Genomic DNA, 71782 nt, shown 5'->3' with positions numbered 1-71782 from the left:
TTGTGGGTAATGCCCCGCTTAGTCGTAGTGAGCCGAACTGCAGGGTCAATGTCGGGTATCTGCAGGCAAGTGTCATTAAACCACTTGATGTAGTTCCAGATGGACTCTCCTTCCCTCTGGACTATGCTGAGGAGGCTTTCTTGGGTTCTCGGGCACCTTTTACTGGTGATGAAGTGGGAGGTGAAGACCTGTACGAACTGTGCCCAACTCCTTAGTAAACCTAGCGCGAGGTTTCGGTACCAAGTGCGGGCTACTCCTTTGAAGGTGATGGAGAAGGCCACGCACATGCAAGACTCGCTCGCTCTGGCCAGATGCATCTGGGACTGAAAGGTGTCCACATGGTCATTGGGATCAAAGGACCCATCGTACTTGTCCAGCGGGGGGAGCTTGAAGTCCCTTGGCACGGGGACAACAAGGAGCTCTGGTGACAGGGGGGAGGGAACTGAAAGAAGTGTCGTAGCTTTCACCTCGCCCGAACTTACCTATACCTTGCCTTTGAGCTCGGGTAGGTCGCGGGTGGTAGTTTGGTGAGCTCGGCGACGCCTTCGCTCCTTCTTAGTTGGCTCGGCGTTGGTGATGCTGGCCTCGGTATTACTGAGCTCGATGGGCCCAGGGAAAAGCTCAGACGACTGTCGGTAGCTACGAACAGAGGGACCTTGTTCCAGATCATCGGCCAGCACTTTGAACCAGAATTCGGCAAGCGGAGGTTCGAATTGCGAGCGCTGAGGAGATACCGGCCTAACCAGCGAGGAGACCCCCGATCTAACTACAGGCCGCGAGGCGGGGGTAGGGGGTCTTTCCTTCCTTCCATGGGATGATGCCGAGGTCTCTCCTCGGCGGGAAGGGAGTTTACTGCGGCGGTGAGGCTTGGTTGGCTACGCAGTCGGATGTCGGGGAGGGAGTGAAGGAAATTGTTGCTGATACTGGTACTGGGACACTTGCTGCTGGTGGAACTGAAGTTGCTGGAACTGTTGCATTTGGGCCTGCATGGCTCGCATGCACTGCATCAGGTCTTCGAGCTGACCTTGGCTGGCCACCGGAGGGAGAATGGTGGGTTCAGCGAAGGTTGTTCCAATGATAAAGGGTAATGGGATGGTCACGGGTGCCACTGTTAGGGGCACATTCAGACTAGGTACCCCGTCCACGGAGAGGGGGACGGTGAACTGCCCGATGCAGACGGTGGGTAACTGGGGTTGTTCATCAGGGGTGTTCCGGCGTCCGGCATTGCTAGAGGAAGCCATAGGTGTTACTGATGAGTTCTTGGGAGAAGGTTTCGTAGAAGTTAAAGGAAGGCCTTTTGAAGCGTTCCCACAGACGGCGCCAAATGATGCAGTATGATTTGGGCACTCCTAGCTAGCTGAGACTTGGCTCCTAGCTATGACGGACGGCACCTGAGAGGAAGAGGAAGGTGAAGGGTTCCCGGGGAGCTCTCCCGGCGGGAACACTCCGATGGCTAAGTTAGATCTCTTGAGGAAACTCAAAGAAGACATAGAGAGTTAAGAGTGCTAAAAGTGCTAGCTTCAATACCTTAGCTTCGTGACGGTTGGGGTCCTTTTATACCGGAGCTCGGTCACATTAGGCGTAACCGCCACTGCCGTAGACGTTACTGCCAGGGTAGGGGTGGCAGGTGCAGGCTGCTGCTACAGGCTGCTACTACAAGGTACAGACTCGACAGGCGTGCCATGCTTTTCAGAGACGACGGGCAGAACACTGCCTGGCAAGGGATCCGAGCACTGCCACCGGATTCGGTAGGTACGGATGTCAGGCAGGCACAGATGTCAGGTAGATCTCCCTGCAGTCTGCCAAGCTACCGTACACCGAACCACCTGGGGCAAATTTTCCTTGCACGGAGGTGCCGAGGTACACCGAGGTGCCCGCACTAGAGGCAAGCCTTAAGAAAGTTCGAACAGAAGTCTCGACGATGTTGCCCCGAGGTATTTCTCCCTCGGAACACTTAGCCAAAAGCCGGGGTGCTCCCTTCTTAGGAAGGGAGTGCTCAAGGCCCCTTAGGAGGAGCTCGGGTCTCAAGGGGAGCTCGGGTCCCCTTGCACGGGGGAGCTCAAGGAGCTCCGCCTTCAGGCTTGGAGCGAATTGGGCCTTGCTACTCAGCGGGTGTGACAACCCGCCGAGTCGTTTGGACGGGCCTCGGCAAGCTTGTTACATGGAGTTGTGGCCAGGCTGCTACGCTGACTTGTCGCTTATGCCAGGTCATATACACTTGTCCCCGTGCTACGGGGTCGGGCCGAATCACCCTACACCAGTAACCATTACAGCTCGCAACATACAAAACTTCTTCCGAAAAAACATAGTGTGTCATTTTGGGCTACCTCAGGTGTTGATATCCAATAACGAGAGGAAGTTCGAAGACATCAAGTTCCAGAACTGGTGTGCCGAGATGGGAATCCAGCAAAATTTCGCCTCAGTGGCACACCTGCAAGCGAACTGACAAGCTGAAGTAACAAACAGGGCAATTCTTCGTGGACTGAAAGCTCATCTGGCCCGATATAAGGGATTGTGGGTGGATGAGTTGCCCAGTGTCCTTTGAGCCTACTGAACCACCATCAAGACCGTAACGGGTGAAACACCCTTCAACCTCACGTATGGTACAGAGGCGGTGATCCCATCAAAGACCGAAGTGCCAACATTGCGACTCAAGGCTTACGATGGGGAAGCAAACGATGACGAGATCCATACCAACTTGGACCTGATAGAAGAGGTACGGGACTTGGCCTACATTCGGACAACGGCTTACCAGTAGAAAGTAGCTCGGTACAATAACGCCCGGGTGAGGAAACGATAATTTTACGTAAGCGATTTGGTCCTCCGGAAGGTTATGGTACTAGAGCCCGGTGTGGGCAAGCTTGGATTGAATTGGGAAGGTCCGTACCAAGTAAGACGGGTTTTCAGGGAAGGCACGTATAAGCTTGAGACCATGGAAGGGAAGTGATTACCTCAAGCCTGGACTGCCGACAACCTAAGAAGGTACTACCTATGAGATCACGACTCTAAAGCAGTTGAGAATTTACCAAGTCCACAAGACTACCGAACTGGAGAAAGGACCTTAAGTCATTCCCAAAAGCCTAAGGGCTATAATGTCGAGCTGACAAAAGACCTCGGCACAATATAAGACCCAATCGCCTCTCCGGCATGGGCAGAGAAGTCCTAGTCGCCTCTTCGACATAGGACTCTTCAGACCCAGTCGCCTCTTCAACATGGGCTCGTTAAAACCTAGTCACTTTGGCATGGGTAAGGTAAAGTAGCCCGGGTGCAGACAGGTCAGGTAGATACACCCTACAGTGTCTGCTCACCCCGGTGTACAATAACGATTATTCCTATTCGAGTTCAGGAATAATCTATACTTAGAAAAATTTCGCTCCTATACCGTCTAGCTCGCAAGCTCGGGAGTGATCTACACTTAGACAAATTTTGCACATAGAAAGTTTTACAAAAATGCATGTATTCCATTGATAAGATGCTTCGAACACATAGTAAAAAAAAGAGAGAAAGAGAGGAGAGTGGGGAAAGTAATTGCTACTCCAACCGAGCTTGGAGGCTCAGGGCCTACATATATGTATAGGGGGGTCCAAGAAAAGAGGCAAGTAAAGTCAAACGTCGGGCTTCTCGCCCTCAGAATCTCCTTCCGCAGGAAGATTAGTCTCCATTTGGTCCTTCTCAGCGTCACCTCGGCCCCCCTCCTCCGTCGATCCCACTTCGAGGAGGCCGTCATCACTCTCCCACTCTCCAGAATCGGGTTCCTCGTCGGTCTCCTTCACCATTTTGGGGGTAACGGAAGACATAGAGATGGCACCGAGGTTGAGCTCGGGAGACTTTTGCCACACCATCCACCTGCATAGTTTGAAGCCCAAATGATACGAATCAAAGTCATACTCAACCTGGAGATCATGGAACTCTGGAGCCTTAAATCCTTGATGGCCTAATCTCGCTCCTGAGTCCTCGCCTCCTGGATCGCAGTCTTGAAGATCTCGGTTTGTTCCTTGATCATCACCTCAAGGTTCTCGTTCTCCCTTCGGAGGACTTCCTTCTCCCCTTTGAGCATCTTCTTCTCCTCCGTCAGCAGCAGAATCAACTCTTCCTGGCTCTAGGCACCTTTCTTCACCCTAAGGATCTCGCCCCAGGCCAGGTCTAGCTTGCAATGAAGCTTCTAAGAGTTCTCTTCAGCCTCCCAAGCTCATATCAAGCGCACCTCGAACTAATAAACTAGCGAATGAATAGTAGAATTCACCTAAAAAAGAAAAGGAAAAAAAGTATGAGTACCACCAAAGAGCAATTAAGAGAACAGGTTAAGGGGCAGGCCACTTACCACCATGCAGTAGTTGGTTGCCCTCCCCCTGAGCTGACTCGTCGGCATCTCGGCCCACTCCACAACCGCCACAGGGTATACCGCATCCCTGCTTTTGAGGAGCCCGAGTCTCGGGCTCATTATGCTCTCCTTTCTTGCAAAATCATCCTTTGTCGAGGCAAGCTAGGGCTTGGAAGCTTAGGCACCTTCTAGTGACAAGGTGGAGTACCCTCGCCTTGGTCCACCTCCACCAAGTCGACAACTGGAGGTTGGGGATGTACGGCCTCCCTAGGAAGCTCGGTAGATGCGGGCACCAGCACGGTAGTTGTAGGTTCGACGGGCATTAAAGGGGTGGCATCCTCGCAACGGGGCCTCTTCGAGGCCTTTCTCTTCTTCGCCTTCTGCACACTTTTGAGGAGGTTAGAAGCATCAACACCCGCCATGGCTCCTACAAAGAAGGCAAGACCAATCAGTCACGAACTGAAGCCAAAATGAAAAAAAAAAAAAAAACGTGAGTGTATGTGCTGAGGTAGAGGCCTACCAAGAGGGCTCAGCCCAGCTCGCACAAGTTTTTCCTCTACCAGGAAATCTTCCATCTTCAAGTTGAGGTCCCTCCAGGACTGAATGATCGCTCTAATCTCTGCGTCCAATTTGACCATGGGGTCTTGAATGGCTACCCGCCAGTGAATTAGGAACGGCCACCCCTCAAGATTCCGAACAACAAAGTATCACCTCTTCCAAGCCAACACCTTGTTGGGGTCACCAAACAGAATCTTATACCTGGGGCGAGGAGAGATGTAGTAACTATGTCGGGTGCCACTGAGGAAGCAGGAGGAATTTTTCTTAATAGAACATATAGCACAAAAGACATCAAGAGAAAGAGGTCGATCGTATGTGTGGAAGAGCGAGATGGTACTGACAATGGTACAGAAAGAGTTCGGGTGAAGCTAATCGATTGTGATGTTAAAAAACTTAATGACTTCTATGATAAAAGGGTGGAGGGGAAGCGCAGCCCGGCCACGAGCTGCTCCTCGAAAACTGTGACCTCATGATGATCGTGATCCCAAGGATACCGGCCCAGGGGAATACTGAAGACAAGGTCATTGGGAAGCCAGTAGCGAGCTATTAAAGAAAGAAGTCTATTAGAAGTCATCGTGGAAGGTGATAGCTTTAAATATAACCCTAGCAAGTGCTCTAGTTATCAAGTAGTATAAAAATATCGTTCCCACGAGGATTTAACAAAATAAGTATTAGAACTACAGCCTTCCCTAATTATTTGGACAATCGAATTTCAGATTTGAGAATAAGAACTAATGAAAAAAATAGAAACAGGAAAACAAGAGCATAAGTAACAATGCTGAAGTATGTAACGATTGGTTGAATTCGCTAGGGCTTTCGATCCACCTAACCATTCCAATGAATATTAATGGATGAGATTATCCAAGATAATTTGTCACTCCCATAAGCTGAAGTCTTTCCAATTTTATTTAATATTCTTTCTCGAGATACACTAAAACTACTTCTATCAGGTAACCCCTCGATCTCTCGACTAGAGTTCTCAAGATAGAAGCGCATTAAGTCCAAGGAAAAACTATTATATTCAAATGAATCATGTATATATACCCCTATATACCATTCAATTCACACCATGAATTATGTGGTCAGCTATGTGAATTCCTCTCTCGATTCATTCACATACGCCCGATCAATTAAGAGATGGTCACTCCTAATAGCATTAAGCAAGATAATTCATAGATATATGGAAATCACGATCTTGAATAAATCATAATAAAAATAAATTCATTGATATGATTAGGCTTTCCACAACCCTAACTACAGATAAATTAGTTCATACTAGCAGAAATAAAACAAACAAGAGGAAAGAAAGAACTCATGGTTTCGCCCTTGGAGCTGAGGTCTCCTCTTCTCCTTGCCACCACCTCCTTCTTGCAGACTTCTTGCTTGATAGCTGGATTGCTCCTCCACTTCTTGATGCCTCTCTAGTCCGCCCCCTATCCCTTTATATAGCTTAAGGGGAGGGGGTGGTCTCCTACTCTTTCTTGAAGTTAATCTCTCAAAAATAAAAGTCCTAGTCTAATCCTACTCTTATCTCTTTATCTAATGAACTCAATCTCTTTATCTTTATGGGATTACATCATAAATTTAGATCCGATAAGACTCTTCTTAGTTTCTTGTTCTTGGATTCGTATTAGACCTCCTCTGCGAATTGGGCTGCTGCCAGGCTTTTCTGCAAGTTGGGCTTAAGCTGCGGATTGGGCCTTCCTACGAATTTGCCCCGACTTCGGGCCCGACCGAATCTGTAAAAGCATAAAACATGAAAGTTGTGGCATTTTCTCTTATCTATCCAGTGGGTCTTGAATCAGCCCAATTGGAGTTCGGATACGCGAGTTATCCCAGATTACTAACGGTGCCAAAACTGTGAATAATCATCCGATTTGCCTTTCTTTGCTCCTGATGCCTTCTTTCATGCCCTGAACCGAAATACAAGAAATATGAGTCCAATTAAGTACTAATTAAGTACGCAAGACAGAATATTTGGGGATAAAAATGTGATAAATTCTACTCTCATCAGAAGGACCGAAACTATCCGGGTCCCGACCTCGATGAGAAGTAGAGACCCCCTCCCCGGAGTTTTGCCGCTCCTCTTGAGGTTCGAGCTCCTCGAGCCAAGCTGGCACCTCTTCAGGTAAGGGAACTCCCTCATGAAGGTTTATAGAGGAACTTTCCGACAAGGAGCTGGCCTTGCCAGTGGGTGCTGAGGTCCGTACCTCGGCACCCACGGACTCACTAGACTCACTAAGGTGCTCATCTAAATTAACGTTGGACATGCTGGGAAAAGAAAGAAGGACAACCAAGCAAGGGAAAACAAACTCACCGAAGAAGGTGGGACGACCTCGGGCACAAAGGTAGAAGAACACCGAGCTGAAAGACTTGAACGCGATCTTAAAAGACTCAACCACGTAGATTATGGCGAGGAGAATGGGTCCCTCGGCCCTTATTTATAAGCCACTGCATTCGATGATCAACGGTTGTAATCCATGCAATCTGACGGCTCCTATGGAAACCGGTTGCATGCAACCCGAGGACGAAATCGGTTAAGCGCGTTTCTTGACATCCACGGAGTTTATAAACAGCGTGACGTCTGTGCGTAACCGATATGCTCTGGGTCATTTTCCTGGTCGAGCCAAACGGTCCTATAGAACCAACCAAAGAACCGCCCTCTGTACCATCTGGTCATTGTGCCAAATCCACCTTGGCTTGTCGTGAACTCACCGCACAGGGTCGAGACCCCTGGCACGGGGAGTGGGGGGCAATTGATGAAGGGTGATTTGGCCTGGCCTAGTAGGGACGGAACATGTGGATGCAACCTACCAACAAGACAACAACTTAGCAAGGAGAGCCCCATTAGCAGATTGAGAGCTTGGGTGATCATTTAGCTTGGAACCAAGAGCCACTTCATCACCCATGTACCGAGGTGACACATGTTCGATTCTAGACACTTCCCAATAGACTCTGAACCCCCCGGGATCACACCGCAAAACCGAAGGTCTTATCTTCATCCCACCTGGATCGGAAGATAGTGATAGACCTCATTGGCTAGAACGTTATCTCCCTTCTGGAGCAGATGGATCCTAACCACGCAAGCCGAGGATCCTAGAATTGTTTTGTGAGTTCCACGGCAGCCTAGCTATATAAGGACTTCAAACTCCAAGATCAAGGTACGCACAATTATTGACTCACTAGTACACTTATCATTCAACTTTCAACTCGCAATACTAACTTAAGCATCGGAGCGACTTCACCGGGTTAGCCGCCCCGGATTCTCTGAGCTTTATTGTTTTACAAACCGGACCAACTTACCGCACAACCAAGGTCCAGATCATCCACCAGATAGGAGCATCCAGATTGTGCTCCATCAACATGCTTGCAACCAAAACAAGGCTAAGAACATCATGTTATATTTATCTTCTATATATTATTTTTCTGCTTCTTTTACATCAAAAACTTTGTTTTCTGTCCATTTGAATTTGCTTTGATATAAATGATTGAATAACAAACAAAGTATATACTATATCAAAAATCAAGGCAAAGAAGTAGCTCAAATATTTTATCATCTTCATCCAAGCTATATCCCAACTATATGGGGTCAACTACATGAATCTTGTTTTGTTCGTTCGTTTTATTTAATATTATATCCATTGTTTAATTATTGGCACTTAAATCATTTGTTACTAGACCACCTCCTTTTTGACTGACCTATTGTCGTTCTAGTACCTTTCAGTGTAACAAATCACTTCTTCTTACAAGTGTTGTTGATGGTTTTTTGTGCACATGACAAAACAATCATATTCTATTTTCTCTCGGAAAACTAATTAAATTCATATGGAGTAGCATCAACTATCACAATAGCATAATTAACAAACTTTTTTTTGCTGCATACTCAATGGGAATATACAATGGCTTGAGGGTTAATCCATCCCCAAAATCCATAAATGCCCCAACACTAGTGAAGACAGGATCCAATCCCAAGTCTCACTACAATCAGCAAAAAACCTTACCAATTGAGGCAGTTGGCACCTTCTTAATTCCTAACTTTCAAAATTTTTGTATCTTGCTAGTATCTAGTTGCTAAAACAAGAGAACCCACCCGAATCCAGGAGCTGACCTCAAACAAATGGGGAGAGGGGGAGAGAGAGAATACAATTGAAGTCAGTTATTTGCATACACTACTTAGGATCCATTTTGTTTGCAGTTGGAAACGGAATAGGAATGGATTCTCATTCCCATTCCCAAGAAATGGGAATCGGAGAAAGGAATGACCAAATCCCTCAAATGGGAAAATGGCATTCTATTAGGGGTGGAATGGAATTCTAATTCCCCCCCCCTCCCGACCAAACAATTGGAATCAAAATGGTTCATTCCAATTTTAATTTCGTACTGTTATGAGCACCCGCACCACACGGCAGCAGTTAAGGCAGCAGCGCGTACACGACCGGCACCGCACGGCAGCGGCACCATGAGCCGCGCGCACGCACTGCGCAGCAGTGGCACCGCAAGCATGCACCGCGCGGCAGCAACACCGCACGCACGCACCGCGCGCGCCGCGCAGCGGCGGCACCATGAGCCGCGTGCACGCACACCGGCAGCAGCAGCAGAGCGGGGCTCACACGACAGCTCATAGGGTGAGCCCACCCTTATCTGGACACGTCAAAGAGAATGCACCTTATCCCTTATCCCATTCTCCCTTATCTTATCCCCTATTCTTAGAAGGAATTATAGTACCATTAAAAGTAAGTAGTCTAATTAGAAGTAGGAGTTTGAGTCCGTTTAGGACTAACCTAGCCGAATCCAACAAGCAACCCTCCTCTTGTAATCTCCTATTTAAGGAGACACCATTATTGAATGAGGATATCGAATATTTAGTCAAGAAAGAGAGTAAAGGAGAGTTCGGTGATCTCTTGGACAAGTCACCCACGAGATAGTCAAAATAGGGCCTGTACGCAAGGCCAAGGGCAAGGAAAGATCTGAGGTTCCTGCGGTGGAGCGACCTGTGACGCGATCCTATGCTCGGGCCCATAACATCTTGGTATCAGAGCCTACTGTCATGGGGGAACAGAAGCCGCAGTCTTTCAGAGTCCATGAACTGGAGCATAAGCTCGCAGAAACTAGTATGGAGGTCCGAGAGGTCAAAGATGACGTTCGGGAGCTGTGTCACTTGTTAGAAGCGTTCCTCTCCAACAAAGAAAATAACTCGGAGGGACTAGCCTCTACCAGCAGTCGCCGCACGGACGGGACAGAATCAGCCAACGAACATCAAACCACCGCACCGACGACTGCAGTTGTCCCCAAATACAGCCGGCTTGAATTTCCATCTTACGACGGCACCGGAGACCCATTAGGTGGGTTGTACCGCTGCGAACAGTTCTTCCGCAACCAGCGCATGGATGACAGAGACAAGGTCAGCCTGGCAGCCTTCCACCTTACAGAAGAGGCACAGCTCTGGTTCTATCGCATGGAGCAAGAAGAACCCGGGCTCAGTTGGAAGCAGTTCTGGTCCTATTGCCTCCTCAGGTTTGGACCCCCGATGACGAGCAACCCGCTTAGTGAGCTAATCAATCTCAAGCAAATGGGAACCGTGGCTGAATATCAACGCCAGTTCCAAACCTTGTTTGCTAGAGCGGCCATGGTTAGACCAGATCAGCAAGTGGACATGTTCACAGCAGGGCTGATAGAACCCTTCAAGGGTAGACGTAGAGATGCAGCACCCCCCAAATCTGGTTACGGCGATGAACCTCGCCCGCGCCTTTGAAAGGAAGATGCAGCTTACTCACGAACCCTTCAGCATTGGACGGCCAGCCACGACTTGGGCACCGTCAAGACCAGTGGGAGTGTCTACCCCTGCGCCCAACAGGGAGCAGAGGACCCACACCAGTAACCCCTCCAGATCAGTATCACAGACAGGGAGCAACCGGGTATCACCCCCCACCCGACGTTTGTCCCGAGCCGAGATGGCAGAGCGGCGCGCGGGGGCAGTGCTTCAATTGCGATGATCTATACTCCGCAGGGCATAGATGCAAGAAACTATTCTGCCTTCTAGTAGACGAGACTGAAGAGGATGAGGAAGAGCCATCACCAACTGAACCCGAGATCTCACTTCACGCAATCACAGGGATCAGAACCTCCCAGACAATGCAACTAAGGGCGCTAGTGACGGGGAAACCCGTGCGCATTCTGGTAGACTCCGGAAGCACCCACAATTTCATCAGCAATCAGGCGGCCCGCAAGTTAGAGTTGCCCATGGAAGTCAGGCCACAACTACAGGTAGCCGTGGCAAACGGGGAAAGAGTCCACAGCCCCGGTATCTGCAAGAACACTAGAATTCAGGTTGAAAAAGAGTCATTCCAAGCAGATTTATTTGTACTATCCTTGGACGAATTTGACATCGTCCTAGGCGTCAAATGGTTGATCACGCTAGGCCCAATCCTGTGGGACTTCGCTGCCCTAACCATGACCTTCCACTTAGATGGCAAACCGGTTACTTGGTAGGGAACCCGGACAAGGACCAAGACACAACTACATGCACTCCAGGAGGAGAATTCGCGCACAACTGATGTGGAGAGACTTCTCACCGATTACTCAGCCGTTTTCCAAGAACCCAAGGGCCTTCCACCTCCTAGAGCCTGCAACCACCGGATCCCTCTAATTGTAGGGTCAGACCCGATCGTGGTTCGGCCCTATCGCTACCCCCACCGACAGAAAGATGAGTTAGAAAAGCAATGCACAGATATGCTACAGCAGGGGATCATTTGGCCCAGCCACTCCCCAGTTCTGTTGGTACCCAAACAGGATGGGACTTGGAGATTTTGTGTGGACTATAGGGAACTAATAGCCGAACCGTCAAAGATAAATTCCCGATCCCCATCGTAGATGAATTATTGGACGAACTCCACGGCTCACAATTCTTCTCCAAATTAGACCTCAGGTCAGGCTATTTCCAGGTCAGGATGTCTTCCGTAGATGTAGAAAAGATAGCCTTCAGGACGCATCATGGCCATTTCGAGTTCCTAGTTATGCCATTCGGCCTCTGCAACGCCCCTTCCACATTCCAAGCCCTGATGAATGACATCTTGGTCTATAGCAAGACGTGGGTGGAACACATTCAGCACCTGCAGGTCGTGCTCGAGCTCCTAAAGCAGCACCGACTCATCCTTAAAGGATCCAAGTGTTCCTTTGGGGAACACCAAGTCCTTTACCTTGGACATGTAATCAGCGGGCAAGGTGTAATTTTGGACAGCTCCAAAATTCAGGCCATCAAGGACTGGCCCCGGCCACAGTCCACCAAGGCTCTCCATGGGTTCCTAGGGCTAACAGGGTACTACCGAAAGTTCGTACAGAATTACGGCCTGTTAGCAGCCCCGCTTACCAACCGGATCAAGAAAAATGCCTTCCACTGGGATAGCACAACCGATGCAGCCTTCGTAAGCCTAAGGGAAGCCCTCTCTTCCACACCAGTCCTCCAGCTACCGAACTTTGATCTTGAGTTCACGGTCGAGTGTGATGCTTCCGGCACAGGCATAGGAGCCATCCTTCAGCAGCAAGGGCACCCGATAGCCTTCTTCAGCCGCAAGCTAGATGACCGCCATCTCAAATTACCCGCCTATGAACGCGAGCTCATTGGCCTAGCCAAGGCAGTACAACACTGGAAGCCATACTTGTGGGGCAGACCCTTCGTCGTCAAAACAAACCACTACAGCCTCAAATACTTGTTGGAACAATGACTGACCACCTCCCCACAGCAACATTAGGTCAGCAAGCTTCTGGGTTTCGATTTCCGGGTGGACTACAAGGTAGGATCCCTGAACCGTGCAGCAGATGCCCTGTCCCGACGAGAAGAAGATAGTATGCTCCTCCATGCGATCTCCCAACCACGAGCCACCTTGCTAGAAGACATTCGGAACACACTGCCATAGTCATCAGAATGGAACAACCTGGTCCAACAAATACAGTCTGGGTCTACTAACCCGAACTGGTCTCTCCACGACGGGCTGGTATTCTACAAAAAGAATATCTACCTATCCGCCGATTGCCCCCTAATCCCCTCCATCATCGCCAGTATACACCACTCGACACACGAGGGCATTCAAAAGACGCTGCATCGTATTCACGCTCACTTCCACTGGCAAGCTATGAGGGCCTCGACGCGAGACTTTATCCAGAACTGCACAGTTTGCCAACAGCAAAAATGGGAAAATCTGCACCCCGCAGGCCTGCTCCAACCCCTCTCCCTCTCAACGCAGATCTGGGCCGATATTGCCATGGATTTCAACGAAGGGTTGCCCAAAGTCGGGGGGAAGTCAGTCTTGTTCGTGGTAGTGGACCGATTCTCCAAATATGCTCACTTCCTCCCTTTATCCCATCCTTATACCACAGTCTCGGCCGCCCATACCTTCTTCACCCACATTTTTCGCCTACATGGACTCCCCGAATCCATCGTCAGTGACCGGGACCCGATCTTCACAAGCACATTCTGGAAGGAGCTCTTTAGATTACAAGGCACGGCCCTCGCCTTCTCCTCAGCCTACCATCCATAGTCAGACGGCTAAACAGAGGTGGTGAACCGGACAATTGAGATGTACCTTCGCTGCTTCGTGGGTGACCAGCCGCGGCAATGGGTGGAGTACCTCCCATGGGCTGAATACTGCTACAATACATCCTATCACTCCTCCCTTGGAATGACTCCCTTCAGAGTTGTGTACGGTTGAGATCCTCCACGCCTTCTGTCCTACGAGCCGGGCTCAACACGGTTGGAAGAAGTGGACCGCAGCCTCCAAGCTCGCGATGCCCTCCTGGCCAAAGTCTCCTTACGCTTACAGCAGGCGCAGGCACGTATGAAACACGCCTACGATCAGCGGCACCGCGAAGTCACCTTCGAACCAAGGCAATACGTTTGGCTGAAACTCCTACCATACAGGCAGCTGTCTCTCAGGCGCCGGGGGCCCCCTAAGCTGGCCCCCAAATTCTACGGGTCCTTCAAGATTCTAAGGAAGATAGGAAATGTAGCTTATCAACTCGAGCTCCCGGAGCACAGCAGGATCCACGACATCTTCCATGTGTCCCTCTTAAAGCTTTATGTTGGCACTCCTGCCGACCATGTGCCTCCCCTACCCCCTTTGCAGGATGGCAGACCTATCCTCCAGCCCCGCGCCCTCATCCGGTCCCGCATCCACCAAGGCACCTTCGAGGTTTTAGTCGAATGGGAGGGACTACCTCCAGCAAAGGCGACCTGGATCCCCTGGACCGATCTCCACAACGCCTATCCAGACCTCGAGCTTGAGGACAAGCTCATAGTCTAGGAGGGGAGTGATGTTATGAGCACCTGCACCACACGGCAGCAATTGAGGCAGCAGCGCGCACACGACCGGCACCGCACGGCAGCGGCACCATGAGCTGCACGCACGCACTGTGCAGCAGTGGCACCGCGCGCACGCACACCGGCAGCAGCAACAGAGCGGACCCTTATCTGGACACGTCAAGAGAACGCGCCTTATCCCTTATCCCATTCTCCCTTATCTTATCCCCTATTCTTAGAAGGAATTGTAGTACAAATAAAAGTAAGTAGTCTAATTAGAAGTAGGAGTTTGAGTCCGTTTAGGACTAACCTAGCCGAATCCAACAAGGAACCCTCCTCTTGTAATCTCCTATTTAAGGAGACACCATTATTGAATGAGGATATCGAATATTCAGTCAAGAAAGAGAGTAAAGGAGAGTTCGATGATCTCTTGGACAAGTCACCCACGAGATAGTCAAAATAGGGCCTGTACGCAAGGCCAAAGGAAAGGAAAGATCTGAGGTTCCTATGGTGGAGCAACCCGTGACACGATCCTACGGTCGGGCCCATAACACGTACCCCTATTCCCATGAACCAAACAGATTCTTACATTTGGGCACAATTAGAGATTAACACTTATTACTTCATCCGAAAGGAGGATCCAGTTCTCAAGTCATAAGTGTAAGAACGCCCCCTAAATGAAAGAAACCTTGTCCATCCGCCATGTTTGTATAGAGCAATTATTTTACACTAGTGTTTGCGAGGACGCATTACCTGAGACCCTTGATTCAGGACAAGCCCGAGACCCTCCAGCGAGTTTTGAACATGCCAGATTAAAAAGACCGGCTTTCACTGGGGTCTCGGGCTTATCCGTCGCAGGAAATGTGTTCTCAGTGTTTGGTGCTTTCTGTGAGCTTTGGCTTTCTAGCACTCGTCAACGACTCAACGAGTCCAAATGGAAAAGTTGTCTCCACAAATTATTATTGGGACTATTTTGTTTGTAATGCAATTCCATTTTCACTAATGCAAAAGCATAGGGATGCAAATAAATTAAATGCAAACTTAACCCTACACTCACTTTGGGTTAAAACTAACATTGAAAGAAATTATAAACTTTAAGGTTAGCGGCTAGAAGTCAGATCAAATTACAAGAATACTCTTTAGATGTATAAGGATATGATGATCCAATGGGCCAGATCAGCCAAACCTACACCCGATTTGGCTTAAATAATCAAAACTCTAACCTGATCCTACACCCTAATAAGCCTGACTATAACTTGAGCATGTAAGGATGAGTCAAGTTAAATGGTACTCATTAACATCTCTAGGAGATTACTAGATTAGCCACTCTCACTAGGGTTTTAATTTGAATTGCCATCAGAATAAATAAACATAACTCAAAATATAATACCTGATTTGGCTTGGATTGACTTAGCTCAATTAGAAATGTCATAAGGCTCTTTCAACTTCAATTTTGTATAGCAAGGCCCGTGTATCGCATGGATCTCAACTACTAATAGATCAATTATTTTACACTGGTGTTTAGTGCTTCATGTGAACTCTATCTCTCTTTTTCTAGTAATTGTGAGATTTGTCTTCGTAGCACTCGTCAATGAGTCCAAATGGAAAGGCTAGCTGTCACAAGAAATTATTATTAGGCCTCTAGTTTGTTTACAATGCAATTTCATTTGCGCTTATGCAATAGGGATGCAAATCCTAATTTGTTTTGTTTTCAATTTTTTTATTGTTTTTATTGTAATTAAAGTAAAAATCTTAAAACAAAGTAAAGTCAAAGAAAAAGTGAACTCAGATTTACGTGTTTCTGATTTGTAACCCCATGCTATTGTATTAATACAAATGAAATTGCAATGAGACAGAGACTTGTCTCATAGTTGCTTGTTTTGAATGAAATAATATAGAAAATAGTTGGGTCAGCCGGTAAAGTTGCAGAGACTTGGGATCAAGTTCTACCCTCATAAAGGTTGGGCGTATGGTCTTGACCCCAAGGAAAAAAAAGGGAAATTGTCTAAAACTCACTATGAGTTTTCAGCATCTCTCTTAAACTCACTACAACTTTTCAAAATGTCTAAAACTCACCATGTCACTAACTTGACATTAAACAGACTAGCGGGTGTTAATATATTACCATTTTAACCTTTATAAAAAAATATAAAATATATACAAAAATAAATTAGCGGGTGTTGATATATTACCATTTTAATATTTAGACATGAAAAAAGGAAAAAAAAATAAAAAAATTTTAAATATAAAATACATAAAAACATAGAAATTACAAAAAATATATATAAAAAATTATAGAAATTGAAAACAAAATAAAAAATTATTTTCAAATTATAGAAAGTTAAAAACTATAGAAATTGAAAAACAAAATCAGAAAATTAAAATTGTAGAAAAAACACCAAAAATTATAGAAAAACACAGAAATTGCAAATAAATAACAAAAAATACAGGAAAATTTATAGATTGTAGAAAATAGAAAATGTAAAAAAAATCAGAAATTATAAAAGATATTGGAAATTATAACAAAACACTAAAAATGCAAAAAAAAAAAACAAGAAAATTGAAAACTGAAAAAGACAATTTTTCCTCTAACTCGCCATTCAAGGGTAATTTGATCATAAAAATTATTATTTATGCTGACATGGACACATTTGTTAAGAAGCATTAACGATGCACTAAAGGAATGTGAGTTTTGGAAAATAAAAACCTACTAAGATGGTGAATTTTAGACATTTTAAAAAGTTGTGGTGAGTTTAAGAGAAATACTGAAAACTCATTATAAATTTTAGACAATTTCCTAAAAAAAAAAAAACAGTTATTATTATCCATGATCATGCGCAATCCCCTGGTCTAATGAATTACATTTCCAATTATCATTGTGATGATGAAATCACACCTAGCCAAATGGAAACTTTTGATTTTAGCAGTTTGTACACATATTTCTGTTTTGAATTAAAACTATTTCAATCTTCTTTTATGAGGTTCTTCCCCACAGGAAGAAAAAAGGAAAAATTATATGCAAATTTGTTCGCACCCGGAAAACCCCAATTTGTAACAATGTTAAAATTGAGAAAAACAAAAAGAAAAGACTGGTGTAGCAGAGTAAATGGGGAGTGAATATGCAAATTTATAAATGAAGGAGATTATTATTTGAAGCTCGGTTCACTGCTGAAGGTCCTTCTAACTCTGGATCAGGGAAGATACTCAAACCGGCATGAGCCATGACCTGAAAACATAATACAATATTGCTAAAGATGAAAAAGAAAACAAAAAAGAAATAAATAGTCACAACATCCAGTCAACATTCAATGGTTGCAGAAGGAGCCAGGTTATCCGTTATCATCTCCAGACTTCTCTACCATGAGATGAGCCAGTAAGTCTCGAATGGACCACATGCGTGGATCAGTTTCTACTTTTTGAGTTCTTCCTTTAACAGTGGTTGCTTATTTCTAAAATATTAATCAAATGCCACCTCTGACACTCTGAGCATCTAAAAAGTCGAAAAACTCTCATTTGATTTTGGGTAAAATTTCCTGATAAAATAATAATCATATAAATTTCCCCTATAATTTTATTTTAACAAATCTCTCTCCTTAACTTTTGAGAAATTCGATAAGACCTCTTTTCTATCACCTTTTTATATTAAAAACGTTAAACTGATGTATCAATTTTTTTTTAAATACCCATTCTATTTTTTATAAATTATTTTACATATAAAATTATTAAAATAACCATGTTTTAACTCAATGAAAACATTAGAAAATGATCATTAAAAGAGGTTTTTGTCAAATTAAAACAGAGTTATTTCAATAATTTTAAATATAAAATAATTTATAAAAAGGAAAAATAGGTATTTACAAAAAACTGGTGTATCAGTCTAATCTTTTCTATCTAAAAAGGTGACAGATGAAAGGTTTTTATCTAATTTCGCAAAAATTAAAAAAATATTTATTAAAATAAAACTATAAGGTTTTTATGATTATCAGAAATTTTAAAGAAGCTTTTTGTATTTTACCCTTTGATTATTAAACCTTCAATAAGACCGCAGAACGTTGCTTGGCACCAATGACACACATGAGCTGCACTTTCTAGGCACATGCATTTGCCTTGTTTACTCATTTCCATGTGATGTTGCAGAGATATTACCTCCGACGAATCCGGGCTGAATGGATTAGGGGTCCCACGCCGACCTTAATAGGAGGAGTTAAAGAGATCACCCAAGGCAAAAAGATGGATCAGTTCAGTTAGGCGTATCAACGGATCGGATTTGGGTTGGATCCGGTCCAAATCAATTTTAATTTGGACCGATTGGATTAACTAATTGAACCAATTCACACTTAATGATTTAAAACAATATTTTTGAACCACCATTGACCTGGACGATCAGATTTTTTTTGCCCAGAAACTGTTCAAACAACTAGTTTCATTTTACTCTAAACCCACCGGGTCCCTAGTCAAAACCGTTGAATTGATCAATAACCCGTTAACCCGGGTGGTCGAACTAGATGGTCAAACCATCAACCTAGAAACCAGTGGCTAGAACGGATGGTTCTGATTCTAGGCCGGTTTTTAAAACCTTGGTCTAAAAGTATTTATTGGATTGGATTGACTAATATCGATAAGAATACATGTATCAAGTTTGGGTTAGAACCATCTAAATTAAAACAACAGATTGGACAGTTTAAACATTGAATTAGACTGGTGCAAAGTAGTCCAGAGTATTCATCGGATTGGACTGGACCTGATCCATATGTAATGGACTAATATTGAATTGGATCGGATTGGACCAAATCCGGTCCAATTGACACCCCTAACTGTTCGGTCAGATCATTAAAACTTGACTCTTAAGCCATCCCATGTGGTGATGGACCTATCGGGCATAACCATCTGATTGGATCCTAGCTAGGCTGGACTTGTAATTAGAAGCACCCATGATGTCAAAGCAATATTAAGCAAAGCGCGTGCACTGGACATATGACAAGGGGTCCGGAGAATAATGCCCCACAGCCACAGATCTAGCTGGAAAGAGAGAGTAGAGAGAGAAGAAAGGAATTTGATCCTGTTCTTACTTGGGTCAAGCTCTGTGATCATAGCAGCACCATTGAAGTAACAGGATCCCCCTTTGTTCTTGAACTTCTGATAGTAGTTGTTGAATGCGTAGGAGGCGTGGTCCTTCACAGTGTTTGGGAGATAGCATGGCTGGTTCACCTGTATCTTGCTGCAATCAGCACCGCCTTTCCCACAAGCCCAATCAAGGGCCTTCTGCAGCTCATCATCCGTTGTCTGTTCATCAGCTATGCACCAGTGCTCAAACTGTGCACCTATTATTTCTCAAAATCAAGACGGAGCAGTATATCAAAACAATATTTGAAGCAAAGTATGTTCAGAGAGTCAAGGCAGCAGAAAGGAAGAAAGTTGGGGACAAGCGAAATTAATGTGCATTTTAATTTCTGGGTTGATTCAGTGATCTCAACTTCATAGCTCCATCCAACTAGCAACCAATCAAAAGACAGAGAGGAAGAAAACGGTAAGTTGGTTGAAGATTCAAGTTTCTTTTTGAAGACAGCCTTTTAATCTCAAATACAGCCATGACAAAATGGGTAAGAAAAAGGAAGAGTTTCATCAAACCCATTAAATTATACACTTGTACGGAATTTCTTCAAGTATAAACTAAACTTATTACCCATCTTAGAACTAAACAGGAAAATAGGAGAATAGAAAAAGAAAAGATCCAGAAGCATCATTGAAGTCTACAGATTTCTTGGGTGCGTAAAAAGAAAACCTTAGAACCCTCTGAATCTCCACAGAGTCACTTGTTTTCCCTCTAAAGTGTAAACAGAGAGGTTGTGGCTTAATTTGGACTGCGTATGCACCAAGAGAAATGAGAAAATCAAATGGGTAAGAGATACTTTACCTGATTTATGTGAAATTAGCAGTAGAAAGAGAAGGGCAAGCAGCAATATCCCAAGCGAAAATGATGGCATTGTTCTTCCTTGTCTGTTGCAGAAACTCTTAATTTCTTATCCAACTGAACCTCTTCACCAGAAACACCACACCACTACCAGGGACAATTGCTATACAAGTAAATATTAGAAAATTAAAGAATATAATATAAAGATAAGTTACGGTAAAGTCCGCATCCGTTTGACATTACCACAAACTAAGTAACTTTTTTTAACAGTCCGGTTTTTTTGACAAGTAAAGGAAATAACTATATATCAAAAGGGAGGTTCAGCCAATCGGGAGTATTCTCCCAAATCCCAATAACAAAATAAGGTTCTTAGTTTTCGCCCGTTAGGCTATTAGATGTGCTGCGGAGGTCTCATGCCTAGCCTAGGTCTAATACTGAACAGTCCGGTTTCAGAGAGACAAACAGACAAAAATTTGGATTTTGCTTTTCAGAGATCGCACCTCGCACCGATCTCACCGCACATCTCAACTGTACACCGGAATCATACTTCAAACCGACTTTACAGGCACATCCCACCGTATGTATTGAGAACATTTCCCATGTATGGTTGTTGAGATGTATTGTAAGGTCGGCGTAAGAGGCATTTTGTAAGAACAGATCGGGACGAGGGACGAGGGACGAGAGAGAGAGGATTAAAACGAAGGAGTATAAATTCAAATATGTAGAGTGCAAAACCTTGTAACTATTACATATGGATATGGTAAGGCGGGAAGGGCTTCGTCAAGACGACGTGGCCTTTTCTTCCCGCAGGATAGGGTAGGGTATCCGCACGTGAATAACGGGATGGCCTTTCGCTTCCATTCGCTCTCTATCATCTTGCTTGATATTTCTTCTTTCTTTTCTTCGCTTTCTAAGGTTCTCCGGTTTCTCCGCCATTCTGTCTCTCGCTCTGTTGGGAGATTTGATCAGCTAAATATCTTCTCTATTTTGATCTCTGGTTTCTTTCGTATTTGGTTTCGATTATTCAGTCGATCTGTTGTGCTGCTCATTTCTATTTCATAGATCGATCGACCGTTTATATTAACATCCGGTTGATAGATCTTGTTTCTTGGGGGGTTGATCTTGATTTTTGCCCCCTCCCTCGAATTCTTCGTTAGCTGATTTGAGAAACCCGATCCTCGCTGTTCTCTTTGTGATTAGTCTCACTTGTGCTAGGGTTTCTGATCTCTGGATCTGCTTGTATTGCTGCATCTGCTCTGAGGTTCCTTTGACTTGGGCTTAATCTGAGCGTTGGAATTAAGGGTTTGATTGATGATCTCAATGATTTTAAGTTCTTTTACTGGAAAACTCATCCTAGCCTTTATGAGCTACGTAACCCTACCAGCGCAGGCATCTTTTCTTCCCCGGAAATCACTGATACACTGTTCGTTCAAGGCAAAGGTGAGGTCATACAGTGCTCCAAAGCAAAGGCCAGAGCCGGGTCCCAGGAAGAAGCTATCGCCGCACACGCTCTTAGCAGGAGTAACGGGTGCATTGGACCCACCGGAATTTACAAACCGAGGGGTGCTCTGTGCGGTGGAGAACCTACATTCGTCGCTGGTGAAGCTCCAGTCGAAGTCCTGAAAATTACGGCAATCCAGTATAGAGAGACGAACAGGAATCTGGCATGGAAGGGGAGAGGAGACCGTTTGATAAGTTGGGTCTTCGCCGCACTCCGACATTGAGGTGTTGGTTCTACGGGATCTCGACTTGGGTCTTACTGTGTCGATTTCGACAATCTTTGGGCTCTCTTCGAAGGTGTTGATGGCAGGATCAATAGATTCCGATAGCCTCCGACTGTGAAAAGATGCAGTGTGCTCGCTTCTTGTCTCGTCGAATCTTTCCTGAAAATGAGAAGACACGAGAATTGAGAAGAAATGCTTACTCATGTACCAATTTGTGCTAACAGTGTTGGACTTTGTAAATCAAAACTCCCCCCAAGATTCTTACAATAGATTTGCGCGGTGGTCGGGTTTGTGGCTGAGATGTGTGCTCTCTGTTGTGGAGAGTACGAGCTTTCTGGGATCGGACGGTGGCCTGAACTCTTATAAGAGCTTGCATATTGTGAAGAGTCGCAGCAGCTTGTTTACGAACGAGATAACCTCTAACAAGTGCCTGTAACTTAACCAGACCCTTTAAAGCTCGAAGAGCCTTTCTTGCCTGAAACAGTTTCGAACATAAACAAATGATGAACTCTGATGAAATCTAATTACTGAAGTAGGCTAGGAGAAAAATAAGTAGAGAATTAGCCACGAGTGCTTTAACAGATTAAAGGAATGAAGATCAGTCAAATATGGTCGGATTAGTTGCGACCAAGTGAGCAAACGAAAGTAATACAGGAAAATGAAATCAATCAGCCCAAACAACTTCAAAACTCGGAATTAAAGTCAAAGAAGAAGAGAACAATAAAAAAAGCAGATAAATGAAGAACTGGGCAATTTACAAGTTCAAACAAAGAAGAGTGTGCCTAAATAGACATTCTCATCTCCTTTGCCCGTAAGGCACAATTTGGAAGGAGTACAAATGTAAATTTATAAGTATAAATGTAAATTTATAGAGTGCAAATGCATATAAACTAATACAAAATATAAGGTTTTACATTAGAAATTTGCATTTGTACTCCTTTAAACTGAGCCTTTGAAAGCAATACAAATGCAAATATATACAGCGTACATACAAAATAATACAAAATATTGCATTTGTACTCCTTTCAAACTCAGCCTAAGTAATTAATACAACATGTTCGATTATTATTTATTATCCCCTTTTCGAGTTAGTAATGCAGCTTTTTCCCGGCCGGCAGTGGAGGGGGAGAAATAGAAGGAAACCGGAACTAGAATCGTAAGACAGTGGAGAAATAAGTGGAGTCATTATCTGAAGATGGATATCAGGGTTAAATAAAGGGATCAGTCGTTGATAATCAGGTGGCTTGAAGCATCGACAATTGACAGTTTTGAGTCAAAAGGCCAAAATAATTCTCAAACAGCTGGTTCTGTTTCATCCTATGTAGTTGCGGAAAAAAAAAATTAAAACTTTTAAATCTCTACAATAATTAAAGCAGGCAACACCACCCTTGTAACATCCAAATGTCTAGTTATGATTTTAAAATAACCAAAGGAATGATCTTCCTGGTTTTAGTACTGGGTAATTTAGAAACTCGCAGGAGAGTGAGTTTTCTGGAGGCAAAAAGAGGAGCTACGATAGCTCACCCTGTTTCTTTTAATAATGTTTCTCTTATAGTTATTTCTGTTCTACTACTATACAAAACTCATTTAATTTTGATTGCAAATCTAATAAAAAATGTCATTAGATATATTATAAAGTCTCTTTTTATGTTTCTATTCCACTGGTTCAATTTGTGGTAAAAAGAAATGATTGATTATAGTTGAATCAAGTGTCTTATACCTTAGTAATAGATTTTAGTGCATTAGATTTTTTTTTTTTTTTGTTTAGCTTCAAAATTCAGCCAAATTACATTTCTCTCAGGTTAGTAGAGATGGAAAATGGGCTGAAGTTGCATCCGCATTGAAGTTGACTAACAGAGATGCAGATATTTATTGTCTTCAACTTCACGATATTTATAAACATATCCTTTATCGATTTGAGCTGATCTGCTTATTAGAGATGCTTCGGAAGTCATCCGGAACTTATGGTACGTAAAAATGCAAAGTCCAGTCCTATTCTTTCAGAAGAGCCAAATATCAGGACAGTGGTCTGAACATCAGATTTTGTTTTTACACTATTGAGGTCCCATCTATCTTGTGGCTTCGTTTTTTTTTTTTTTTCTTGGATGTAAAGAACTTTCTGCAAATACCCTTTCTATTTTATTCGAAATGCTGCTTTTCGCAGGAGCTGTTGATGGATCCAGCCCCATCAATGAAGCCTCTGGTCAACTCTCTGGTTTTCTCTTCTCTTCTCTTCTCTTTCTTTCATCAAAGGCTCCTTTGTGTTCTCATTTTCATCTTTATTTGCTTATGCATTTACTATTTTCTCAGTAGATCCCGGGGCCCAACTAGGTAAGACTGTTATAGGCATGGTTGAAACTGAATTTAACAGCGGCTATGATGATATGTTATGTTATGGTTATGGGTATGACTGGTCCAAAGTGACCATTCTCAGATGAGGAGAATTGTAAATGGTGTTGTTTTTTACTAACAATCCGTGCTTTTTTTTGCACAAAAAAAGAGATGTATTTATATATTAAAGGTTACATTGCTGTGATTGTTTGGAATTATAGTGCAAACTAAACTGACCCTTACAAGATATATGGGCTGTTTGGTTATGCTGCTTTACAATATATATAAATTTTATATATTCAAATGATTCTATTAGACGCCTCAGATGACTTCTATGTAGCTGCTCAAACCAGTAGGATACTCGGTCAGTGGTTGCAAATTAGTGTTGCATTTTCTGAATATACCAAAAGCTGTGAGATGCCATTGGAGAGTGCCATATGTAGACCGCCTAGCAGGGCTCGAATTTCGGCATCATAGCTGGTAAGTGCCCAAGAAGGTCTGCTTTCAGCAATGGTGTACTGCTCATGGGGATTTTGGAGGACGAACCCTCATCCTGCATTACTTGGATCTGAATCAAAAGAGCCATCAGTAAACAAAGTGGGAAGATTATTATGTTGTGGCTGACGTTGATAGTGTTGCAAAGGTTGGGGAGATGGATGCTCCATGTGATGCTTTAGCACTGAGTTTACCACTTGTATGGGATGTTGCTTGTCATTCTCAAAAATCTGTGTTGAGCACGAGATATGAGACTAGAGTTGCGGGTGGTCAAAAATCATCATTGGGAGCATATTGTTGGGAAGCGGGATCTGCTCCTCACAAACGGGCACTTCACAGGCACATCCACCGTGCATTGGGAATATCTCCCATGAATAATAACTAACAAGTACAAGAGATGTTCTCAATGCATGGTTAGATGTGCGTGTGAGGAGCAGATCTGGTCTCTACTATTGGTTATTTTCTTCAGCGTCTTTGTAAGGAAATATAAGACAAAAAATTTAAAAAAAAATCAAAAATAAGAAAAATAGAATAAACAAATGGGGTTCTATAGGAAAATAACGAAAACAATAATATAAAAATAAAATAAATATAATTAGGAGGGCAATCATTGCTCCATGAAATGAAGAAGTTGAAGACATAAATTAAAATTCATACATTCTAGAACTTTTACCTAGCAATGTTCGTACATATCAAAGTGCAAACTTATATCAATATAAAATTTAGATTATATTTTTACAAAAAAAACTAAAAATAAAATTATTACTGTAAGTTTGATCAAAATGAATAAACAATTAAGAAATTCAAACAACAAAAAATTGCTACTTCATCAGCCCAAAAAATATCATTAGAAAAATATACAAGCCTTGTCGTATTCAAAACATTAATACAACAAAAAAAACAATCAAAAAATAAGATACCATATCTTTGCATGTATCACATTTATTGATGTTGACTATGGATTTTGGTGCAAGGCTTGCAAAATTGCAAAAAGAAAGCAATTGAATCAAGTGTAATTTTTAGTTGTCCAAACTGTCAACAAGAAAATATCAATACAACCGCATTCAAAATAACAACTATCTTCTTAATATGTCTAAATTATGTCACACTAACACTAATGTTTAATTGTAGGGTACAAAGTATCCATCACTTTTCAGGATCCAACACATGCATTTTCAATATCATATATATTCAATAACTTCATAATTTGGTATACTGCCTAAATTAATATAATAATAGTTTTAAATTCCATCTTACTCAAGTACACAACCAATCAAAGATGAAGGAAAAAGCAAAAAGGGAAATCAATACTTGAATAATCATCAGATCCACAAACTCAACAAACAAATTTCAAACTACTCTTATGTAACAAATTAAAATCTCTCTTTCTCCCTCTATCTCTCTCTCTATCTATCTATCTACCAGTAATGTTATATATGACTACATCAACCAAATATAATTAATATCTCCCAAAATCTCTTACATTAAATTTAATTGCTCAATTAATAGTGAAGGAATGAATTAAATATATATATAGAAATATAGAAGCCCGTCTAAAGCCCAAATGTGTTTCCTTAAATAATTACTCCCACCAGGCCACCATCCTTGGGCAAGTATAGACACACTGTCCCGTATACAAGTAAAAAAAAATCATTTGTTTTTCAACCCTTTTGGACAGATAAAGAAGATTGTGAACATATTGTTGAACAGAATTGATCAGCTAGCTAACGTGAATGGTAATGCAGCTTCTATTCTAATGTGGTGGTTTCTAAACTTGGGAAGGTGAAAGACAACCTGAGCCTCAGATGGGATAAAGAGTCTTTTGTTAAAACTTTACAGCTGCAACTAGAGAAACCATACGTACTCCAACAACCATGCACAAAGCATTCAATGTATTGAACAACAGATGGAAGAGTGGGTGAAACGCGAGGAGCAGATGTACGTGGTTGCTGAAAGATGGCGACATGCATAATGGTTAAACAGCGCCGAAAATGGAACAGTATCGAATGGTTGAAGGATGCATGCAGAAGGGACGGAACTGACTACACCAGACGCTATACGTCATGATTCATGAACTACTACAATAAAAAGCAGCAGGGGCAGATGCATTAATTCTTCTTCCAGAAATACTGGGCAACAGTACGTGCAGTATGATGTGGTTGCATTTGTGCAGGAATTCTAATCGGCAACAAAGAAAATGCTCAAGCTCTCCCTGTTTACCAAATGATGATCATGGGTCTTCTAGGGCAAGATTGTCTGAGCACAGTCTGCTGGAATTTAACGATGAACCTCCGGATTTGGATAAAAAAAATTATTTTGCACTCATCCTTCCCCAGAGGAGCTTTGTAACCTCTCTATGTAAGCAATGAAATTAAGTTTTTTGATTTGCCGAACCCAAAACATATACAATTAATTCAGCCTCGGATCAGATAGACTTGACTTGAAGAACTAGCTAGAGACATGAAAACGCGCGCTTGAATGATCGTAACATCCACTTTAGCAACTTTAATTTAAGGAAATGAATTTTCATTTCCAAAATGGATCATCATTCATTTAGACGCCCTTGGGAGTTGGGAACTATATAAAGCTGAATAATGAAAATTTTGCCTTGGTGTTGAAGAGACATTAAAAATATTACCCAGTATATGATTCTCACATGAATCAAAATAAACATTTATTTAATAAATGAATTAACCAAATAGCGTTTCAAATTCTATCGAGGAAAGGACCTATGTTATACTGAATTAACACCGTTTTTTACGATAATAGCACCATTTAAGTGCTTTCCGACCCACTTGTCATTTCCAGTTTATTACTACAAAATGCACAAATCTATTTGGTAAAGGAAGTTTCCAAATTCTGATAATCGATGATTCCTATTGGACAGTTTTTGTATGCCCTTAGCTTCAATCAATTCTGATGTATTTTTTATATTTAATGTAAATAAATGAAGTACATGTTTGATTTATGTTCAGTGGTATGCTTCTATGTAAGACCCTAAAACTGGACACTTAATGAGGCTTGTGTTGGTTTTGAATGTTTACAGCCGTTGGATAAGTCTTGGGAGATTTATCCTGCCAAGGCTGACACTGGTGTGCTGCCAACTGTTGGGGTGGCTTCTCTCAGCCGTCAGGGTGAGATCCAAGGCACATGCAGTGTGGGATTAATTGAACCCTCGAACCGGACCCGATTTTCTGTATTGCCCTGCACCTTGGAGATTGATGGGCAAAACTGGAAAGTTACACCCGACCCCTACACCCGATTATGGTACTACACTAGGTGTCGGATGAGGCTGTCTTTGATATGCCAATCAATGAGATCCTTAGCGGGAGTCAAAACCTAGGTATGTTGGGACAGTTTGAGAATTCATCTGAGTGGGTGATCATAGTGACGGGATCGACCCCTTTGTCGAACAAAGGTAATGATCGAGAATGCACTCTCTCTGATGGAAACCAAACTGCCGGCAATTGATTTCAATCATTGGAATTTTGTTTTGCAAAATTATATATATGATATATATTTAAGTATGGTTTCAAAATGTTTGCAAATGGTTTTAATTCCCAGGATCCATGTGAGTAGAGAGTGCAGCATTGTTCCTTGCAGCCAAGGGAGAGGTCATCTCTTGTTGGGCAGTGCTTGATCTTTATGGACTGAGAGGTTAAGTGTAAGGCCATTTGGGATAATACCTTATGGGTTAATCTTGCACCTGCCCACAATCCCTAGGTTTTATAAGATGGCTTGGCCCAGGGACCACTTAGTGTAAGTGTTGGGCCCATAGGGTCCATATGATGGGCTCAGGGGTTCATTGGGCTTTCCAGTGAATTCGGCTAGGCCTTGTAATAAAGGCTAGGCCGAACCCATGTGGCTGGTGTGTAGATCAATGCTTGAGTCCCACGCCATACAAAGAAACCCAACTGAGCAGCAGATTGGAAACTAATTGAGCACTGATTACTTAATGGGCCAAAAGCCCATTTCGAACTGGGCTTATATGATCACCCACTTATGGGGCGGATCTGAGATTAGGGTTAACTGATAGGATAGGGTTTTAACCCTATCCACTCTTAGAGACCATATTCAAATATGATTTGAATCTGGTAACCTCCTGATAAGATCAGGAGATGGCTAACCTAATCTACAGATAGGATTAAGATTATCCCCATCCAAATACAGATTTGGATTGGGATAACTCCTAATAGGATTAAGGGATTCTTAATCAACAAAAAAAGAGGAAACCCTATCAAGAATTATTAGAATTCGAACCTAGGGTTTTTAGAGATTTTTTTCTGAAAGACAGAGATAGGATCTCATTCTCTCTAAGCTGAAAACTGCTTCTACGCCAATTCAGCATGAGGGAACTCCTCCAGCCGCCACCACCAATTGCATAGTTCGATCTTCACTGAGAAGGGAATCAAGAAATCGGTTCTTGATATCAGTTTTTCCTGAAGAACTGATCGAGTTCGGTGCTCATTGTTTCTAGAGGATTCTTCTAAAGAATTTGGTGTGTAAGACGCAATCTGTTGGTTCCGTTCCACAGTTGTTGTGTCATCTTCAGCAGGAGCGGATCTTGGTGTCTTCTCTGGGCGTGAACACCAACTTTGGGAGATATTATTTCTCTGGATCAGGTATAATCCCTCCCTTGTCTTTTGGTTCAGATCTGGTTCGGTTATGGTTCAAATAGGATCCTTGAATTTTGATTCTAAAATTAGAGAATATGATTCCCAATTGGAAGAAAGTGGGAAATTTTTGAAATTCGCCCTACCCTATTCCGCAATCTTTGGCGTCCATACTGATGTAGCACAATCCGGTCACTCCTAGCTGGCACTCGTGTGGTTCCTAGAAGACACCTAAGATGAGGAAGAATAAGAAGAATCCCTTAGGGGGCGGCCCGGCGGGGACACTCCGATGCTTAACTCAATACTCGGTAGAAGCAAAGAAGAGGTGGAAGGCTAAGAGTGTGGATAGCGCGTTACCACTATATTCAAGAGGTCTCAGATCCCAGAAGAAAAGCTCTCTTCTGCCCTGAGGGATTTTATAGGGACACTCACACTAGGTCAGGCATAACCGCCATTGGGCCTCTATCGCAGCCGTTACCTGCCAGGGCTATGCAGGTGGCCATTGTGGTGTACGCCTCGCCTGGGTGAGTGACACGTTTCCAAAGTGGCAGGTACGCCTTTACCTGCCTAGAGACATGACGCAGACTGTTGAAAGGACTGGGACTGCGCCATCAGTAGAGGATATGGTGCAGTCTGACCGGTACGGTCTGTCAGTCGGAAGCTTCCTGAAGAGTGCTAGTGTGGCTCGTTCGTGAACTACTTTGCGGCGAGCTTGGAGCACTCCAGGATTATCCTTAGTGGAATTGGTCCTCGTAATGACTTGTCTGCTAGGGAACTCGGGCGAGCTAATAACTTTAGCTCGCGAGCTACAATTGCCTCGGAGTATCTCTTCAAAGATAGCCCAGGGAGCCCGGAGTTCACTTCTCAGCGGACTCCTCCCCTTGAGCTGTAACGTAGCGGACTGCTTCGTGGGCCCGTCACTTGGTCGCACCGGGCTTCAATGCTGGGTTGTTGCTCACGCCAAGTCAGCGTCTATGTGTCACCGTTTCATAGGTTGGGTCAAATCATTCTTCATCAATTGCCCCCCACTCCTCGAGCTAAGAGTATTGTCTTAGCGCGGGGAGTTTATGAAGTGCGATGGACTGATTTGACCGAAATTCAAACTTGATTGACTGTCCTCCTTAAATGCGTTTGTGGGAATCAAGAGATTTTCTGACCTTCTTGACTTTTCGGATTCCGAAAACGTGCTAAGCTGGCTTTTAACTCCGAACGTCGTTCAGCTGTGACTACCTTAATTATGGAAGACGTGCCACCAATCGCCTTCGGTTTTCAGAAGGCGTGCGGTCGGGATGCCTGCGGGCCATTGGATCTGCTTTTATCTGGGCCGTCAGTTTGAAAGGGTGAAGGCTATAAATAGGAGGCCCCCTCGGGCCTCATTTTCTCCCATGCCATCTTTGTTGTCTTTGGATTCTGAGGTCGCGCACTTTATCTAGCCTACTCAAATTCCTCAGCTTGCTTCGTTCCGTCTCCTTTGGTGAGTCCCAATCGGTGTCAGCCATGTCTGGGTACCCATACCACACCTATCACAGGGGCGATAGCCAAAATGATGATGCTCCCTCGAGCTCGGGGGGAGCCTGGGAGTAGATCCCAGAGGCTCGGGAAGCCTCTGGCGACATAGCATCTACTTCTAGGGGGAGGGAGCCTGATACCTTTGGCCCTTCCTTGATGACGGCGGAGAGACTCATGTCTCTGATCCGCTACTTTCGCCTCCCTGGGGACCTGGTTTATAGCCTCCCTACTGGCAACTTCCCTTGGGAGCATGGTCCTAATGACATAGTAATCTTTCAGGAACAGCTCGAGGCTGGCTTGCGTCTTCCCCAGCACCCCTTGATAGTGGAGGTGTTAAATCACTTTAACATCACCATTGACCAGCTTCATCCCAACACCATTCAAAACATGGTTGGGACTATATCCCTGTGTTACGAGTACTGCCTTCCTTTGGACCTTGATATTTTTGCCTCTATCTTATGTATAAAGAACGCTATTCCTAGGGTTCTTCCGGAGAGGCGCTTTTATTACCTCTCTCCCCGTCGCGGCTATAAGCTCTTGTACGAGCTGCCGTATAAGATTCCTGCCTGGAAGCGGGATTACTTTGTGGTCTGTAACCCTGAGGGGTGGCCCTTCCCAACTGCTTGGAGGGGCACCATCCAGGACCCTGGGGCTGAGTTGGACCCTGAAATTCGGAAAACGATGCTGTCCTGGGCGTCGGTAAGCTTCCTTTGCTCGGACTACTTGGCCGAGGAGAAGCTCGCGCAGGCAAGCTTGAGCCCGGGTAGATTGCCTTTTTAGGTCGCGTAGTGCCTTGTGACAATATTGTGCCCACATGTATTTTGTTTCTTGCCAGACTAATATCTTGTGGTCTTTTGGCAGCCATCATGTCTAGTGCCGATTCGCGTCGTCTTCTCTCGAGCAGCCAGAGGCACCATGCGAAGAGGATGCACCCCGACCAGACCCCCCCTTCAGGAAGTACTGAGTTCGGGTCTGCCGAGCCGGTTCTACCCTCTCCTCCGCCCGAGACTCCGATGCCCCCACCTGAGGGGACTAGTGGGATTAACCTTGGGGGGAACGAGCTCCCTCAGCCGGGGGAGGCTCCCTGTAATCCCCTCCAGCCACGTCCTTACCCTCGGTTCCCAGTAGGAAAATGTAAAGGGGTAAATGATTATCTTGTGGCTCACCAGAGGAGCCGGAAGGCGATTACTAATGACGAGGTCGCTCAGTGGGGAAATATGGAGCCCGGGGACCTCTTCGCGTTCGCCTCTGCCCATTGCATGATGGTAAGTGACCCTTTTCCCTTTTCCTCTCTTGTTTTGCTTTTCTCCACTGTCCACTGATCTTCTCTTCCATCGGCAGGTGAATTCCGCCATCCATGTCATGGCTCCTCAGATGCACATCCATCACGTCGACACCCTCGACCAGCGGGCTACTAACAAGAAGCTCCATGGCGAGCTCGACCGGATCCGAGGCGAGCTCCATCACACCCGCAAGGGAAGCGAGTCTCAGGAGCTGCTCGTCCACGACCAGAAGGCTCAAATCACCCGGCTTTCTGAAGAGAGTATGCGTTACAAGGAGGAATCGTCGAGGATGGCGGCGGAGAGGGAGCTCCTCAGGCAGTAGGTGCGGGACTTGGAGTCCACTCTTCTAAATCGGACTCGGAACTTTGATCAGATGGTGGAGGCTGAGCGAGAGAAAGCGGTTTGGAATTTTAAAGACTCCTAGGAATTCCAGGACCTCCAGGCGGAGTATGGTTCGGGTTTGTACCGCTCTAGGTTTAAGCTTTTCCAGTGGCTGGTTCGGAAGAAGTTCTCCGAACTCAACCTCAACGGCATTACTATGAAGGGTCTGTCTCCTGAGGCGGCAGAGGAAGAGGAGCCTGACTTCCTAGAGGATGAGGAGGCGGATCCTTGAGGTGGCGTTTCTCTGGACTTCTGGTGGCTTCCAGGTGTCATAAACCCGGTCTTTCACAAGTCTTTGGTTGGGCGGTTGTGCCCTGTGGTAATCAGACTTTCTCGAGCTGTAAAGCTCGGTTATTGCACTGTTACTTTCCTTTTTTTTTGTAGTGATAATGAATGTTCTTTCCTTCTTCTTCCAAGTATGATGGGTTCTTTGTATCTTTGCTAAGGTGATTCTCGATGCCTAAGCTACTAGAGCTATTTACCCGAAATAAGGCATCTCCATGGTGCACGACAAGTCGATTGCCACGTATACCCGAACTATTTGTCCGTCAGTTATTCTTTACTTCGATCATTGTACTAGGACAAGCTACGTTTGGTGGGGTTTAAGCCCGCGCTGCTTACACTCCTCACCTTGACAAGCTATCATGGGGACGACTAGGTCTGACTGCGCCGAAATCGTGTTAGCTCAGCATTCTTTGCCCTTAGGCTCTGGGGGTGACTTATAGTCTACTTTTGAGGTTTGCCCGTGCCTCAAAGGCGATCGAGTCTTATTGCACCGAGATCGTGGCCTACTCGGTTGTTACAGATAGTATTGTCTTAAGTTGACAATATTCCATGCCTGAGGTACTTGTTTCCCTTCGAGGGTCTCGAGCTCGTACGTTCCTTTCCCGAGCACTCGCTTTACTCGGTAGGAACCTTCCCAGTTGGACCCGAGCTTGCCAGCGCTGGGCTCAGGTACCATAACTTTACGAAGGACCAGGTCGCCAACGCGGAGGTTCCGCCTCTTGACCTTGGCGTTATAGTACCGAGCTACTCTCTGCTGGTAGGTTGTGGTCCTGATGTACGCGAGGTCCCTTACTTTGTCGAGTAGATCAAGGTTGGTACGTAGCTCATCTTCGTTCGTTTGATCACTGTATGCTTCTAGCCGCAGCATAGATACTTCGATCTCTACAGAGATTACTGCTAAAGGTGTCGTAGGTGAGATTGAAGGGTGTTTCTCTCATGGCAGTCTTCTCCGTGGTCCGGTATGCCCATAGAACACTGGGTAGTTCATCTGCCCCAATCCTTTACCTCGGTCCAACCGTGCCTTTAATCCGCAGAAAATGGCTCTATTCGTGACTTCTGCCTGACCGTTTGCTTGAGGGTGTGCGACTGAAGTAAAGTTCTGTTGGATTCCCATGTCTTGGCACCAGTCTTAGAATTTGATGTCTTCGAACTATTTGTCGTTATCGGAAATCAATACCCGAGGTAATCTGAAGCGGCACACGATGTTTTTCCAAAAGAAGTTTTGAACATTTCGGGCTGTGATCGTTACGAGGGGTTCGGCTTCTACCCACTTGGTAAAATAATCCACTACTACCACTAAGAACTTCCTTCCACCCGTTGCTGACGGGAATGGCCCGAGTAGATCGATGCCCCACTGTGCAAAGGGCCACGAGCTGGTAAGATACTTGAGGTCGGCAGCGGGTTGGTGGTGAATATTGGCATGTCTCTGGCATTTGTCACATTTTCTAACGAGCTCAATAGCACCTGCCTTCATTGTTGGCCAATAATACCCCTGTCGAAATGCTTTCTGGGCAAGGGTCCTGCCCCCCAAGTGCCGCCGCACAACCCCTCATGAGTGTCGTGGAGTACGAGCTCGGCTTCGGTAGGCCGCAAGCAACGCAGATAGGGAAACGTGTATGATCTCCTGTACAGTCGTTCGTCTATCATGACGTATTTGGCTGTCTAGCATTGCACCCTTCTAGCTGCATTGCAATCTGCAGGGAGGGTCCCGTGTAGCAAGAAGCTCGCGAGCGGGTCAATCCAGCTCGGCTCTGCTTGAACAACGGGAGCGACCTTCTCTGCCCCATAAGAATGCTAGGCCGAGACAGGTCCTCTATGTACACGGTTCTCTTGGTGATGTCGCTAGTGCTGGCTAACCTGGACAGGGCGTCGACCTCAGCGTTCTCAGACCGAGGGATTTGTCTGATGAAGTGTGACTGGAAGTCGAGTAGGGCTTCTCTGACTTTGGCTAAGTAGGCGACCATGGTCGGCTCGTGAGCTTCATATTCGCCAATGACCTGGTTGACCACAAGTTGGGAGTCGTTGCAGATCACGATGTGCTTGGCTTTTACTTCTCTGGCTAAGGCTAGTCCAGCTATCAACGCCTCGTACTTTGCTTCATTGTTAGATGTCGCAAACTCGAAGCGTAGCGTGTACTCTATTTTCGTACCGCTTGGGCCGTGCAGAACTATTCCAACACCGCTGCCCAATTGGTTCGAGGAGCCATCTACATGAAGAATCCAGGGCTCCTCATCCCAGCTCACACTTGGCCTAACTAGGAGAGATGCCACACTGGCTGCTACCTCACGGGGCTCGGACTGAACCGGCCTGGGAGCTTCGAGCTCACCCGAACTGGGGACCTCGTGATCAACCGGCCTAGGAACCTCGGAGCTGAACATGCACTCGGCGATGAAATCTACTAAGGCTTGAGCCTTAATGGCAATTCGTGGCTTGTATTGGAGGTCATACTCGTTAAGCTCAACAGCCCACTTTGTTAACCGACCAGAGACCTCGGGCTTAAGCAAGACTTGCCTCAGAGGTTTATCGGTGAGGACGATAACAGTATGAGCTTGGAAGTACGGGCGGAGCTTCCGAGCTGCGATTATCAATGTGTATGCTAGCTTTTCCATCTCCGGGTATCTCATCTCTGCTCCCTGCAATACTTTACTAACATAATAGATGGGTCATTGGACCCGATCTACTTCCTCCATTAGTACCGAATTAACCACTTCGTCGCTCGCCGAGAGGTACAGTTCTAAAACATCGCCCTCCTCGGGCTGGGTTAAGGTCGACACACTAGTGAGGTATTTCTTGAGCTCATCGAACGTGACCTGGCAGTCTTGGGTGCATTCAAACCCTTTGCTCTTAATTGCCTTAAAGAACGGCAAATAACGGTCCGCCGATTTGGACATGAAGTGGCTCAGGGCGGCTATGCGGCCATTCAACTTCTGAACCTCCTTCAACTTCCAGGGTGGTCTCATATCTAAAATGGCCTTAATCTTATCTGGGTTGGCTTCAATGCCGCATCGGTTAACGATGTATCCTAGGAACTTGCCTGAGGTCACACCGAATACACACTTGTTTGGGTTCAGTCTCATATTAAACTTACGTAGAATTTCAAAAACAGAATGCAAACCTTGAATTAATTCATGTGAGAATTGAGTTTTGACGACCATGTCGTCTACATAGCATTCTACTTTTCTGTCGATTAACGGCGCAAACAATTTATTTACAAGCCTTTGAAAGGTTGCCCCTGTGTTTTTCAACCCGAAGGGCATAACCATGTAATAGTATAGGCCGAATTCCGTGATGAAGGCAGTCTTTTCTTCGTCCGTTGGGTCCATCTTGATTTGGTTATAGCCCGAATAGGCATCCAAGAAACTTAGCAACTCGCGCCCTGAGGTCGCATCCACCAAGCGGTCGATTCTGGGGAGCGGGAAGCAGTCCTTTGGGCAAGCCCGGTTCAGGTCGGTGTAGTCGACGCACATGCGCCACTTACCTTTGGCCTTCTTTACCAGGACAGGGTTGGTTACCCAGCTCGGGTAGTGGACTTCTCTTATGAAGTCAGCTGCGAGGAGCTTTTCAACATTCTCGTCGACCGCTTTCCACCGCTCCGGGGTTAGGTTGCGTTTCTTCTGTCTAACGGGCCTAACTACAGGATCAGTATTCAGCTTGTGAGTTATGAGTTCGGGGTGTATACCGGGCATCTCTACCGCGAACCATGCAAAAATATCTAAATTTTGAAGTAAAAAGCTTACCAGTTCGGATCATAGGGGCTCCTAGACGGAAGCGCCGATCTGAAGCGTCTGAGCCGGGTCTGCCGCTGAGGTCGGGACTATGACTATTTCTTCCGTGGGCGCGGCTCGCTCTTTGCCTTTCTCCGTGGGCGGCTCCAGTTCGAGGTCATCGGCCACCTTGGTTTTCCCCTTCAGGGCGGCAACATTGCACTTGCGGGACTCGAGCTGGTCACCCCGCGCTACCCCCACACCGAAGTCTATTGGGAACTTCATAGCCAAATGGTAAGTGGAGACCATCGCCTGTAGGACATGGGTGATCGATCGACCTATTATGGCATTGTAGGGGGAGGGGGTCGCGACCACCAGGAAGTCGTGTTTGAATTTGACCATGCAAGGCCATGTGCCGACTTCCACAGGTATTGTTATTTTCCCAAGGGGGCGGACTTCTTCTCCGCTGAAGCCCACCAAAGGAGTGTATGTAAGCTTCAAGTCGCCTCTCTACAACTGAAGCTGGTCAAATGCAGCTTTGAAGAGGATGTCGGCTGAGCTGCTTGAGTCGACGAGTACGCGCCTGACCTCGAAGTCGTTGATTCTTAGCTTTATTACGAGCGTGTCATCGTGGGGATAGTGGACCCCTTGCGCATCATCTTTGTGAAGAAAATTGGCTCTTCTGTCCTCAGCTGCCACTGAAGTGCAACCCGCAACGATCGAACCTCCCACTATCACGTGGATGGTCCCCCGAACTGGCCTCTCTTCCGGAGGCTACCTCTACAGTTGTTCGGCTGGCCTGTTGCTGGACTCGAGAGCATCCTTACCGTGCTCCCCTTGCCGACCTGTTTTATTACTATTGTTATTATATTGTACAAAGTTTCTCAGATATCCGCGACAGATGAGCTCCTCTATCTCGTCGCGAAGGTTTTTACAACTCTCGGTACTGTGACCGTGATCTTTGTGAAAACTGTAATACAAATTCTTATTTCTTTCATTGGGATTCCCCCTCAGAGGGGGTGGCCACTTCACGTACAGAGCGTCCTTGATCGCCATCAGGATTTCAGCCTGCTTCGCGTTCAGTGGGGTGTAATCAACTCGGTCCGCAACAGGAGCTCAGGACAATTGACCCGGCTTTGTCCCTCGAACTGTATCCTTTTTCTTTCGGTTGTCCCCTTGACTGGAAGGCTCTCCTTCTCTCTTTCTTTTTTTGGGCGCGCCCTCGCCCTTCTGGTTGATCTCCTCTTCGGTGGCTATGAACCTGTCCGCAAGCTTCAGAAACTCAGTTATGGTCGCTGGCTGGTTGACGACCATGTGCCATTTGAACTCTTTGTGTGTCACGCCTTTCTTGGCTATTGCAAGGTGTGCGGTGGGGTCCAGGCGCGGTATCTGCATACAAGCATCATTGAACCGCTTGATATAGCCCCGGATGGACTCTCCCTCTCTTAGCACTATGCTGAGGAGGCTTTCTTCAGTTCGCGGGCACCGTTTGCTGGTGACGAAGTGGGACGTGAAGGCTTATGCGAACTGCGCCCAACTTCTTATCGACCCAGGTGCCAAGTTCTGGTACCACGTGCGGACTGCTCCTTTAAAAGTAGTGGAGAAGGCCACGCACATGCACGACTCACTGGCTCTCGCCAAGTGCATTTGTGACTGAAAGGCATCTACGTGATCATTTGGGTCAAACGACCCGTCATACTTGTCATTTGGGCTCAGCGTTCGTGCTGCTCACCTCTGCGCTGTCCGAAATGGTTTGTGCAGTAAGTAGCCCGGTCCGCTGGCGATGGCTGCGGACAGAGGGATCTTGCTTGGTCTGTTGCCAGGATCTCGAACCGGTTCTCAAGGTTCGGGGTTTCAAACTTCGACTGCCGAGGTGATGTAGACCTGGCGAGTTGGGGTCCTCCCGACCTGTCCGCCTGCGGCGAGACCGAGGCAGCTGGTCTCTCTCGTCTACCGTGGGGGGAGGCCTGGTTTTGGGGGGGCTCACCCTGGCTAGAGGGGCGCTCGTCCTGGCGGTGAGACCTAGCTTGCTACGAGGCTAGGTGCCGAGGCGGGAACTGCGACTGCTGAAGCTGAGGTTGAGGCAGCTGGGGGAACTACTGCTGATACTGATACTGGGAAACCTGGTGCAGCACATGTTGTTGATAGAGCTGAAGTTGCTGGAATTGTTGCATTTGGGCCTGCATGGCCCGCATGCGTTGCATCAAGTCCTCCAGTTGATTCGGGTTGGCCGCTGGGGGCACGACCGAAGGTTCGGTGAACGTCGCTCCGATTGTAGCAGGGAGTGGGGCGACGATAGGTGCTACTGTAAGAGGTACATTCAAGCTGGGGATTCCGTCCACCGAGAAGGGGACGGTGAACTGTCCTATATAGACAGTAGGAAGCTGGGGTTGTCCTCTGGAGTTATCCATTTCCGTGCTTCGTTCGACGTTGCTAGAGGAAGCCATGAGTGTTGGATTTTTTCAAGGAAGAAAAGAACTGCGAGAATTTAGAGAGAAAGGCCTTTTGAAGTGTTTCCCACAGACGGCGCCAAATGATGTAGCGCAATCCGGTCACTCCTAGCTGGCACTCGTGTAGCTCCTGGAAGACACCTGAGATGAGGAAGAATAAGAAGAATCCATTGGGGGGCTGCCCAGCGGGGACACTCTGATGCTTAAGTCAGTACTCGGTAGAAGCAAGGAAGAGGCGGAAAGCTAAGAGTGTGGATAGCACGTTACCACTATATTCAAGAGGTCTTAGATCCCAGAAGAAAAGCTTTCTTCTGCCCTGAGGGCTTTTATAGGGACACTCACACTAGGTCGGGCATAACCGCCACTGGGCCTCTACCACAGTCGTTACCTGCCAGGGCTGCGCAGGTGGCCGTTGTGGTGTACGCCTCGCCTGGGTGAGTGACACATTTCCAAAGTGGCAGGCACGCCTTTACCTGCCGAGAGACGTAACGTAGACTGTTGAAAGGACTAGGACTATGCCATCAGTAGAGGATATGGTGCAGTCTGACCGGTACGGTCTGTCAGTCGGAAGCTTCCTGAAGAACGCTAGTGCGGCTCGTTCGCGAGCTACTTTGCGACGAGCTTGGAGCACTCCGGGATTATCCTTAGTGGAATTGGTCCTCGTAATGACTTGTCTGCTAGGGAACTCGGGCGAGCTAATAACTTTAGCTCATGAGCTACAGTTGCCTCGGAGTATCTCTTCAAAGATAGCCCGGGGAGCCCGGAGTTCGCTTCTCAGCGGACTATTCCCCTTGAGCTGTAACGTAGCGGACTACATCATGGACCCGTCACTTAGTCGCACCGGGCTTCAACATTGGGTTGTTGCTCACACCGAATCAACGTCTACATGTCACCGTTTCATAGGTTGGGTCAAATCATCCTTCATCACATACGATGGATCCCACCATTCTTTCATTTCCAACTGTTATTCACTTATTCCCTTACTTCTATACCATGCAAAAATGAGCTTATGCGAAAACCTACCAACTCATATTGAGAAAGTATCAACTGCACCAGTTGTCATATCTTTATCAATGGGGTTAAAAGAGTGGAATTAAAAGGAAAAGTTCAACCTAAACGAAAGAGGATCGCTTGCTGGGTAACGATCAATTGCCACATGCTTCCTGTTTATTGGACATGGATATTATTATATATTGCGGTTAACAGTTCCACTATTATATGTTACTAATTAATGAGATTGATTTTAATTAATCTGAACATGAATAAAATATTTTTTCCCTGCATAATAACTATTTGCTAAAATATAATTTGTAATACTAGATAATCTTGTAAAGAAACTTTTTTTTTATTTTTCCTGAATAAAAATCAATTTAGTTTCATAATAGAACCACTTTTTTATTTTTCTTTTTAGTAACTTGTGCCGCAAAAGCAGTGAAGAGGACAGTGTGTAGATGCTCATTTACTACAAACTCAGACCTTATTTCCAAGCTTATTAGCTTTCACGACGAAATTGACTACGAATGATGTTGATGCTATTTGAATTGAGGTGCATAAGTAGCAGATAAGAGTCCTACTAAGCTGGATGAACCAAGATGGGTGTGGTGCGATGGACAAACTGTGCATGACGAGCTAAAGAGAGTCCAACAACCTACAAAAGCCGAAGTCAAAGGCCCTAATGTGGTTTCTTGGGAAAGAGAACTCCAATGTTCAAGGCAACAAGACAGAAAAGATGTCAGTTAGGTCAAGCTGCTAAGAACGTATTGTTTTTAACCGAACAGAGATGAAGAGCAAGAGAGTGAGAAGGCTAGAATGTAGGGAGTGGATTAAGATAATACCTCATGCAACGTGCCTTTAAATATCCATAAGAGGATGTTGTGGTTCTCCTCACTTTTTGGAACACATGGCATGCGTTGGAGTAGCCTTCGATCGAGGCTTTAGGGCAATTCCATGCTCCTTATCGTGGGAGGCCATGCAAAGCCCATCGTTTGCCACATGCCCCTCTTAGTCAAAGGTTCTCAATGTGCATTGTTGCTGTTTCCTCTAATGTACAATGGTGCTCTGCGTTGCCAATCTGGCTGAACTCATGGCCAGGTCTTCGGCCACATCAACCTCCATGTGGTAATTCAACCTGGACGAAATACACCCATCACTAGATAATCTTGTGAAGAAACTTTTTGTTTTTCCTAAATAAACACCAATTTAGTTCATAATGGAATCACTTTTTTTTTTTTGTGAATCAGCAGTTCAGTTATTAACTTGTGATATCATAAATCAATGTTTAAAATATAAAAAACGCATAGCGTATCGAGATATCCCTTGGATACACACATAGAAGAAAAATTACAATATACATAAATATGCATTGATATGCATAGAAATATTATACAAAATTCAATATAACAGAATAATACATCATAGTCAACATACAAGAGCATATAGACAAGGTCTATTAAAATTATAACCACATCAATGTCTAACAATTCAATTCAACACAAAATATTAATGTCTAATAATTGAAGAAAAAACATTTAGTAATGGAAAACATAAACTCAAGCACAAAATCAATGATCCCCTTCAAATACCTAAGTATACACTTAACAAAGCCCCATTGCACATCAATAGGTTTTTGAAGGAACTAGCAGGGTTTATTTACTACAAATGATATCTTAGGCCGAGTGAAGCATATTGCAAAGCACCCACCATGCTACAATACTCTAAAGGATCCAATAGGGGCGAGCCATCGGTCTTCGAGGCTATAGGAGTGGAAACTAGTTTTACACCATCCATCTTGCACTTTAGTAAGAGATCTATTATGTATACTTTTTGAGATAGTTGAATAACATCATCATATCAATGAACTTCAAGATTGACATCATATCAATGAATTTCAAGATTGAGGAGGTAGTGCAAGCATCCCAGGTCTTTGATGGCAAAGGCTTCAACAAGAGAGTAAATTAAGAGAGAGCTATAATAGAATTACCAGTAGCAAGTATATCAACATATACTAAAAGAAAAATAATAGCATCACCATGTTGATATAAAAACAATGATGGATTGGCCTAAGCTAAAACAAATCCCAAATCAAGCAGTTTAACTTGTAGCTAATAAAATCAAGCCTATGGAGCTTGTTTAAGACCACAGAAGGCCTTTTTAAGTTTGCATACATGTTTGTGAAATTGAAGATCAACAAAACCTTTAGGTTGCTTTATATAAAAATTTTCGACAAGATCTTCATGTAAAAAGGCACTAGAGATATCTAATTTCTTTATGGGCCAGTTCCAAGTGAATGCAAGGCTAAGCACAAGCCAAATGGTAGTAAATTTAACAATAGGACTAAAAGTTTCACCAACATCAATCAACCCCAAGTTTCCAATTGAATCCTTGAGAAATAAGCCTGGCCTTGCATGCACTTCTATAGAGAGACATCAACATTATATTTAAGCCATAGACCCATTTAGATCTAACAACATTTATATGTGGGTCATTAGGTAAAATCTCGCAAAACCACTTCCCGTTAGCGCATCAAACTCTTGGCCCATAACCTCACGCCACTTTGGATACTTGATACTGCTTGGGAAAAAGCAAGATGGCTCAATAAGAAGGGATGCAAAGTGAGAAACTAGGGCCTGAGGAAGACGATAACTTGTGGCTATTAAAGCAGTGGCTCAACATGTCCCATCTTGAGACCAAGTAAACATGAGATGGGACCGGACAAGGACAAGTTGAGAGGTATCCATAATGGCTTCTAGAGCACCGGACCGGATCAGACGGTCAGACCGGAAAAACCAGGAACCGATCATCTGATCGATTCCATTTTTCCTCAAAACCGGGAACCGATCAGGAGACCGGTTCCATTTTTCCCCAAAACTGGATATTTGCAAAAAAAACATTGATTTAGTCAGCAAACTGCTGACCCGGGCATTCGAACCATTCAACGGTTTTGACCATTTTTTATTTTTATTTTTTTTTTGTCAAAATGGGCTGATCATTCGGTTCAAATGGTCGGACTATTCGACCTAGGAACTGGACCCCTGACATGTTCCGACCGCCATTTTCAGAAAAAGGATAGAGGATGTATGGGGCCGCACCACATTACCCCTTAATTTTGCTAATGCTCTTCCCCCATTTCTAATAATTCATGACCAACTTCAAATCAAATTATTCAATTGCATTGAACTGACGTGGGATGTTAGTTACGTAGTTGGTGAATGGTGATGCCGTGATGGAACTAAGAGTGCTTTGAGTTGGGACTTGTTGGAGTTAAGATTTTCAACACGAGCAAAGCGAATGGGCACCGAAACACATGCTAACGATCGACTCTTGGGTCCCAAACTCAATACAAGTATACAACCACCAAATTACATGTATGACCTACTTTGCAACTGTGCTTTCACTGCTATATCTAAATCTAAAACATGTATTAAATTGTTCATGCATCGAGTGTGAAGATTTGAGAGTAAACGTTATATTCGCCATCAAATAATAATTCTAGCCCTCCTCCTCCTCCTCCTCCAACTATCTCTCTGCCATCCCAAACCTTCCAAATCTTTAGGCTCTCAGGGTCTCTCAAAATGGGTTTCCATCTTTTCATCTTTCTTGCTCTCCTCACCATCCCCAAATCAGAAGCCACTGCCAACCGGACTGATCTACATGTGGCCATGGCCGAAATGAGATCAAAGTCTTACTATAGTTTCGTAATGCTTCTAGAGTTGCTGCACAGCAATGGTAGCCAACCACAACTAAGTGGGGAAGTAACCTTCTTGATGCCAGAAGACAGAAAACTATCCGAGTTCTCCGTCTCCGTGAGCTCCCTCCGAAATTTCATACTAAGTCATACGATCCCAACCCCTCTCAACTACAACGATTTTCTACATTTCCCTACAGGGACCCTTATCCCATCTGGCATCCAAACCAGGATGATTACTATCCAGAACCACGGCCGGTCGAATTTCTTGGTTAATAACGCCCAAATTGTAGCACCTAATGTTTGCCAAAGCTCTTCCATAAGGTGCCACGGGATCGACAAAGTCATTGAATACTAGGTCTCACCAGATCGTAAAGCAAATATTACAGAATTTCTCTTTTTTGTTTTTTGCTTTTTTTTAATAAAATGTGGTTTTCAATAATCAACGATCAATGAGCCATTATTAGATTAGCATGTGAGAACCATCTTACAGCCAAAGGACTGCAAAAGAAGATATTTGCCATCCCTTGAAGAATTTTGTACAAAACCATGTTCATGTCATGGCACAGTGCATCTGATTATGGACAGCAAGCATTAGCAAAGGCAATTGAAATCCGTCATAATATCAATGGATGAATGCAACCATGTGCATATATAGCTGGGCTGCAATTCGCTTCGGTTCAGCTTCAGTACACTCTTTAAGTCTAGTTTTTACCATACGCACGAGTCAGGACCTATCTTTAGTGCCCCCACTCCAGTCTCCAGGCATGGATGCAAAAACAAAGGGTGAAAGGGACAGTCTTATAATAAATGTTAGAATAATAATTGGAGGCTTGAGTACTACATGTAATGATAAGTGGTTGCGTTTTTCACCATGCTGCATGCCTAAGAACAAAACACAATCCTCAGTTCCCTACCCGAAGTTGGGTTTGTACAGTACGTACCCAATCAAGTCTGAATGCTTCCCACCTCTCTCTCTCCCTCTCTCTGAGTTTACAGTTTACACCACTCTGCTACATATGCTACGAACATGCAAAGCATGCGGATTTACATATGAACGCATGTCTTTAGCTGTACACGAATTATTTGGCTAATGGGTTTCACTACCAACATAACAAGTTCAGACTTCAGAGACCACAAAGCAAAACAACTAGTAGCACAGTAGCACTACATCATCATTCCACTTCGTGCAGAAACAAGGTTAAGTCTTTCAAGGAGCTGCACCAAGAGAATGGTCATTAGGCTGGCCTTCTACCTTTGGAGGCACATTGTACACGTTCTTGAGCAGGTCCTGGATCTTGCAAAGCATCAACATCTGGGAAGGGTCGCCACTCCTTCCACTGCTTTGAGATACCCGTGAACTCTCTTGAAGCTTCATCTTTTCAAACAGGTATTGCTTCTCAGCCTCAGCTTCATTCAACCGGAGTTTCAGATATCTGCTGGCATAATCCTCCTCGGCCTTTTCTGACTTTGCAAGAGCAATCCTCTGGAGCCTCTCACCCTCTCGCCTTGCCTCATTGGCTTTAAGCTGGAACATGTCAGCCTCAGCCTGCTTAAGCCTCACGATGCTCTCTAGCTCATCAATCTGTTGCTTTTTCCGCTGCCTCTCCAAATTCAGCTCCTCCACTTCTCTGGCTTTATCCTCAAGCTCCCGGTCACAGGCCTCAAGAGCTAAACGGGCTTTCTTGAACATTCGCATCTTTTCCTCAGCAACCATTTCCATTTTCCTTATGGCCTCCTGCACTACTTCTGTAATCCGGTTGCATGCTTCCTGTGGGGCTATCAGGCGACCACCTTCTTCTGTTTCGGGGTTTTTCCCCAGGTCTACCTCAAGTTCTGCATGAAGAAAATTAAGATCACAAAATTTGAAACAAAGGAATGAACTTTTTTTATTCAATAGCAGATTGTCTACCTAGAATAGCAGCGCTACATTTTGACCTTGAACAAAGCACTGGATAACCAAACTAAAACAATTATTGGATATTGATATCAGTTTTTAACAAAAGGGTGCCTGAACAAGGTAATTCAGTACACCAAAGTACAGATCTTTTCAATAAAGAAGGTTGTTATTTTGCACTTCTGAAAGAAACTAACTTTAGATGGGGGTATCAACACTTCAACAGGCAAGCTAACTTGAAAAATTATCCACTAGGCTCAGAGCCCCTATTCCAAATCAGACCTTGGGACTGATTCCCTAGTAAAAGCATCAGTATTCCCAAAGATTTCACTATACTTTCATTGCTTCTGTCATCTTAGTAGTAGTAGTAGTAGTAGTAGTAGTAGTAGTAGTAGTAGTAGTACTTGGACAGAATTAGAAACTTAGAAGAGAGAAAAGCATGAGAATGATATTGTGCTTAGAAAAGGAGGACGGTACAATCTTGAGTAGCCACTGTTGTTTGAATAAAAGAAGCTTCCATTTTGTCTTCACTTCCTTCTTATTATGCTTGAGAACCCTATTAGATTTTAATACACACAAGCTATCATCCCAGGCCCTGACAAGATGGTGTAACCACAACTTGAACCCTATTAGATTTTAATACACACAAGCTATCATCCCAGGCCCTGACAAGATGGTGTAACCACAACTTGAACCCTTCTCAAACCAAAATACCTATATGCATTCCAAACCCAACTTTTACTCAAGCCCATGGCTAGAGAGTTTTGCTTCATACTGTCTTATGGGGAATATGGGGAATTGGAAAGGGAATACTAGATACTCAAAAACAAGCAAAATCCAATTCCAACAGTGATCGATCTTATCATAATTTGAATGGTTTGGTCCAGAAATCAGGGATATTCAAAGGTATTATGATGGATGGGTCTCAAAAGCTGTACCTTAAGACTTCATATAGGATGATGCATCCAGTGGGAGTACCACCAAACTCAATTTTGACATGTGCCCACTGGGGAACCTAGTCATTTTAGCAAAGGAGGTAAAGATGGTAATAACATAATATTATAACTTTCTATGCTTGTTGGTTTTGATGATCCACTGATGGTAATAACTGCTATCTCTACTTCAGAAATTCTGACTGTCTATCTCTATTGACCATAAAATTCATAGAATAAGAGACTTGTAATTGTCATTGGTTGGATGAGATAGTGAACCAGAAGGCCATGGAGGCAATACTTATCATATCAGAGAAATACAGTCTCTACATACCAGGCTTCACCTTAGTGTTGGTGGGTTCTGAAATCTATTATTTTGGTAGCTCATGGTTTAGACAGCGAAAGTGCTAATAAAGTTCTCTAATAGCGGCCTAACACACTGACCTACATGAATTCCCTTTTTTTTCTTTTTGGTATTAGGCATATACTTGTTGGAGAGGGCTGCCCTTGGCATTCTTTGACTGTTATAGACCACACAAAAGGACCATAGGTAGCATCACCAAAACCTCCTACTCAAATTCAGACCTGTTAGGGTCCCAGTTAACAGTGTTCCACCCTTTAGAACAATAAACAAACATCCTAGGGAACAAAATTTATATCCTGAAGTTTGAGTTTGCCTGTTTCCATCAACCATACTGCACAAATAATGTGCATATGTTCCAATAACCTTCTAACAGCCTGGATATGGACCACCCTAGAGGACTTTTTCAACACTGTAGAAACACCAACATAAAAAGATGTTTGTAAACATTCATGCAAGAGGTCCTTAAAAAGTTGCACCGCTCCACCAAGCTAGATTAATGACTAATAATTGATATATATAAGGCATATAGGAAATTGAAAAATAGTTCCAACCATCACTAGTCTCCATGTTAATTCAATTTCAGATGCCACTCTTCAAGCTAATCATGTCAAGCATGAGTCAACTAACTTAAATGCTTAAGAAAAGCAAGTACCTTGGAAGAAATGCAGCATTAATTTGCAGGCTGTTGACTCTGGAAGCCCACCCTTTATCTTTTCAATGAGGTCTTCACATTTCCAGAACAGCTTTCTCCCTCTGGAATCCTCACTTCCACGGAAGATCCTACTAGCAAAATCCAGTTCTCTCATCAAAGCCTCTCGATCCCAGCAAGGTGCACAGTGTTGAAACACATCTTTGACCCATCCTAACAACTCAGATGTCCTATTACAAGCTCGGCACCTAAAAAGCATCTCAGTGGCACCAGCTCCATTCTTAACACAGGGGCCCATGCCAATTTGTCCATCACGGATAGCACAATCTGTGTGAGTCCAATGAGAACACAGATCACAACCAATCCAGCGGCATGTGTTCACTTCAAAGTCAAACTTGTTACAGATCACGCACATGCAAAGATTGCAGAAACCATTTCTATTGGTGCATATGTCACAGGTGCAATCATCTGCAGGAAGCTGGTTTTGACATGCAATGTTTCTGCATCTCTTGTACACAAAAATCTCAATGAGAGATGTCTGTGACAGGCTGATATTTGGATGTAGAAACGCCTGGATTCCTGTATTTATTGCGACAAGAATTTCTAGTTGTACCCTGTGTGCTCTAATCAAGGTCTTAGCTGTCAAATCAGGCCTAGCCTGAACGAGCTTCTGCAGAATCAAGAACTCGTCTCTATGCTGAGATCCACCGGTTCCTTCAAGGATTACACGGAGTTCGCTCTTCAGCTCTTCTAGAAGCTCATCTGGCAGAGAATGCATTCTTTCAGAGATAATCTCAACCCTTTCTCTAGCTACATCCCGCAGAGACAACTTATCTGAACTAGAAACCCGACGGATAACTGATTGTTCGGGGCAATCGTTCTCCCCTTCCTTCTCCTTCTCCAGCTTTTTTCCCATAAGAACAGCATCACCAGTAGGCCAGGTTTCATGTGAACTGGCACTCTCAGATGGGGACTCACGGACCTGCTCTGAATTTGAACCAGGCTCTTGGGGATCTGGGGATCCACCAGCTTCTGATGAAGCCAGGGATAGGGAAGTCTGTAATCCTCCAGCTCGTGACTGCTGTCGTGGAGGCAACATCTTTGAGGCCGATTGGTGGTGGAAGTTGGCACCAGAAGATGTTCCCATCAAGTACACGCCTCACTTATATCTGCAAGTACAAATTACAATCACCAAAAACTTCTTAGAAAGATCAATTATAAGACACTTATCCCTCAAAACAAAACAAACATAACGATGATTCCAGAACAGCAATCTATTATTCTATGTCCTCGACATATTTAAAAGAAATGGGTGTATCATAAACTCAAATATGGGTAAACTCACAGTACCAACAAAATTCAGCATTGGCAAAATTATATTCAAGAAAGAAAAGTAAAATTTCAACCAGAAGAGGGAAAACCCTATCCCAAGTCAGCTTTCAACTTGAAACAGATAATTGTAAACAATAAACCAAATCAAAAGAAAAAAATAAAATCACAAGTAGAAGCAAACAGCAAGAAGACCCCAATTCACCAACTGTAAAAAAGCCCCCAACTTTCTAAATGCAAATCAAGTTTCGCCCGAAAATATTCCATAAAATCACAAGAAAAGGGGAAAGGACAAGCTCAACGTTCAACTACAAGGAGCATCCACGTTTCCCCAAAAACAAATCTTGCAGTACAAAAAGCAGTCGCAAAATCAAAAGGCAGAATTATCAGTAATCCAAAACCCAAATTCACATCGAGACAAATGACAATCATAAACAAACCTAAAAAGCACCCAAAATTTCTACTCAAATAAACCATAAATAGGCAGAGAGCATGACTTGTAAACTTGTAGCTATCTAAACGAAATTACTCACCAGAAAAAAAATAAAAAACGGAAAGAGCAACCCAGCAAACAGTCCGTTGATGATCGAACGAAGTAGAGAAAAGCTCAAAAAGGGAATTAGAGAGAAATTTTGGGATGAACGTATTCCCTCTTTCCCCTTCGGATGAAATATCTCCGACCAAAACCCTAATCCACCGAAAACATGACTGCAGAAATGCCAGAAGACGGGTTGCATTTTCAACTCTCACTTTTATACGCGAAAAAACAAGAGATATGACCGGGGCTGCCGGTCGCCTACCAAGTTGACCCGACCAGTTGCTTCAATTTTTCACATTTTGCCGTGCATGCTAACCTGGCATGGCCGTTCACGTCACTTTCTTTGCGACTCCCCAATAATACACGGACGCGTTTCATTCACCACAAACTAAATAAATAAATTAAATTAAGAGAAATTATCTAAAATGTAACATGATTTTTCAGCGTTAAGAGACAGACGATCGAGTGTTTGTAATTACCATTTTACCCTTTATTACTATTCGAACATAACCCTTTGCCTCAACCTCTGCGCCTCCGCCCTTCTCTGTCTCCGCCTCCCTCTCTCCATCTCCCGTTCTTCTTCGATAAGCATCTCCTATTCTCTGCCTCCATCTGAAAATCAGAGATTGAGAGAGAGATTTCCGTACTTTGTATCTTCAAAGATCGAAAGCAAAAGGCCACAAGGGAGACGAGAAAAGCAGCGGCAAAGGACGGAGAGACAGCACCGGCGGCCGCTGAGGGTTTATGGTTCCTCCTCTCCTCCGTCTGTTGCGGCTCCGTCATTCTCTTCCTCTTCGAAACTCCCTCTTCCTCCCTCGCCGCCGAGGAAATCGCCTTGAGATTTCCAATGGTATAGAAGACGACGAGGAGCACCATTAGATAAACGACAGAGACTCTGCAACGAAACCCTCCATATCAAAAGACACCAAGTAGACGCCAAGTTCTTCAGCAGTTTGCTGGAAATAACGCCATTAGCCCATTAGCATCAACAAATTCTATACTCAGATATGGAATTGAATGATTCAAACTATCAAAATAGTGAAAGCAAAATTATACAATGAATAGCTCTGAGTTTTTAATTAGGAATGTATTCTGGTTCAGTTTTGCCGGTGTTTGGCAAGAATACAATTATGTGTAGAAAATACATTTTTCAATGCATATTTACGTTCAAAAGGAGATGTAAATGTAGTCAATAAAAAATAAGTAAATTTGCATTCAATGTAGGTTTTTGTTAAAAAAAGCATATATTTTATTTGGATTCATGTTTGCATCCATTACAACTAAAAGTCTGTGTGATAAGAAGGTAAATTTGTGAATGTATATTTGCATTCACACTTTATTTGTCATGTTTGCATTTACATGAACGATTTATTCTCTTCATATTTGTATTTACACTTTATTTGCATCGTTTGCCCTTAGAAATAGTGGGGACTGTGCCATGCATGAGTTTTCTTTGAAGCAAAAGGAGTTAGGGGTGCAATTTGGGTGGGCCCAATTTGAGTCCAATCTAGTTCAATCAAAGTTTTTTACTTTTTTTTACAGGTTGGGTTTGAGTTTTTGAACTTTAAACAGGGCTTAAGCCAAAAAACTCGAGCCTAACCTAAACTTAGGTTGGACCTAGATTGAGGAATCAAGTAGCCCAACCCAACCCATCTCAATTTGAGCCTACCCAACATTTTATGATATACATATCTACATATTATCAATCTATTCCACCTAAAAAATTGGGCTACAAAGCTAAATACACCTAAGCCCAACTCAAGACGTTGGGTTAATCTCATGTTGGACCAAGGTCGGTATGAAAAAAATTACTGGTACTTTTCAATAATTAACGATAATTTACTAACCAAGGCCCAAGTTACACTAATAAATTACAATAATTACAGATAATTTACTAACCAAGGCCTAAGTTTACCAAACCAAGTTTAAATTCGAACTTTCCAACTCAGCCCCAACCCAAGCTTAATCCAACATCTTGGGTTGGGCTTGGGATTAGGTGTGTTGAGTTTTGTAGAAGGAAAATATGTTGATAATATGTAAATATGTATATCGTAAAATGTTAGGAAAGCTCAAATTTGGTCAAGTAAAGCTTAAGCTACCCAAGCCTAACATGAGTTTAAATTAGATTTGAATTTTTTTGGCATAGTCCAGCTTCAAGTTTGAAAACTTAAGCCCAACTTGTGCAAAAGCTTTGGTTAAGCTGGGTTAGACTTAAGTCGGGCCCACCCAAGTTACACTATTACCTCCCTTTGCCTCAAATTCTTTTGACAAAGCCCATGCAAAGGACAAGTCCTTGCTAGTTTACTAATAATTTTGTGTTGATTTCTACTATTTCGTGGACATGGTAATTTTCATATTTTCGGGAATTTACTAATAATATAATTTTGTGCTATTTTTTACAATTTCGTGGGAAATTTCTATTATTCATGGTATTTTTTGTTAATTACCGGTGATTCATCATCATTTGTGGTAATTTATGAATATTTTTGGAAAATTTAACGCATTTTTTTAAATTATTGGTATTTTTTGCTAAATTATACACTTTTAAGGTAATTTTTGTCTATTTATTTAGCTAAAAATGTTGTTTTATTTTCTATTTGTAATAATTCCTCTATTTATGTCACTAATAGATAAATTTAAGGGATTATAGCTGATAAGGGCAATTTTTGGGCCCTATTATCAATAAAAATAATCCTTTTAATATAATTTCTAAAATAAGTTAACTTTTTTTAAAATATACCAAATAAGGGCAAAAACACTGTTTATCTTCTTCCTCTGGCGCTTTCCTATCTTGCCATGGGGCCAATCACCCCTCGACTCCTCTCCAAATGCAGTGTTCCTCGCCCAACTCCTCCGCCAAGCCTTCCCACTTATCACCTCCCTCACCCTCCACGCTCATACGCCTTCCACTCTCCTCCTCCTTGCCCTTCAATGGCCCTCCCTCCATCACGTCAAGCTTGTTCGTTGGCATCAACGCTCTAGTATCATCCCTCCCGGATCTAATTTCCTTCCTCTATTGGAGTACTGCTCTACCATCACCTCTCTCAATCTCTCCCACTTCTACTACTAGACCGAAGACCTCCCCCTGCCCTCCAAGCTCATCCTTCTGTTGCCACTTCCTCCTTCTCCCTCCTTAATCTTCTCACTCTCTCCTCTGAGGGGTTCAATTCACAAGAACTTCTTGCCATCACCCTCAATGACCACTATCCACCAGTGTCGTCGTCGCCGCTCCACCCACCTCCGACAACGCCAATCTGACGAAGAAGGAGGTTGAAAAGATGAAATCTATTGGGATCTCACCAGAGCCAAGTTCGTCACCTCCAACCTCGAACCCCAATCTGGGCTCTACATCACTGTCGTCATTGACGGTGTGATGACCCTTCTTGTCGGCAATTCTCAAAGGGAAGCATACAGCAGAACCAAAACAGGGAAACCCAACCAAGTGTTGTCGGAAATTGCTGCATGAGTGGCGACGAACCCAAGCTTTGTTTAAGTTTCAATAGAAAAAGGGCATTGCAGATTAAGCGATTGAAGTGAAAATTTAGGAGAAACGAGAGGATTGAAGTGGACAGGGGGTCCCCGATTCAGGTGTCCTAGAACGTGCATACTAATTGAGAGAAATTTATTCGATCGTTTGGAGAGGAAGAAGATGAACAGTGTTTTTGCCTTTATTTGATATATTTTTAAAAAAGTTAATCTATTTTAGAAATTATATTAAAAGGATTATTTTTATTGATATTAGGGCCCAAAAGTTGCCCTTAACAGCTATAATCCTTAAATTTAAATTTAACTAACAACAATTTTTTTAAATAACAATAATTTAAAATAAATATACAACAATTTTCAAAACATAAATTTAAGTGAAGCAAAAGTCAAACATTAAAAGCACAAATTCATCAACTAACATAATTAACACCAATCATTTTAATTTATTACAGCTATTTTTGGTATTTTAACAGTAATATTTGGTAATATCTTTTGGTAACTTTTATTTAATCATGAATATAAATAATAGATTTCTAATTGAATTTTGGGATTTTTTAACTAATTTCGAAAACGATTAATTAATTTTGGTATGAGTTATTTATTAATAAAAATGAAAATTATTAATTATTAAAAACAATATTTGTTGGTATTTTTAGCTTTTCATGAAAATTATATTGGTAATATTTATAACTAAAAAGTTAGTAAAAACAGTAAATTAACTAAAAATTACCTAAAAACAGTATATTCCAAAAATTACAGAAAATTATTTTTTAGTTTTACCTAAAATTTATTTTTAGTAAAAATTAAAATGTTATTAATAAAAATTAAAATATAATTTAATTAGTAACAAAAATAATTATTGGTAAGTTTTCATTAATTATTTTTTAGTTAAAAATACTGAAAATTACCAAAAAAATAAAAAATAAATAAAGGACCAGAAATTACTTGAAAATTACCAAAGGTAGTAAATTACCTAAAAATTATCAAAAACTAATAAATTATCCAAAATTACTTAAAAAATACAAAATGGGTCGGAACTGTTAATGGTAAACCAATACCCGATCCACCAAACATGTCACTTTAGTTAAATGGATCATGTAGTGGATAATCCGACCCATTTAACTCATCTCTTTCACCCGTTTCCATCTATAGTGCCGCTGAGCACAGCAGGTGCATTAGGTGTTTAAACAATTGTTTTATATAGATTTAGTTCTTAATACTCTTTTAAAACGAGAAAACAGAACTACGGATGCCATTATATATTAAAAAAAAACGTTGAGAAAACATAGGGGCAGAGTCCCTGTTTAAAAGCCCCTCTTTTAATGTGCGAAAACAATGGTACATATCTCCACAAGAAACCGTACCTTTTCCAATGATGATCTAGGCAGCGTGAGATTGAAGATGTGCATCCTTGTTTGACTCCTGTTACATATAATTCATCCATTTCAATATGCAACTCTTCCGAGTTCCCTTAAATCTTAAAATTAGAAGGAAAAAAAAAAGAGAGAATTAGAAGAAAAAAAAGAGAATTAATGGTGCCAATACAAACTTTGTACCTATTGAATCAGTATAATTTTACTAAAAAAATAATCACTTTGTTAGATTAAATAAGGTTGCCATTGTTCAAACACAGAGATGTAGTTGGGAGAAAAAAAGAGATTCAGAACGATTGTAATGTATCCTCTTTTACAGTAAGATTTTCAGAATATAAACATAGACCACCTAGTCTTTTAGAAAAAGGTAGTTAGAAGTCAGCGAATAAATAGCTAGAAGCCTAGAAGAGAGGCGTGTGAGAGGCAATCGAGGTAAACAAAATCCAAGTATCGGAGTCCCAATTATGTGGTTTCCCAATAAAAACTTCTCACGTATGTGATTTTCCTAGTAAAAGGGAGAAAAGAAAGGGTGAGAGTTGCTGAGGTGGCAAGTCCTAGTGCTTTTAGAGGGAATCTTGCACTCTTTCTAGAATTGCTCCATTGGGGTAATGGAGAAAGGAGAGGGTTGCTGACATAGCAAGCTCTACTTTAGTATATATAGATGGCAATGGGGTGGGTTCGGGGTGGGGATCATATTCCCCATCCCCGTCCCTAATCCCCACTGGGGATAAAATTTGTCATCCATCCCCGATCCCCGACAGGGATGGACTCCCCGCGAGGATTCAGAGATGGAGGACAAATAAATTTACTTAAAATAAATAAAAATTTTAAATTATAAATAATATTTTAAATATGTTTTGATATATATATATATATAAATATAATAGTATAGTATAGTATATTTAATATAAATAACATTTAAATATATATAATCGAGGTCGGGGCAGGGCAAGGACCTCAATCTCCATCCCTGACCCCAACCCCGATCGGGGATTCCTACTAATTCCCATCCCCGTCTCCGCCCTACCAAAACAATCCCCATCCCCGACCCCATTGGATTGGGGAAGTCAAATCCCCGTCAAAAATAAGGAAAATTGCCATCCCTAGTTTTAATCTAGGCCCTATTATAGGTGTACCATTTGAAGAACCACAGAGGTTGGATGGCTTGATAAGCCCATGCAAGAAACCCCAAAAGCAAGCTACTGATATCTTCTTAAACATATATGTAACAATGAACATCCACGAACAATAAGGGTACATGTATTAATTAACCAAACCTAGGCATTCAGATAAAAATCCATTTCTTTTCAATATTTTCAGCTCTAGAAATGATAAGAATCCAGCTCCTGCCCACATCTACTCACAACACACTACCCCCGTGAACCGGGAATATCTCCCCCTGCATAATACTATGCAAGAAGATGAGATCTTCTCCATGTGTGGTTGCGATGTTATGTGGGTAAACGTGGGTAGAGTTCTCGTGTGTAGGAGATCCAAACTCGATGCAACCATGCAGGGATTTCTATGCTTTCACACAGGTCACAGAGAATAGCCAGCGCTACTCAACGAAGGCAGCTTCTGTGTTTTCTACAACTTTGAAATATTTTTATCAAAATTTCTCTTTTTTAATTTTGTTTTTAGTTGAAATCTGAAATATATATTTTTTAATTTTTTCGTTCTTCGAAATTTCCACTTTTTTTCTAAATTGGTATGGTTTTCTATATTTTTTGCAATTATTGTTTTTAGATGTTTTTACTTGAAACATATAGAGGCCATTTGGCAAGTCTTTTTGGGAAGATTTTTCGGTAGCTCTAACAGTCAAAAGACACATTGAGCTATTGCATTAAGATCTGAGCAGCGTAAGGCCCATTTGGTTAAGGCGTGTCCTTTAGTGTGTCTTTCTGCGCAAAGACAAATAGAAAAAAAAATAGCTAGCAATTGGACGTTTTGGGCTTCTCTTGTCTTTTCGGCACGTCGGCTTTTGGTGGCTATATCTATAGTGAACCAAACGGGAAAAGACCGAATTGCGGTCTGCCAAGCTTGTAAATAGCCGGTAGACCGCGCGGAAAGACACCAAATGGGGCCCCAATTTTTGAATTATTTTTTTATTATTTTATGTACTTTTCTGTAATTTCTGATTTTTTGATGAAATATATACTTGTGAGTTTTTATCTTTTTTGTACCTATTTTATGCATTTTTTTCTTTTTTAGTTGAACTACATTTTTTTATTTTTTTATCATTTTATGCATTTTCTGTAATTTTTTTATTTTTGGCTGAAAAAAATATATTTTGATTTTCCCAAGTTTTTTTGCAACTTCTCATGTTTAACACTAAATTTACAAGGCAATTGGACGTGTAAGGGCATTGTAGTCATAAAAATGTGTTTAATAAAGGTGATTCGCCGTTCAGGGATAGTTTGATCATGAAAATTGCATTTATGTGATGTAGACAATTACTGTTAATAAACACTAATGGCGTTCTAACGGATGATGAGTTTTGGAAAACAAAAGCTTACCGAAATTGGGTTTCCTGGATGTTTTGAAAAATTATGGTGAGTTTAAGAGAAATGCTAAAAAGTCATAGTAAGTGATGATGCACAATTCGACCGATCTTAGCTATCAACGATCTTGCCTCTGAACTGGGTGGCAGGGGACCTGAAACGGAGGGAGTGAAGAAGCTCCGGGGAGAACCCGGCGTAAGGGCTCCGAAGCTCAAGTTAGAGTCTTTCAAAGGCAAGATAAGCCAGATAGCGCAAAAGTTAGCATACCTTGTTCTTGGGGGGTAGGAGCCTTTTATAACCACCTCACGCACTCACTTCCAGGCTTCTGTCAGATCAGACATGATTATCTTTGAGCTCCTGCCAGTTCGGATGTCATTTCCTCTAGCCGGACAGAACCGCCACTGCTCCTTTTGTCGGAGCCGTCTCTGCGGCTGGTAACGATGGTGGCAGGTGGCGGTAGCAGGAGGCCGTTTGAAGTGCGGCTGTCAAGCGTCAGATCCCAAATCAGTCAGGTGCGCCGCCCTTGGATACGGACGTCCTTGGTGTCAGGTACGTTTGGCCAGTCTGGTGTTTCGGAAGCGAAGTTCTGGAGTGACGAGCGAGATGTCTTGAGTTCGGTTTGGGGAGTGTTCCGAGCTGCCATGGGCCAGCTCGGGTCACGGCTTTGTGAGGCTTAGGACCCAAGATAGTTCGGGCTCCTTGTAGGGAGCTCGGGTTCTTAATAGGGAACTCGGACTCCCAGTAGGGAGCTCGGACTCCTAGTAGGGAGCTCGGGTTCTTGATAGGGAGCTCGGGCTCCTAGTAGAGAATCCGGTCTGGTGGAGTTCGGGCTCAGTAGTGAGCTTGGACTTCATTACTTTCGGTGCTCGTTTTGGGCGCTCTGCTGCCCCGAGTTGCTTGCTTTTGCCACGTGTCGGGTGATTGCGAGGTCGGGCCAAATTTCCCTTCATCAGTAAATATTAGACAATTTCCCTAAAATTAAACACATACACGCTATTTGCTACTCCCTATTAGAGTTCGTACTCGTAGATTATTGGACTCTCTTAGCATTAGCAGCACCAGGCTATTGATACACACTAAAAGAGAGAGAACTCTTCGGGTGGGAACCCTAAATAATCACAATGAGCTCTTGCATTGTTGATAGCCTCCTACGACTACGGGTGCAAATGGATAAGATCATAATTCGATCTGATTCAAGATCCAATCCTATTTGGTCGCATTCAAATCACCCCTAATCGGATCTGACAATAGGATCCGATCGGATTCGAATCACCCCTATCCAATACCAATATATTATATATTTATAAATTTGTTATATTTTTATTTTTTTATAAAAAGCATGTATGTATATATGACAAAAATAATTAAAAAATACTTATATTTTTTGTTTTTATTTTATTTAAATTAATATATTTTATTTTTTTTAATAATTTACTAATTAAAAAAAAAACAAGTCAAATCGGATCAAATCCGAAGATCCAACTTACCGTAGCATTCAAGTTCAAATCGAATCCTATCACATCCGATCGAATTCAAATCAAGTTCTATCAGATCTGAAGATCTGCCTTACCGATATTCATAATCCAAAACTGATCTACTAATTAATTGTATTGGAGAATTGAAGTTTGAACCAGATTCGGATGTGAATGGATTCTATCCAATTTTGACACATTCCATATCCTATCCAATTACGACGCTAGTACTAATGTTATCACTAACTAAACAGTAAAACCCTTTGGATCCTGTATTCCTCTTATATAATTGGGTTTAGACGGCTTCAATAAATTTGGAAACGGATATGTATCATTAAAACATTTTGGATTCGATCCAAAGATTTGAATATGTATTGAAAACATCATGAAAATTTTCATGAATTTTCTTTTGGTGAAAATTTTCATGAACTAACTGGTATCGTAAGATTTGGACAAAAGTGACTGGTGAGTGACTCCATGGCCTTTCCAAATGTCTAGTTAAATGATGGATTTCATTAATTATTCGGTTAATTGATGAAACTGTGACTCATTGAGCATTCAAATTTTTAGTCCATTTAGCAATTTGAATAGCACAGTAAGTAAATTGTAAATTTCCCATCATGACATTGCTTTGATGATACATTGTCAAAATCCAGATACAAAGACTACGGTCCAACAGTACCTTCACTCTAACCATTGAAAATAAGAGTACACCTAAAAAAAGGTAACTATTACCCATGACAGTAGTCAACCCCACGTAAGATTTTCCGATATATGACCGACCGATCCCTACATCTTAACCATTAATTAACATTTCTTTCTGCGAAACTTCTATATCAAAGAAAAAAAAAAAGAAAGAAAAGAAAAGGACTCATCATTAACCCCCCTCTTATTTCTGACCACCAACCTCAACAGGCTCAACCACCTCAGCCTCTACGGTTTCGGAGCTGCCCATCTCCCTACGCTGGCTATCAAGAATTGGCGCAATCCATTTGCCTGAGAGGGCCATGCCCATCATCTCATATATCTTTCCACCCAACTGTGCTGGATTTTCAGGCTGCACCAAGATAAAACATTAAACCCCATAAACAATGCAATTAACAAGCTGACTAGTTTATTTAGAAGGGCACTACTTCAGCCATTTAAAAAGTTTAAAGATGAGAAGAGAACTCACAGTGAAGCCACTAGAAATCAGAGCGGTGTCATACAAAAGATCAATAGCCCTCAATGCATCTTCGTCGTCTGGTCTAGTCTGGTACGCAGCCTGCATGAGACACAATTATTACATACAATTGAGGTACACTGGTATCATCGAAACAGGGAGACAAAAAAATTAGCTTTGTCGTAGGTCATCCTACATTTAAGTCTTTGATGATTTGGTGCTCCGGATTAATCTCAAAGACCCTCCGGCTTCTCATAAACTCCAAGCTAGATGTGTCCCCAACTGTTTGTGCCTTCATTAACCTGCGAAGTAATTAAATTATAACTAATGAGCAAATATGTATTTTGATGAAGATAAAGTACATAATGCATAAACTTCTAAAACTAAAATTTTGATCTTGAAACAAGATGATGCTTGCCTTTCCATGTTCGCAGACCAACCAAACTTCCCAGACACAAGAACACATGGTGATGTGCTCAGGCGGTTAGAAATCTGGACACTGGCAACTTTGTCACCCAAGCGCTTCTTGATCCAATCACAAGTTCGGCCAAATTCCTCCTTGATCTCCTTCTCTTTCTCCTCATTCTTATCACCTGACACATGGTTTCAAATAGAAAGACTTTAGTCATTAATTTACATGAACACTACTGAGGAGTTGAACCATTTATTGGCCATTAAAAAAATGGGTAGATCAGCTAACTGGGCTGAATCATTTATCCTCACAGTAGCTTTCAAAAATCAACATGATGGAGGACAGAGAGAGAGAGAGGGGCTTGCTCTTGTCCCCCCATCTTGACCCTTTTTTGTGTGTGGCTGTGTGCATGCATGTGTAGTGGAGACTAACCTAAATCCAAATCTTCCTTGCTGATGTCAACAAAATTTTTCTCTTTGTAAGATTTCAAGTTTTGGATGGCAACTTCATCAATGGGATCAACTAAGAAGAGAACCTACAGCAACAGTGTGTGACAATGTTAATGGAATAGTCAAAGAAAAGGATTTTGACAAAATCAACTAAATAATATATCATTCAGGCAAAGACAAGCATATACCTCGAAATCCTTCACAACAAGCCTCTCAAGGAATGGTGTATTCCTTGCACTTGTCAAACTATCTGATGCAATGTAGTATATATCCTTCTGCTCTGGTTTCATGTTCTCAACATACTCATCTAAGCTGATCATCTCTTCATCACTCTGAGAAGAAAAGAATCGAAGCAATGGAGCAATCCGCTTGTGGTTTTCACGATCCTCAATGCAACCCAACTTTAAGTTCTTGCCAAAGTTCTCCCAGAACTTCTCATAGTCCTAGTGTGACACAATAAACAAATAACTGAGCAAACAATCAACAACTTTATTTTTCTTCCAGTTCCAGGAGTTGGGATATTTCAAAAATAAGGATAAGGATGTACACAGCCCTCATGCAAATAAAATGGATTTCTGCAAAGCTCTCCCAGAACCTTTCATAGTTCTTTTGTAACATAATAAACAAATGGCTGATTCCTTCCATGAGTTGGAATATCTCTAACAAATACTTTCAGTTGAACCCTTACTCATCGCAACAAAATCCAAAAAGATTAAAAGAAATAGAAGAAAAATAGAGGCATACCTCTCTATTCTCGCTCATAGATATGCCCAAGATCATGTCAAAGGCCTTCCGAACCAATCGCTTCCTCATAATCCTTACCTATAACCAAGATATAAAGCTAATTATACTAGGCCATGAATACTCAAATAAACAACAAAACAAGAATAAGAGATGTCTCTAAAAGGTTTGACGTCATGTGGTAGATTAACTTACTATTCGACTTTCCTGAAGAATCTCACGAGAAACATTGAGTGGAAGGTCATTTGAGTCCACAACACCTTTCACGAAACTCAAATATCTTGGAAACTGATCAATTAGAAACAACAGATGTAAGTAAACCGATTATTGATAGACTTTTTTACAGAGAAGGGGAGTATAGTGTGATATCCCCTTGAATTGTGGACCATCATGAAGGATCATGTCTTACCAGTTCTCCATCAAAGTCATCTGAAATGAACACTCGTTTAACATAGAGCCTTATATTCCTTGTTTTGGGATTAATTATATCATCTCTTCCTGTAGGAGCAATAGCTGGCACATAGAGTATGGACCTAAACTCTACTTCACCCTGCAATAGATGCAATTTATAAGCTTAATAAAACAAACTAAATAATAGCACGCATGATGAAATATTTGTGCATGTAGAAAGTAGGTGTGCACATTGGGTACTCAATTTGAACAAATTACACTGCATTTGAGCTGGGCCCATTCAAATCTTAACAAATGCACAACCTGAGCCCACCCAAGATGCACCCCTATTGGAGGAGGGGGAGTATCAGATAATTCAGGTGATAAAAAATAAGTTCCACCGTTTGCTAAAGATATCCTATATCTAAATAATCTCTAGGATTTTCATTCTACAATGTAGCTGTCACATGTATTGTCATTATTATTGTTGTTGTTACCTCTGTAGTGAAGTGTGAGGATGCTAGAGGGTCCAAGTACTCATTGAAGGTCTTCTTGTAGAACTCGTTGTATTCCTCTGTAGTGACTTCCTTAGGGTTGCGTAGCTGTTCATATACAGAAACAATATGAACACCTGACAGTTCACTGAATTTCCCATAATCAAAGAGGAAATAGCAGTTTTAAGCCTTACCCATATGGGCTGAGTTTCATTTGTCAGCTCCCAGTCCCAGTACCTCTCAACTACGGTCTTAGTTTTCTTCTTTTTCTGTCATGACATAAGCACAAGAAAGATTGCTCAGAAACCAAGGAACCCACAATAAACGAGTAGTCGGTATAGTGAAAGATCACAAGTTACCTCAGCTTTGCCATCTCCATCATTTTTGGTTTCAGCTGGATCCTCATCAACTTCAACCTGTTAGATATTCAATGATCAGGAGAATAGAACTAATGCTATAAAATCAAATAGTGAATATTGCAACCTAAATAGGAGTACATATACATCTTGGAAAGCCTAGGGACACAGAATAGTAAGGTTCTTGCACGGTTGACCGTTCAACCAAAAAAAAATAAGGCTTTCATTGGGTCTGGTTCAGAATGACTCAAGTGAAGCCATACAAAACTGTAAAACCCACAGCCAATCTGGTCATTTGGTAAGTTTTCCATGTATTAGCTTACTTTGTGTTAGAAGACCTCACCACCTTCTAATTCAATAAATTTCAGCCAAAAGACCTCACCACAAGTTCAGAGCCATCCTTCATGGATATCTTTTAATTGGAAAAACTAAAATTTTTGCACAATTATTATCATAGGGCAAGACTCCTGTGCAAGCTAGGTGGTGGGCTGACCTAGACAGCATGACCAACACATATACCAACCAAGAACATCAACATTCATATTGGTGATGTACTGATATCACCAACTATATTTGGATGTTGGATCAGCCCAACTGCTTAATTGGGTTTTCCTCAACTTGACCACTCTGCTGGCAACCTCTGGATTAGTGCCATGCCACTGGTGCCCCCCCCCCCAGATTTGGAAGAAAATTGAAAGATCTCAGTCTGACTTGACTAGACCACACAGAATAATGTTATATATAAAACAGGATCAGGTAGACAGACCTCTTTAGTATATCCTTTTTCTTGCCAGGTGTATATGGGGAATGACACAAACTGTGAATAGTTCTTCACAAGCTTCTGAATCCTTTCTGGATGTGCAAAACCTTTGTCATCACGCTGCATACAAGCAGATGAAGTCAGCATGAGGAGGAAGGAAGAGTGCCACCAAGCAATATTAATGCAAAAAACAAATCTGCTTAATGACCTTAAGATAGAGAGTAAGGCGAGTTCCTCTTGGGATAAGTTTCTCTGGACTTGTCTCTTCTCTAATTGTATAAGAACTAGCATTAGCCTCTCCTTCCCATACATATTGCTTATCAGACTTTGGGCTCTTTGTTGAAACAACAACCTACCAATAACAAAAGAAACATTAGTAATGAAGAAAGAATCGAACACACAAAACAAAACACCTAGAATTGGACAGCAAAAGGATAAATGGAAACTAGAGTGGCAGAAAGATGATTATAAGATAAGGTTATGGCATACCCGGTCAGAAACTAGAAATGCTGAATAAAAACCAACACCAAATTGACCTATTAAATTGTTGTCAGCACCAGCATCCTTACTGTCCTGTATAAATCCAGACCACAAGTCCATGGACATGGGTTTAACCTTCTAACTTAAAACATGCTAAAAAGATAAAATTAGTTTGCAAACCAAACAAACCTTCAATGCCTTCAAAAACTTTGCAGTTCCACTTTGTGCAATAGTTCCAAGGCAATCAACAAGCTCTTGCTGTGTCATCCCAATACCTGTGTCACTGGACAAAGCAAAGGATATAATCATATAATATTTATGTAATATGTGATAGAACTGAGATCTTGCTTGTCATCACACTTACGTAATAGTGATAATTCCTTTGTCTTTGTCTGTTTGTACACGGATATCAAGATCTACCGCATCTTTCAACAGTGCAGGCTCTGTAACACTAAGAAATCGAAGCTTGTCCAAGGCATCACTTGCGTTACTGTGGGCAATATATCAAATGTTAAATGTGAAACACATTAATATCACAAAATCTACCAACAAAAAAAAAAAAAAAACTCAAAACCATTACTGTGAAGCATTAATTGGTGGAGCACTAGGTATCAGAATATTTCATATGGGCTTATTGTACAATCATTGGCAAAATCTCCCTGGGCATGTGTCACTGTGTGATTACAAGTATGGAACATAACGCCATTTACAAGATGATCATAAAATACACTTGTCTGATGTGTGTTGGTTTCCATGCAATCATCAGCAGAATGGCACACATATTAAAAGGGAGAGAAAGAGAGAGAGAGAGAGATCCCTGATTTGCTGCAATGGTGATAAAAGAAGTTCTAAACAAACCATTATAGATGAAAGATAAAAGGCTTTCATGCCCGGGATGAAGGTCAATATCATAGTGCATTCCAAAAGAAATATATTTTGAATAAAAAAACATGGAAATTGATTTGATAAAAGCATACCTAATGAGCTCCCGAAGAAACACCTCCTTGTTGCTATATAAGCTGTGAACAATGAGGTCCATAAGACGACTAACCTGCAAACAGGCAAAAAACAGACAAAACCTTTGATTCCACCAACCACATAGAGGACAGAACAACAAACAAATGAACCATCTCCTTCAATCCAAGCTCAATACCTCTGCTTGATATTCATATTTCTCAACTGGAGGATCAGAGGCATCGGATGCTGCTGCTGTTGACTCATATCGTTTACCCAAAAACATACCATTGTGTGGGCTGAACAGGGTGGATTTGGATGCATTGTGTCTTCCTGAGGTTGAAACCGAGTACCATCTGCTTGAGAACTGGGAGAGTTTAGAATCATCATCTTGGACCTGTCGATAAGAGAAAATATAAGGATGCAAAAAACACAGACCAAACATCAGTTATTGACAACACTGATGGCATAGGTATGACATCAAAAAATAAGCACCAGTATCTACAGCATAGCAAAATACTATGTGCTATGAAAGCAATTATATAATGAAACAAATAAATAAGTAATTTAACTTTATCCTCTTTCCCCTTTGGAAAGACCCAAGTGGTCAATGAATCCATGAGAAAAACGTCCAAACTCATAACCTAAATAAACATGCAAGCCTACAACAACAGAGCCTGATATGATATACAATATACAGGTAAGAAAATGCAACTCCACGCGAAGTAGGGATGGAGATATCTGAAGCAAATACTAAACTATAACTTTCCAAATATGTCCCTTGTCAGCCACGTCAAACTCGATGAGAAGAATAACAATGTTAATATTTTGCTCTGATATGCATTTTCAATAAAAACAACATGAAAAAAAGGGATGATATTTTGCCAAGATGCATAATCATTGACGCGAAGCTTTAACCGGCATTCAGATGCATGTTCTGCACCAATTTCAACTTCGTTCAGGGTTAATGGCTTCAGTATGTGACAAAACGATCAAAAATAAAACCCAAGAAGTGTTACTAATTTATGAAAAAAAAAAAAACAGAAGGTTATCGTTTTTCCATTTCAACATTCAAAAATGAAAACAATAAATAATAAATAGACCGATCCTCTTCCGTTACGAATTATAAAAAAATTGTAAACGGGAAAAAATGCCGTCGAATGAAGTAGTCACATCGGGAAGGGTGACCGTTTAGGGTTTGGACGTTTAGTCGTTTACCGTGTGGGTGAATGAAGTAGACGATGAAATTGGAGCAGATATGCTTCGGCGTCGGGCGCCACTGTTGCGCAGTACAGCAGAGACGGAACGCCTCGATAACCTGTGCATTTTAGTTAACTTGCGAGTTGCTACGACAAGATTGTGGAAGCACAATTTGTTGACAATCACCAATTGGCAATTGCATTGTCGTCTTAGGGTTTTAGTAGGGCTTTATAATGGATTTGTGGAAGTTTCTGGAAGTAGACATTCGTCTTTTTTCTTTTATTTTTCTAACCATAACCAGCAAGCTTGGTCCAGATGATCATTAGATAAAAACTTCGTGTTATTGTTTAGTGGGAAACACCTGTCCTTAAACAAGCCTCTACTACCCTTTCGCGCGTGTAAAAAATATGCGTATATCGGGAAAACTCCCGATTAGTATGTACTTTCGACTATGGTTTTCAAAATCGGATCGGATCAGAAAAACAGGAACCGATCACTGGTTTCGTTTTCTCCAAAACCGTTATTTTGGTCAGTAAATCGTTGAATCGGGCAGTTAATCGTTTGAACCGTTTGAACGGTTTTGATCATTTTTATTTTAATGTTAGAACAGGTCGAGTGTTTTATTCGAACGGTCGGACCATTTGACCCAATAACCGGACCCCTAACCGGTTCAATCACTGGGTCGGTTTTAAAAACCATACTTTGGACCTAATACTACTTTGGTCGCATGAGCTTTAAAATGTGATAATTCAATACTCAAACTTTTAAAACATGTCAATCTAATACCTATCATTAACTACCTTTTAATCAATCATTAAGTAGCATTTGAAAAAGATAAATATCTTTTTGAGTGTTATCTAATCTTTTTTCATTAACCATTCAAACATTGACAAAAAATTAACAATCCCAAATTTTTGTTTCTTCTATTCAATAAAGTTGGGGGCACGTCTATGTGGGCATTCTGACTCCAACTTTATTAAATAAAAGAGGTAAGGATTTAGGACTGTTAATTTTTTGTCAATGTTTGAATGGTTGATAAAAAATTAGATAACACTTGAAGGGTATTTGTGTCTTTGTCAAAGGCATTTAACGACTAGTTAATAGCTGGTTAACAGTAGGTACTAGATTGACACGTTTTGAAAGTTCAGATACTAAATTGTCACATTTTAAAGTTCGGGGACCAAAGTGGCACTAGGCCCAAAGTACAAGGTACTAATAAGAAATTTTCCCTAAAGTTAATAATGGCAAATCTTAGACCTCGGAGTTCAGATCACCTATCAACAAAATGCATTCCAACATAGTCGGCACCACACATTGTATTATGGTCTCTTTTTATGGTGGGACCCAATTTTATAATGAGATGTATAGTGTCAAATCAAGTTGATAAATGTTGGAACATGTTTTATTGGTAGGAGATCCAAACTCCAACCTGGAGCACAGCCACAAAACCAACTATAATGGAATCCAATCCAAACCCTTACAACAAACTACGGATGTAAGCGAGTTCATACTAGTGTCTCACAATCGATTAAATATTAGTACCGAGTATCGTATCAAACACCTCAGGTATGAATACATATATGATTACACTTTGAAAATGCATGAATACGAACGAAAGATATGAAAATGCTTAGATACACTAGGGAAATGCATAGAAATCACATAAATATATCGATAAATAATAACGCTAAATCTAAAGCTGAATTAATTATGAATGAGCTATAAAACATGAGAAATACACACTTTAATAGGTTGCAAAGAGAAACATGAAACATTACAATCAACAATATTGCTGACTTTGGAAGATGTATATATCATACAATAATTATCACTCTAGTTTTAGTTTTTATAATTCTATTTTTTCTATTATTTAATAATTTTTTGGATCTTTTATTTAGTATTATTTTATATAAATAATACTTATTTTTTAAAATAATAAATATATTTTTTAATATACAATTGCTTATATTACATATAATTTTAATATTAAAACATATAAATCATTTAATATAGATAAATTAAATTATTTTTATAATTCCTTGTTTTCCCTAAAATTTTAGGGAAATGACTTAAATTATTTAGTTCAGTTTTTATAATTATAATTTACAATTTTTATTAAATTTATTAGGACAATTATTTATTTGGAATTTTTATTTAAATAATAACTATTTTTTCAAATAATAAATATGCTTTGATTTTTAACATATAGTTTATATGTAAAATACAATATATAAATCATTTAGTGTAAATAAAATGAATCAATTTTATAATCTTCATATCTTATTAAATTTTGGAGGAAAATTAAATCTTAAAACAAGGTTTGAATATGCGTCAAATTAGGGTCTAATATGCCTCAGTCTTGATGAATATCATGTCATATCAAACGATATTGACATGATGCATAGAACTATAGCATATCATGTGCCAGTGAGCATGAATATGATGTGGTGTGCCCCATGTCAGGTGTATCGTATTGATATTTTAATCCTTGTCCATAATACATCATAGATTGTGTATTAGGAACATCTCTGACAAGTATGAGAGATATTCCCAATGCATGTTGAGATGTGCATGTGGGGCGTGCCCAGTAAGGCGCTTATGTGATCTCGAATTGAATCTAGATATGCTCATCACAAAGTGTTCCTCACAACATCTACAAGTCGTACATCAGGAACATCTTCCATACTTGTATGTTATTATTCATGGGCGATGTTCCCAATACATGTTGGGATGTGGTTGTGAGGTTGGTGTGAGGAGCACTTTGTAAGGAGCATACCCCAATTATGTTTAAGAGGACTTACATGTAACGACTTATAGCGATACATGAGTCAGGAAACTCAAAACGCCATGAAGTCATGTTTGATAAAATTACAAAGAAAAAAAAATCCAAAGTAGGCTTAAGTGAGGCATAAATTCGACTTTATAGTAAAGCTACCTCAAGTTGTTTTTTCCAAAAAAAGGCTCACTAAATCCAACTCAATCAATGTAAAATCCCTTTCAATCAGATTGTAGAATTCTACTCGTAAATAATTGAGTTATAGTCGGGCTTGTATAGCTCAAGTGGTTAATCAAATCAAGTTGAGATTCAAATTTGTAATACTCAAGGTATGTTTGGTTTGGAATCAAAATCATAATGGTTAATTTATTCCCATAGTTTGTTTGGTTCATATAGGAATCAGAATGGGAATTAGAATTGGGTGGAATGGGATTTCATTCCCAAGGAAGAGGGAGAGAATGTTCATTCCCTCAAATTGGGGAATGCCGTTCCCCCATGAATGGGAATGGAATGGGATTCCAATTCCCCAAACCAAATAGTTGGAGTTGAAATTCCAATTCCAGACCCCTATTCTTGTAAACCAAACAGGACCTCAATTTCAACCATTATGAGCCTATCGAATATTTAATAAATCTTAATTTTTAATATAAAAATTATAAGTTTTATTTTAGTAATGATCCTTATTTTTCTTCCTTCATAGGATCTCCCTATGAAGAAGGCCCCCTCTTTATATCCTCCTTCATTGACACATTTGTTGACTTATTTGTCTATGGCCTATTCTTACCCCAACATCAAAACCCTAACCTTATTTCTCTCCATCAAAGCCTTCTTGGAACTTCAACTCTCTTTCGTTTGTATCACACTAGATACCCCTCTCTTGATCATCTTGTTACCAATTGGTGACTTTTATTGTAACCTCCATAAATTCAAGCAAAGACTTCCTAGCCTAATTGGTGCCTCTAACCAATGGATGACAACACCATCATAAGGTATGATCAAATAAGGACCTAAGCCAATCTACATTTCCTCTAATATTCTCATCCTCTATTTTTCTCTATCTAGAAACCCTAATCCCAACCTTGTTATATTATCGATCATTGTTAGTGATGCTTATATTCAATTAATTTCATTGCCTATCTATACATACAACTCAATTTGTCATGCATTTTCTAATGTAGATTTGGAGTTGATTTCTTTCAAATTGCTCTTGCTTGATCGATTTGCATGCAGAATAAAACAAGTCATACCATCTCATGTGGATCTAGACCAATAGGTTAGTTATCACCATGAATGGAATCATGAGATCATGAACATTGAGGTTAAGTTTAATTACGTAACTTAATATGGTATTGATGAGTTTAGGGATTGGGCTGATTGGTTTTGTAGTGGGAAATTAATGAAGAGTACATGCAACGGATTAGAGAAAGAATCCCCAAAGGATGTATTTGAGGAGATTCCATTGGTGTTTCACATAATCAAGAAAAGAAATTTCACAATGATTTTAGGGCTAGAATTGTTGTTAGGGTTGGCTCAATTGTAATTGAGTTGAGCCAAATAGATACTCAAATATCTAGTATTGAAGCAGTTAAGCTCAACAAAGAAAAACAAAACCTGATCAAGCTTGAGTCAGTTTCAAGTAGCAAGGTTTTTTTTCTTTTTCTTTTTTGCAGTCAAGCTTGAGACCACCATTGAAGCCTAGCTTGAGCAAACTTGAATATTGAAAGAACAAATCCAAAAGAGGAGGGTTAGCATCAATGAGGGAAGCCAAAGAATAGAGGGGAGGTTTCCATTGTTTGGTGGTAGGTTAATAATTAAATCTCATAGGCAGTGTTTTGAAAATCAAACCAAACCAAATGGTTGGACCTGAAAAATCATAAATTGGTCACTCGACTAGTTCCATTTCACCCCAAAAACCGTTGATTTGGTCAGCAAACCACTGACTTAGACAGTCAAATTGTCAACCTGGATAACGGTTTTTGGTCTTTTTTTTTTGTTAGAGTGGGTTGTCCATTCAATCGAACCGTTCGACCTAGGAACTAGACCCCATAACGGTTCTTTGTCTAGTCCGGTTTTAAAAACCTTGCTTTTAGGTTAAACACGTTAACCATTAATGTTATAATTAAATAATAAGAATTAAAAAATTTGACTAAATTTTGTAGAAATCAATTGGGCACGTCTCTAATATCATATATTCATCATTTTAAACATAAAAAAGTGTGATAAATAGGAATTCTTTTTTTATATACATAAATATAAAAAAAATTGTTGAATATTTTGGAAATATATTATTACTGTCATCATCGTCAATCTAAAATTGCCCCATTCAAAGCACTTTTTTTACTTTATTGCATGTGCATGTGTGTGTAAGTTAGGTTTAATGTGGGCTTAGGGGTGTCAATTGGACTGGATTTGGTCCAATCCGGTCCAGTCCAATGTGAATCCATTACAAATGGACCTGGTCCAATCCAATCCAATGAATATTTAGGACCAGCCCATATACTGTCCAATCTATTCAAATTCTTGTTAATTTAGATTGGTTTCAATTCAAACCTAGTCCATTGACACCTATGTTCTTATCTTCTATCGATGGACTAGATATTGGCTCAATCCAATATAAATTCATTATGGACGGACCAAGTCCAATCGAATATGTCATATTGGTCTATCTAGTCTGTCCAAATTCAATATGTCTTATTGGTCCATCCAATCCATCCAAATGGATTTTGATATGGACGGAGTCCAACCCAAAATTGATCCATTGACACCCCTATGTGGGCTCAAGCTTGGGCCCAACCTAAATACAAAGCCTAGGCCTAAGTTTAGAATTTCTGGAACAGGTTGGGCTATGCTAAAAATTATCACCCGTACTCTCCATCTCTTCAATAAGCTTCATGCTAGCTACAGATCTAGTGGCAAAGCTCGATAATGATTTTTCCTCTAATATGTTGGTTTATTAGGTATATTGGTAATTTGAAGCCTAATCCATTCATTTGCCTACATAAGGTTACCTTTCGTGCAAATGCTTGATACCACAAACCCTTGGAAGAGCAGAAGAAGCCAGTTTAAAAGCCATATAACACTAATAAACCCTCATTTGGGAGTTCTCATTTCAAATCACTTGTTTTTGGTCTCACCTCACCAATAACCACTTAAGCATGTTTGGGAAATAAGTTTCAATGAGTGCTTTTTCATGGAAACAATGTGGTTTTGAATAAGCACCAAAGGAGGTGCTTATTCTTTATGCATTCATTGCTTTTTGACCCATCTTGGTCTATCACATAATTCTTAAAATACATATACTACCCGATGGTGCACGATTTGGAAGCTCCCTATTGGAGGACAACTTGAACGTTAGGCTAGATAGGTCACTTGGTCGAGCTATAAGGGAAGAGTGAAAAGATCAGAGTACTCGGGCTACTTTACCTAGTGTGGGAACTCCAATGCTTAAGCTAGCGAACTAGAGTTTTCTGAGAGCTATAAAGCAAGAGATAGCTAGAGAGCTTGAGTGCTAAATTGTGTGTACCTT

At 41.9% G+C, this 71782-nt stretch overlaps 4 protein-coding genes and 1 pseudogene across 5 annotated transcripts; 1 reads left to right on the top strand and 4 right to left on the bottom strand.

Annotated features, from left to right (window-relative positions):
• Positions 1-17291: 17291 nt before the first annotated feature.
• LOC104606601 (Carbohydrate-binding X8 domain superfamily protein) lies at positions 17292-20304 on the bottom strand. Its single transcript, XM_010271893.3, has 3 exons — positions 20086-20304; positions 19241-19492; positions 17292-17397 (listed from the first exon to the last, which is right to left on the bottom strand). Exons 1-3 carry the CDS (start codon positions 20153-20155, stop codon positions 17363-17365), a joined length of 357 nt encoding a protein of 118 aa, XP_010270195.1. The 5' UTR covers positions 20156-20304; the 3' UTR covers positions 17292-17362.
• Positions 20305-20745: 441 nt separating this feature from the next.
• On the bottom strand, positions 20746-29748 carry LOC104606600 (protein IQ-domain 26 pseudogene; annotated as a pseudogene). The gene is made up of 3 exons (XR_016082847.1): positions 29724-29748; positions 22072-22316; positions 20746-21965 (listed from the first exon to the last, which is right to left on the bottom strand). The product of XR_016082847.1 is annotated as a protein IQ-domain 26 pseudogene (transcript).
• Positions 29749-41389: 11641 nt separating this feature from the next.
• On the top strand, positions 41390-44187 carry LOC104606639 (FAS1 domain-containing protein SELMODRAFT_448915). The gene has a single exon (XM_088894687.1). It carries the CDS (start codon positions 43429-43431, stop codon positions 43897-43899), a length of 471 nt encoding a protein of 156 aa, XP_088750813.1. The 5' UTR covers positions 41390-43428; the 3' UTR covers positions 43900-44187.
• A 155-nt stretch (positions 44188-44342) lies between these two features.
• Positions 44343-49555, bottom strand: LOC104606599 (OBERON-like protein). The gene is made up of 3 exons (XM_010271890.3): positions 49246-49555; positions 47387-48552; positions 44343-45377 (listed from the first exon to the last, which is right to left on the bottom strand). Exons 2-3 carry the CDS (start codon positions 48528-48530, stop codon positions 44752-44754), a joined length of 1770 nt encoding a protein of 589 aa, XP_010270192.1. The 5' UTR covers positions 48531-48552; positions 49246-49555; the 3' UTR covers positions 44343-44751.
• A 9127-nt stretch (positions 49556-58682) lies between these two features.
• On the bottom strand, positions 58683-65825 carry LOC104606598 (heat shock protein 90-6, mitochondrial-like). Its single transcript, XM_010271888.3, has 20 exons — positions 65499-65825; positions 64480-64677; positions 64304-64377; positions 63691-63816; positions 63516-63609; positions 63336-63419; positions 63055-63198; positions 62853-62966; positions 62090-62146; positions 61925-61999; positions 61734-61838; positions 61256-61396; positions 61042-61134; positions 60850-60927; positions 60294-60548; positions 60089-60191; positions 59663-59837; positions 59441-59546; positions 59257-59346; positions 58683-59139 (listed from the first exon to the last, which is right to left on the bottom strand). Exons 1-20 carry the CDS (start codon positions 65604-65606, stop codon positions 58972-58974), a joined length of 2388 nt encoding a protein of 795 aa, XP_010270190.1. The 5' UTR covers positions 65607-65825; the 3' UTR covers positions 58683-58971.
• Positions 65826-71782: the final 5957 nt, after the last annotated feature.

Source organism: Nelumbo nucifera, chromosome 1 (assembly GCF_055504915.1).
Source record: "Nelumbo nucifera cultivar China Antique chromosome 1, China Antique-T2T, whole genome shotgun sequence".
Classification (NCBI taxonomy): domain Eukaryota; kingdom Viridiplantae; phylum Streptophyta; class Magnoliopsida; order Proteales; family Nelumbonaceae; genus Nelumbo; species Nelumbo nucifera.
This window is presented reverse-complemented; position numbering and strand designations above follow the sequence as displayed.

Excerpts from the sequence above, each read along its gene's own strand:
- LOC104606639 (XM_088894687.1), top strand. The coding sequence starts at position 43,429 with ATGGGTTTCCATCTTTTCATCTTTCTTGCTCTCCTCACCATCCCCAAA.
- LOC104606601 (XM_010271893.3), bottom strand. The coding sequence starts at position 20,155 with ATGCCATCATTTTCGCTTGGGATATTGCTGCTTGCCCTTCTCTTTCTA. Across the intron at positions 19,493-20,085 it reads GCTAATTTCACATAAATCAG|GTGCACAGTTTGAGCACTGG; the intron begins GTAAAGTATCTC and ends GAGAAATAATAG. Across the intron at positions 17,398-19,240 it reads GATCACAGAGCTTGACCCAA|GTCATGGCTCATGCCGGTTT; the intron begins GTAAGAACAGGA and ends TTATGTTTTCAG.
- LOC104606598 (XM_010271888.3), bottom strand. The coding sequence starts at position 65,606 with ATGCACAGGTTATCGAGGCGTTCCGTCTCTGCTGTACTGCGCAACAGT. Across the intron at positions 61,839-61,924 it reads ATGAAACTCAGCCCATATGG|CTACGCAACCCTAAGGAAGT; the intron begins GTAAGGCTTAAA and ends GTATATGAACAG. Across the intron at positions 61,135-61,255 it reads ATGACTTTGATGGAGAACTG|TTTCCAAGATATTTGAGTTT; the intron begins GTAAGACATGAT and ends CTAATTGATCAG.
- LOC104606599 (XM_010271890.3), bottom strand. The coding sequence starts at position 48,530 with ATGGGAACATCTTCTGGTGCCAACTTCCACCACCAATCGGCCTCAAAG. Across the intron at positions 45,378-47,386 it reads AATGCTGCATTTCTTCCAAG|AACTTGAGGTAGACCTGGGG; the intron begins GTACTTGCTTTT and ends TTCTTCATGCAG.